Source organism: Bemisia tabaci, chromosome 6, assembly GCF_918797505.1.
Source record: "Bemisia tabaci chromosome 6, PGI_BMITA_v3".
In the NCBI taxonomy this organism is placed as follows: Eukaryota; Metazoa; Arthropoda; class Insecta; order Hemiptera; family Aleyrodidae; genus Bemisia; species Bemisia tabaci.
In genome coordinates, this window is record NC_092798.1 from 32560207 (window position 1) to 32613425 (window position 53219).

At 41.1% G+C, this 53219-nt stretch overlaps 1 protein-coding gene across 2 annotated transcripts; it reads left to right on the top strand.

Moving 5' to 3' along the window:
- The first annotated feature begins 33733 nt into the window (after nucleotides 1-33733).
- Nucleotides 33734-52397, top strand: LOC109044145 (enhancer of split mdelta protein). 2 transcript variants are annotated; one of them, XM_019061706.2, is made up of 2 exons: nucleotides 33734-34569; nucleotides 49167-52397. In XM_019061706.2, the coding sequence occupies exons 1-2, from the start codon at nucleotides 34489-34491 to the stop codon at nucleotides 49596-49598; spliced, it is 513 nt and encodes a 170-aa protein (XP_018917251.1). In that variant the 5' UTR covers nucleotides 33734-34488; the 3' UTR covers nucleotides 49599-52397. The 2 variants fall into 2 exon arrangements, with proteins under 2 accessions (XP_018917251.1, XP_072157317.1); XM_072301216.1 differs by lacking the exon at nucleotides 33734-34569 and adding an exon at nucleotides 34887-35694.
- Nucleotides 52398-53219: the final 822 nt, after the last annotated feature.

Consider the following 53219-nt stretch of genomic DNA (forward strand, 5'->3'; position numbering starts at 1 on the left):
CTTCCAGTGCATACAGGCTCCTTCCCTATCAAGCACAAACATCAAAAGATATTTCTTAGAATTTTTCCCGGACATACTTCAGCGAATAAGAACTGTACGCATTTGTATACATTCAAAAGAAACTATATAAAAAACACGAAAGCTCTTTTTTAAAAGTTGTTTTTCAGTTGATTAATTTTCTTCGTAGTTCATTTTAGCATAAAAATCCATTCATAAATCCATCCATTCATAGCATAAAAATCCAATTCTCAAAAAGTTATGAAACAAAATGACATGAAACATAGCTAAAGATAAGCTATGTAAGTTCCAGAACAAAGATCGAAAGGGACAAAATAATATGGACCGGAGAAAATACAATGAAAGTCTGGATGATTTGGAACAAAGAACGTGTTTTTGCCAAACGAAACTATGTGCATTATGACGTGCGCCCTGTTGTGCACATAATCTTATGGGTCTCAGGGCTCATGTCCTAATGCACAAAGTTCCGTTTGGCAGAAATATGTCCGTTTGACCCTACAAGCTCAAAATTTGAGGAAATATGACATCCTAAAGTTCTAAGACGATAATTCCTAAGCTTTGGGTAAATTTTTTGGGCTAATGTTTTAAGTAAGATTTGGGTTAAAAATTCTAACTGTCGCACTCACTGAAAAAGAGCAGTTGGCGCCCTCTCCAGTGACAAAAATAAGCTAAATCCACGCGCAGCTTGCTCCAAAAGGCTTTCAGAGAGCGTTCCCATTCGAGAACTCGAAATCGCCGAATTTCAGATTCCCGCAACTTTTACCTCTCTTTGAATTCGAAAGTTGTCCCCAAGAGAATAAATTATGAGGCTACAGGTGTAACACAAATAAACGAAAAAAAAAACCGAATAATTTAACCAAAAAAACACAAGAAAAAGACCAAGACGGTGACCAAGACTAAAAAACAATAAAAACAACCTGGGACATATCAGGGTGGTTTTAGCCGCATCCTCGACCAGGAAACAAAAATATATGCAAATATAAAGAAATGGAAAAATATAGAAACTGAAATTTAAAAAATTATGAATTTGTTTATAAAAATTATATATTTTTGGTTCCTGGTCGAAGCGGGGGTTGAAACCACCCCGGTGCGTCTCAGGTTTTATGTTTTGTTGTTGACCTTGCCTTGATAACCCGTTTTTATCGTGTTTTTTTTTAGTTTTGTGTGTAATAGGTCCCTTTTCACAGATCCAGTCCCCTACTCTGAGAGAGAAGGAATTTTAAATTTGCCGCCAAGAAGTATTTTTCCTTGAATCAATAATTTCACTGCTTAATATAAACTACTTTTTTGCTTGACCCGAGCAATTTTCCTTGAATCAAGAAAAATTCAGCTTAAATCAAGGTAAAAAAAAAAAAACACTGGGCAGCAAAGTCGAGAATCATCATGCTTGAGCCAAGCACTTACTTTTGTCACACTGGAAAAAAAACACATTATGGATCTAGAGTCCAGACTCTTGAAAATATTGACAAGAAAAAATACTCTTGATTCAACCGGATTTTTGCTTGAATCAAGACGAAATCCGCTTAAATAAGAGGCTTGGTTCTTGATTTAAGCTAGATTCTGATTGAATCAAGAGCACTTTTTCTTGTCGATGTTTTTAAGAGTCTGGACTCCAGATCCAATGTGGTTTTTTTTCCAGTGCAGTGTACAAAAATGTAATTAGGTCCTTTTCCGAACGACATCTCCAATTCGAAGTTGAACTTCTGAGCGGCGGAGGTGAGCGCACGCACTGCGGCCGGAGGTCGGCGCTCGGCGGGAAGAAATTGCGAGCGGGATCGGAACGCGTCGGCGCCCTCGCTGAGGGGGGGGGGGGGGGGGGAGGGCAAAGGCAGTCATGATTTCACACTCCAGAAAGCTGGGCCGAACAAAGCGTTTTGCTGAAATCATGCCGACAGCCGACAAGGCGCCTGGCATTCACGCCGGCAAATTGCGTCGTGATGACGCGCCCCCTCCTCCTCCCCCCCCCCAACCCCCAGCCGCGGCAGCGTCACGAATTTTCGAGGACCCGCGCGGCGCGCCGACCCGCTCGAGATCCGCGCTCGTGGTGGCGCGATCCTGCTTCAACGGCCGTCGACTTCACTGATTTTGAAGATTTCACCCTCGAAAATCCAAATGGACGAGTTAGAAGTTCAAATTTGGTTCAAGTCCTCAGGAGGTGTATAAGTGCAAGAAATGGCACGAGAAATGGTTTTCTCCAAATTTTAAGGGGCCGTCCATAAATTACGTCACCAATCAAGGGCGGATGGAGGGCACTGGAAAAAAAAATACATTGTATCTAGAGTCCAGACTCTTGAAAACATTGACAAGAAAAAGGACTGTTGATTCAATCAGATTTAAGCTTAAATCAAAGGGAAATCCGCTCAAATCAAGAGGCTTGGTTCTTGATTTAAGCTTAAATCTGATTGAATTGTCGATGTTTTTAAGAGTCTAGACTCTAGATCCAATGTGTTTTTTTTCCAGTGGGTCTGAAGGTGAATGACACGTAGATGACATGAATAAGGAGAATAAGGGATGGTATCAAGCGTGTCATGATAAGAAAAAGAGTGAATTTTAGACTTTTCATACTTGCTCAACGTAAATGAATCAATGCGTGATACCTGATACACCTGCACAGCAAAGGTTTGCTGCAACCCTACACCTATGCAAAAATTGGAGGGGGGGGGGCGGCACCATGTAAATTATGTACTTTTTAGGGGAGGAGAGTTACTGTGAGTGACAAAGGCATAGAGAAGGGTAAAAGAATCGAGAAAAATTGGTGCCGTTATTTAAAGGCTAAAAGTGAATAGAACATTTTTCCAAGACACTATCGGGGACTACCGAGTTGAGACACGACGATTGATGACTCACTCGAGGTATTTGAAAAAAGTTTTCCTTCGAACTTCCATGAATCGAAATGTGGAATATTCAGGCGAAATTTTGACTTGTGCATATTTTTAAGTCACCATCAGCTAAGACCAGCAAAAGACTAGCAATTTGTAAGTGTCACTTTAAAATTGTTTGAAAAACTCTGGCTGCTAACCACATGGGGGTAGACACCATAGGAGGATAACACCATTAGAAACTACAAGGTAACTCAGCACTCGGACCAAGGATGCTTGATCGTTTTTATTAACTATCTACTTTTCGTGAAATTATTGCGTCAATTGAAGAAGATGGAGCGATCCACTGAATGGAAGATATAATTAAAATTCAATGGGCTGTCCCAGAAAATTGTTCTTAGACTTTGTACCTGAATTCTTAACGACGTACATGACTCGTTAAAAGCTTGCAAACGGCAGTGGCATTTCCTGACTGGAAATTATGCTATCCACATTGCCATTTCACCCCGAATTTTTGAGGTAGGCCACTAAATATCCTCCTTGCAGAAATAGTTACCAATTTACGGGTTAAGGTCTTGTTTTGCCGACAAATCTTGCTTCTCGGACTATAATCTAGACTCCAACCACGCCTTTTGATAAGCTCTGACAAAAGCATTTATCCTCAGTCTAGCGCTATTCTCTAAAATAGCGGCTCAAATCGAAATGCGAGCCACATAATGTACCCGCCTATGTATGCTTTCCCAGCGTAAATGCAGAAAACACCACTTGGACAGCTTTATGCAATAAGGAACTAGGGTCAAATTTTCGATTTTTTTTTTATGATGGATTCCGTATCAGGAGGGTATTTACTTACTATTGAGAAAAAGAAAATCCTCAAAAACGATTTTTATGCCGCTTCAGCAACCCCGCGAAAATTTGCCGTCGCCGGATCACGAGGGGTTCATTTTGCAATTGGGACCTATACTATGGTTCCCTATTGCGTAATGCGAAACTCGGATTTCCCATTTTGCAATTCGGAACTATAGGCAGACGGAAAAATGCTATCTCGGCATTCTCGGCTCCTGTTCGACCGATCTTGTTGATTTTTGGTAATCGGGGGTATTTTTCGACGGGAAACTCGAATTTTTGGTCAAATTTTGAAAATTCGAAAATCCAAGATGGCGGATGTGGCCTAAAATGCTATCTCGGGCTGCTCGACCTATCGTGGAGAATCTTTGATGTAAAAGGGGTATTTTTGGACGGGGAACTCAAATTCCTAGCCGAGTTTCGAAAAATTGAAATTTTTTCAAATTTTGACATTGAGCTTGTTCAGTAATTTTTGATTTTTGCGTTTTTTGAAGTACCTACTTACTACACATAAGCCACAATAATTTTCTCCGATATTTTTCGCGTTTCAATCCACGAAAAACAAGTTTGAGGTTGCGTCTTCTGAGCTCCTTTTTAAACGCGTGTCCGAGGAATGAAAGATCCCCCAGGGGATACTTACTCTAGTAAGGTCGTTTTCGGCCACATCCACCATCTTGGATTTTCGAATATTCGAAATTTGACCAGAAATTCGAGTTTCCCGTCCAAAAATACCCCCTGATCCCGAAAATCAGCATGGTCGATCGAACAGGAGCCGAGATAGCTTTCTAGGCCATATCCGCCATCTTGGATTTTTGAATCATCAAAATTTGATCAAAAATTCGAGTTTCCCGTCCAAAAATACTACTTGGTACCAAAAATCAGCAAGATCCATCGAACAGGAGCCGAGATAGTATTTTAGGCCACATCCGCCATCTTGGATTTTCGAATATTCAAAATTTGACCAGAAATTCGAGTTTCCCGTCCAAAAATACCCCATGATCCCGAAAATCAGCATGGTCGATCGAACAGGAGCCAAGATAGCTTTCTAGGCCACATCCCTAATCTTGGATTTTCGAATTTTCAAAATTTCACGATTCACGGGTTTGTTGACCTATTCAAGGATTTATCGATCAATTCACCGATTTTTCGAACAAATCACGGGGTTGTCAATCGATTCACAGATTTGTCGATCGATTCGCAGGTTTTTGATCGATTCACGGTCGTCAATCGAATCAGTGCCGATCAAATCACGTCAATCGGTTCACGTCCCAACTTTTCGATCGATTCATGTCGGTCATGTCGGAATCATGACACCGGTTTTTCAATAATTTGTCGATCGAGTCGGTGTCGATCGATTCATACTTTCATTTTTTGATCGATTCTCGTCAATCAAATCTATGAACCCTCCCGTCCAAATTGCATGTCAATATTTGCCACCATTCTCGAAATATTAGCAACGGTAGGTATCCATATTTTTGGCACGCCCTGTTTTTTGTAGAATATCTTTCCGCAGGGACAATGCACCTCCCCCCTTCCTCGTATGATGGAAGGAAGGGGTGTTTTCTCTGTTGGGGTTAACCCTCCAGTGTGTAATAGTGACACCAGGGTCGTCTCCCCTATGCAGTCAGTGCTAAAACAATCTATAGTTGCTAATTGCAAAATGAGCTTCCCCGGATTCTTCATTTTGCAATAAGGAACTATAGCCTTTTTTTGTAATTTTTGGCAACAGTGTGATGTTTTTGAAGAATCTGTCAACACAGGGTGTTAAAGGAACTCCATAGCTATAAAATGAACCATCAAACCGCAACATTGATCATTTTGATGAAAAACGCCAATGGTTTTTGCAAAAGTTGCTCTCCTGAAAACCTACCGTTCTGCCTATAGTTCCGAATTGCAAAATGCTATCCACTTGTAAATGGTGCTTATAAATTAGACTTGATGACCTAACGGGCTCTCAGAGTTTAAGGCGAAATTAGAGCACATTCTCTCCTCCTCAGGACTGAATAAATTTCGACACGAAAAACGTGGAGATTCGTCGGGGACGACTACGGTCTATTTTCGGCTCATTGGAGGAGCGCGGACGGTGCGCCATGCTGACGGTAGCCGGGAGGCGGGGGCAGAAGGCGGCGAGGCGTGGAGGGGCCGGCGGCGACCAATCGGGGGCCGCCTTCTCCGCGGACCTCGCGCGGCGGCCAACGGGAGCTGCTCCCGCCGCAGCGGGCAATTACCCTCACGGCCACCGCGCCGCGCGCCGCGGCGAGGAACGTGGCCAGACCGCGCACCTCGCACTCCACGCACGCCTATCGCCGCGTCTCTCTCTGGCGTCTTGATTCCCATCTCAAGACGATGCGATCTATACTCGATCCACGGAGTTGCTTGCTTGTGTAAGCAGACACTGGAAAAAAAAAGAATCTTAAATTCGCCGCCAAGAAGTATTTCTTCTTGAATCAAGAATTTTTCTGGTTAATATAAGCTACTTTTTTGCTTAACCCAAGCATAATTTTTCTTGTATCAAGAAAGAGTCAGCTTAAAGCAAGAAAAAAAAAATTTCTCGGCAGCAAATTCAAGAATCATCATGCTTGATCCAAGCTACTTTTTTTTTCAGTGGAGAGCCTCTGGGGAATGGAGATGTTGCGTGTGTGAGGAATTTGCGATTTGACTACTGATCCTTAAGTAAAAGTTCGCGAGAAACACGATGGTGCCACTGGTTTTCTCTGAAATCAATTCCCAAGCTCAAAAAAAGCTCTCAAGTTGAGGAAAAAGTGGAGGGGATATCCCACGCTATCCTGAGAGTCCACCTCTACACCAAGACAAGTTTTCCATGCAAAGATAGGGAGCAAATACATTAGCAGGGAAGCCGTGTTTTCAGTTTTAGTGTCCCCAAATAAAGTGCCTGTCAATGTATTTTGCTCCCTATATCTTTGCTTGGAGAATTTGTCTTGATGTAGAGGTGGACTCTCAGGATAGCGTGGGATATCCCCTCCATTTTGGGATCAACTTGAGGGCTTTTTTTGAGCTTGGGAGTTGATTTCAGAGAAAACCTGTGGCACCATCGTGTTTCTCGCAAACTTTTAATATGAATCAATAGTCAAATCGAAAATCCCGCACACATGCGACATCTTCATAGGCTGTCGCTGACAGAGTGAGTCAAAGAGAACCGGCTTTACCGTTGATTTAATGGGTTGGTTTGGAGAGTAGGCGGTAGGGTGAGGAGCCGATCGAAAAATCATTAAAAATTCTGTGTCTATTCGATCGACACGAATTAATCGAAAAACAGTAAAAATTAACGCATGTTTTTATTTTAAAAATTCAAATCAATTAAGATCAATGTGTTGAGTACATATTCTACGAATAGTACTATTTTTGCAGCTGAATTTAAGCCTATGGCGGCTTAAAACAATTTTCAATGTTTTCTTTTTTTTTTAAAAAAAAAAAAAAACCAAGTTTTTCAACAATTCCGAAATATATCAAGAGAGAGCTATGAGTTTACGTTGCAGGCGAGCAGTGGCGTAGCTAGGAATTCTTTAAGCGGGGGAAGGGGGGTTCATTAACGTGACGGTAAATTTATATTTTTTTGTGTACGTCCCTGATGATATTTTATGCCTGCCCTCCAAAAATAAAAAAAGTACAATTAATGAGGCGGGGGGGGGGGGTCAAGCCCTGTCTACGCCACCCCAGGTGAGAATCAGAGCGCAGAATTGGCAAAAAAGTTGTTGCACAGCGAAAAAATGCATCTTAAATTTTCCAATGAGTCCTCCCGATTGTAAGCCTCAGTAGACTTTCGGATAACGACAATTGAAGTCTTGTTTTCATTTATCATACCATAGTAAGTTCTGCAAGAGTATCGTAGATGACACCTATGAAACTTCAATAACCGCCACCCAAGAGTCTAAACCTACGCTCTGAATCAGTTCATCTGCCGTCCTTTTTTCTGTATAATACTTAAAATTGGAAAAAAAATATGAGAGAAAGTGCTTAAAAAACGCGTTTATTTTTCTTAGAATTATGGAACTTTTCAGAGGGAAATGAGAGCAACCAAACGATGCAGCCGCATTAATCCAAAACCGCCGATAACCGAGACGCAACAGTGAGAAAAACAGCTCTTTTTTGTTCCTCGAAGAATCATGCTCATTGGCTGTTTAGTGCACGCGACCCTACAAATCCTCGCTTCTCTAACGTGAGGACGTAACTTTTTTTATCACATGAGCCCTATAAAGTACGGAATTGAACGGACAGCAAGCCTCAACTAAAAAAGCAGTTGAGTGTTTTCGCAAGGTGGGCTCCGGTTTTAATCAGAAACGTGTGCAAATTCGAGATATTGTTTACCATGATCCATGCTCACGTATGTATCGTGCCTCCCGACAATTTAAAATGTCAACCGCGCGTACCCCAATATTAATAGTCCCTGACACCAATATGAAAAAAACAAGTCTACTATTAATGATGTTGCTGGTGGTTTTTTGAGCGGTATGCCTGAAAAATTAAAGGGGGGATGTTACGCAATAGACCGTAGGAAGTACTGCAGTGTGAGTCACAGCAAAAATATATTGCAATGCTGAAATCCTGGCAGTGAAACTCGGAGTGGGATTCGTTCTGCAGCGTGTCGTGCTTTGCGATATATCGATTGATCAGCCATTTAAACCTATGGAAAAGTATCGATAAACAGGATGTTCGCAGTGAACACCTTAATAATCGAATATTTACCACAGCTTCTAATAGGGAAATATCGATAGATCGCAAAGCACACCATGCCACTGGGATTCGTTTCAGAGCGTATGCAGTTGGCAAACAACCCGACAGGTATGAAAGTGAAGCGGTAGCTTAGCTCTGTCTTCATACCATTTTCAAAGCACTAAGAATACTACTAGCCAAAGATTTTTTTTCCTTTTAGATTTGCCTATTTGGCAGCTGACTCTGGGTAGATTTTTCACTGTGTTTCTAAAAATTACAATGGTTTTTTAGATCAGTTTAATTTGCCACACAGAACGAGCTCTTCCGGAGGAATTGAAATTTTTCGGAATCCCTGTGTGCGATAGGGAGACACAAAAGTCACTTTTTTACACATACATACATTCGAGTCGCTTTACAGCGCGCCCAGGCGCTCTGCGACACCTAATCGCCATCCTTGCCTATCAATCCAGAGGTCATCTGGTAAATGGCATCTTGTGATTTTATTTTGAATGCCACCTATCCATGATTTTGCTGGCCGTCCCCTACGTCTTCTACCAGGAGGCAGCCAATCTAGTACCTTCTTAGGCAATCAGTCAATCTGTCATCTAGTCATTCTGTCTTCCTAGTCACTTTTTTATTTTAGCCAAAAATACACAGGAAATTATGTGTAGCATGCGCCTCATTTTTTCTCCTCAGTTCCTGTCATCGAGGTTTTGCCGCGGTGAAGTGCCCCCTTCCACGCCCATTTACTACACTGAAAAAAAAAAGGGTCAGATTTTAGCCGAACTGGTCAGTTCAGCGGCGATTAGGCTAATAGGCAAACTGTTTGAAGTAGGAAACAAAACCTTTGAGCTCCTAGCATAACCAAGTTTATGTGCTATCTAAACCCTATTTTAGATTCATCACAAACCTAAAAGTTTATGTTGTATCTAAACCACTTCTAGGTAGTAGCTGAACTAGTTCGGCTATAATCCAAACTGGCCATATACCGTCACAAACTGTTTAGGCAGGTGCAGTGACGAATCACGTGCGTTTAAAAAAGTCCGTTACTTTTTCAGTCTCAGTTGAAATGCTAATGGCGTCGCGAGTCGGTCGTATCGAGTCGGTTAACGAATTAAAAGTAATAAAAATTGATTATCTCAAGTGCTGTGCTATTTCAAATTCACCGCTCATTCTCGGAATCAGTGGCGCTCTCTGAATGCAGTAGAACTTAACTCTCAGTCAGTCAGTGCTGTTGATTTGATGTCAACAGGAACTGATAACAATAACACCATCCCGGTGGGTGAGTCAAGGTATTATGTTACTAATTCTTTAATCATTAAACTAAACACATCTGAAAGCATTATTGCTGATCTTTAATCTTTCAAGTAAGGCAGTATTCCTTCGTTCAAGAGTGTAGATGTTTAACTAATCTGTTCGTTCGAGCGGCGTGCTGCGTGACAAGAATTCGCGATGAAACCGGAGGACTTTAGTCTGACAGTGATTCTTATCATCAGTTTGTTAAATCAAGAAACATCAGCATTATCCAAATCATCATTTGATCGCTCGATATCGGTGTTATTGTTTTAATACATGGGATAGTAACAGTGTGTACCTATCTATGAGTCGCTCGTAATTAGAATCAGGACCTCATGTATGTATCAAAGCTCAATATTTTGGTTTCTTTCAGCGGCACATAGATTTTAAGGTGACAATTTTTTCTCAGGTAACTCATCTGAAATATTTTTAACTTCGTATAACAACTTAGAAATCAATTTACATCTCCGCTCAGCGCCAGAACACAATTGTTTATTTTTCATTAAAGCTAACCTCAAAATATATTTTCATTCTTTATCCGCCTTGGTTTTTCATAACAGTCACTGCGTATCCAATATATCCATGAAATGGACTGTATTTTGTAGGAAGGTACCAAGTCGCATCAAAATCAAATTCAGGCAAAGAGGTTCAAAGTTTTACCACTTCATATGACTCAACCAGAGATTAGTTCTGGAGGAATTCTTTCAAAGGCTGCCCTGAAATCATTTTATTTCAACTCATTTCTCCATCTTCTCTAGAATATCGATCCATCAAACCTGCTTAGTTCAACATTATAGTTTCTAGCTCTTTACTGCAATTAAATTGCGGAACTATAATTTGACAGTTAGCAGAATATCCTTCAATGTACCCACACTTCCAACCTGCAGAACTTACTTTGCAGATAACTGAACAACAATGATTAGCACGGAGGAGAAGTTCGTAAGTACTTAAGTACATATACACCTACTAGCAACTTTACATATCTAGCCCCATTTTCAGTTACAATATTAATAGTATGTTTCATTTTCATGGAACCGGTTATGACTCCAGGTTTGTCTTCCTATAAGCTGTGTTTTTCTGTGCCCATTATTCAGGAGTCAAGAGTAGAGGATTGGAAGTCTGGAGAAGAACCGATCCATTTAATGCTACATCATTAGCATGTCCAAAATTTTAATTTCCAGAGAATTATGTGGTGATGAAAAGCCAGAGCCCTGTTATCCTCTGATTTCTTGTATTTTAATGATTTGAGTTTAGGTATCAGATTTGTAATGGGTGGGTAGTGTACCTTTTTGATCGATTGATGATAAAAAAATTGATGGATGCTTGTCCTACATTCAATTTAAATTTACAAGTACCTGTTAAATGAATTCATAACGAAAATCAATAATTTCAGTGATATTATTTTTATGCTGTCTACATACACTGGGTTCTTATTCCGTGCCAGGATTGTTATCATTTACCAAAAAATACCTTGAAACTGAGCAAAAGATTTTTTCTGGTATGACCTTTTGGAACTGCATAATAAGGGAATAATGCGTGTTTAGAATTTGACTAGGCATTCTATCCACTTTCCCCCTTGTAAGCTAATCTTTTTTATTTAAGACCTTCACATCATTTTTTCCTATTTTAGAGAGAGTAAGGAAATGCTGATTATAACAAAATTTGAGGAACAATTACTTTCATCCCTGTTGAATGAAAAAAAATAAAACGAAGCACCTACCTAAAAAAAAAAATAAATAAAGTAAAAAAATACCATGAAGTAAAAAATAAAATAAAGTAAATTCATAAAATAAAGTAAATTAATAATATTAAGTAAATAAATAAAATAAAGTAAATTAATAAAATAAAGTCAATAAATAAATAAAGTAAATACATAAAATACCTGAAGTCTAAAGAAAATCAACCAAAAACACAAAATGAAGTAAAACAAATGACGTAAAATAATATAATGAAGTGAAAAAATAAAATGAAGTAAAATAATGCATTAAAATAAAAATCGAACAAAAGCTTTGTAAATTGGTCAAGATATCCTGGTTGTCCTAGCAATTGGAAGCTAAATGCGGGTTTTTCGTCCCCGATCATTAAGTTCTCGGCATGGCTCAGTAGGTAGGATCCTCGTCTTCGGTTAGGTAGGTCCCAGGTTCTAATCCCGACATAGGTCCAAAAAAATTCTGCACGTAAATATCGAGAAATATGCCTCTAAAAGTCTCGTGGACCATATTTTTCGCGGTTTTAGACATTATTTCCGTAAATAATCCATTTTGGGGGGCTCTTTTCAACTGTCCCCTGGCTACAAACCCCAAAATTTGCTGCCGATGCTTCAATTTAGCGATCCAAACCAGGTTTAGATTTATGCCCAACTAGTTTAGATATTAGCTAAACTTCCGAGTCAGCGTAGATACCAAAATCGGGTTTGCCTACTATCCAAAATAACTAGCTGGGGCCATATCAGCTATCCGGAGTTGGTGTTGTACACCGATATTCCGGCAAAAATCCAAACCCTTTTTTTTCAGTGTACCGTATAAAGCTCATCCGATTGATGTGCTCATCCCAAAGGGAAGGGGGGGGGGGGGAGGTAGCTCAAGTGTCTAATGGGATTACCAGCTGATTTTTGCCGCTGAAGCTGAAACTGACCTCTACTTTTTTCCAGCATCTATCAAATTTTCGGGAAACCAACTTTTGAAAAGAATGATGTTTTTCAGCTCGGAATAAACCCCTATTTTAGAAAATTTTGATTCTCCGAGGGTGTTAGGAAGAAGCTGTTATTATTTTTTCAGCAACCCGACCCGTGTTGACTCTTTGCAAGAAAGATATGTTTTTTGTTATTCAACGAGAAAAATTCTGTCACGGGATATTGAACCAGAATTTTTCTCAATATTCTTTTTTTGCGGAGTGGGGTCCGCTTTTGAGATTCCACTGTGGATTCGTATTTGTATTTCTAGGGTCGTTTACTAGGTATGTGTCGCAGGCAATTAGCAATCATAGACAAATTGCAATCTATCCGTGTTAAATAATAAAAATAAAAAAAAGAAATTAGAGGTACAGAAGTACTAATGTGTCTGCTTGGAATTCCAGCAGACATAGAGCACTCCGCACCAATACAGACCAGAGTACTTGTGGTGAAATCAGTGACCTTTGTCGAGTTTGGTTCGGATAAGCAACTATACGAACTGCCCGGCAAAGCGGAGAACATCGCCAGGATTTGAAGGCGCTCAAACCCGTGGGCGTGCCTTTAACTTTTTTGCCAACTAAACGTCGACTTCGTCGATGCGAATTATTGCGATTTGATGACGTTAACACGCATGCCGTTGGCAAATTGCTGGCGATTGCTAACTACCTGCGACATGTACGGTTCGGATTTGGATAATGTACTTTCAAACACTCCACTTTTTTCAGTACTGAATGCATAATCCCTTCGGAAAAACTTTGAGTTTCGGTCGGTGCACTGTGCGACACTGGACGTGTATATGCGTTCGAGACTGACGTCAGTAGACGTTCAAGCGTCATTGACTACGTAACTCCCCAGATAAAGCTGCAAGGACATTTTGAATGCTTTTGAGGGAGAGGTTTCATAGGTGTAACTTTGGTAACCTGATTACTATCTCCTCAGATAGTTGGCACGCCTTCATTTCTTGCAATATTTACCCTTTTCACCCTTTATTGGGCGTACCGCGTACTTTGTTTGAACCAAAAATATCTCAAATATTTGGTATTTCTTGCTTTATGCCAGCCATCCACCCATCATGCCAGACTAGCTGCTTGGTTATGACGTCGAACACAATGTCATTTTCGCCTTCCATAATCTGACGCATTCTATCATTTGGATTACATTTTGCAAAAAGGAGCCAATATCTCTGGCTCTCCCGTGAAAGCACAAATCTGCATAGGGAAACCAATGGCATGTATGATGTTTCTAAAATGGGCTAGAAATAGTGGTTCCTCATTGTAAAATGTATAAAACCATTTAGGACTCGACCTCCTTCAGGAATTCCTGCTAACTTCCAGGCTGCACTATCGAATGATACAATTTGGTAATCTACTTTGTTTGACATAGAATATACACGAGCGTATAATAATAATAAAAGGAGACTGCATCACTCTAAACAGACGCAAGTGCCACAGGAAGGTGATAAAAGACGAATTGATTGAATACAACACAGAAAAACCACCACGCACTGGTACACTGTAAAAGTCGAGGCTTTCAAATTGAGTTTTGATTAAAGCATTATTGAATCACTTTAATTGAAAAAATAAAATAAAAAAATATAAATATATAAACGCAAAAGCGCAATTAAAAACACGTGTGCCTCTTCAAGGCAGCCCCAACACTACTGAAAATTGTGCGAAAATAAGTTAATTTTTTAAGTGCGCCATGCAATATATGCATATAACACGCTATTGCAACCGCCGAGAATTCTGCTGTCTGATAATCTGCCAATTATTGAATCGTCATCGAATGATCTAGTGATCAGTAATGTTTTATTATCGATCATGGTTACTCGATATCGACTCAACAATGCCGCTGTATCAACAGGAATTCTCGTTGATCCGATAGGTCTTTTCTTCAGAGCAGCATGATGGAACGGCTCAAACAGTTTCAGTTGCTTATGAAGTCGATTCAAAATGAATCTCCGTTTCCTGCGGATTTGCTCAGTGGCGTGGCGTGCTTTGCGATACATCGATTGATCTGCCATTCAAACCTGTGGAAAAGTATCGATAACAAAGTGTTCGCAACGAACACCTCAATAATCTATTATTTACCACAGCTTTGAATGGGGAAATATCGATATATCGTAAGGCACGCCACGCCACTGGATTTGCTCGAGGAATTGTCGATTCTCTGACGTGAAGCCCCCGGATTTTATTCCCACATGAGCCCAGGAAAACATAGATTTATACGTAAAACAGAGTTCACGTGGGAATTGGTATACGCCCTTGCGCCAGAGAAGCGATGAAATGGTACAGGAGCTTTTAACAGTCAAACGAGCATTGACGTGAACAATAGAGAATACTTCCGGGTTTCACCACGTCGCACATGACGTCTGCCTGTAACGTCAAAACTGAAACAGTCCATTAGAATGTTTCATTCTCGTAAGCCCTCATGGAGACGAGTTGTCGTTTTTGGACAGCATTACACACGAAAAAGCCCGCGTACTGCACTGTCGTGTTGAGGAAATCGCTGCATAAACCTCCAGACGTTGCCAAATTTTCTCCATAGCTCGGAATCTTCCAAAGATCTTGAGGATTTTTTCAAAATTTTCAGTCCATACTATTTGAAATTTAATTTAGAGTTTCAAGATATCAAATTACAAGTTAATATACCCATGACTTCTTTCCGAGATAAAAAAACTGCGTGAAATTATCGAGAGAGATTTAGCAACATTCACATGTGTGTACGGTCTTTTCCCCCTAACTGGCAGGATAGAGACCCGTGTAATTACTTTTTTTCCTCTATGTCTCTTCCCTTTTGTCTTAATGCAACGTGATCGAACACGATTTTCTGTCATTGTCATGACAAGTTCCAAAAAGCTATCAGCCTTTCGCCTAATTTTAGAAACGACTTTGCTATCAATGTCGCAATTCATGTATACATGTGCGATACTAGAAAAACGTTCGTGATATTCTTATCTCTTTTTATGGATGTTGTTTACTCATAAGCGTTGATTCATAGGCAACAAACTCAGAAACTCTACCAAAATTATGTTTTAATCACTATTTTTACTTCATGAAAATGTTATACAAAGGGATTGTGACTCGTAATTTCTTGAGAAGTATCACCGCGGGCATCGGCGTCCGTGATGAAGTGCCTAAAGGAGGTACCTGAAATACATAAACGTCATATAAACACAAACCTTGGGTTTATATAAGCTTATTTTGTAACACGGCGTTTTGTACATCATGTAACATTATCATGCTCATACGACTTCAAACCAATATACCTTAGTGATGGTATATCGACGGAGTAAGTCGGCGATCACATAACTCGTTTGCGGTGTCTGAAAAATCTCCGCCTCTATGTTATTTTTATAAAGGAGAACAAACTGACATCACTCCTTGAAGTTTTTGTAGAATTTTCTTTGCACAAAGAAGAAAAATCAAGGCAGTTTGAAAGAATTGCCGTTGAGTAGTTTTCCGTTTAAAAAATGAAGTATGACAGGAAATCTGCGACGTCGCAAACCGAGTTATGTGATTGCCGACTTACACCGTCGATATATACCTTAGTATGGTACGAGATACCTTAGTATGGTTCACAGGCCGAGAATCATTAGTTCATTTACGACTATTAGTGGTGTTCCATATGAAACACTAGTTGGTTTATAAAACCACAGATTTTTCTCCGTGTAAAGTAAACGAAAAAACCCTATACGTCGATGTTAGTTATGTTTCAGGATTGAACAAAACTTGATATTAGGATTGCACACCGGATTGAGTTTAGAAATGAAAATTTATTGAATGTTTTATTGGTGACTAAAAATGACATTGTCCATGTGACGATGTGCCCTGCACGGAGAAAAATCTATAGCTTCATAAAGCAATTAGTGGTTCATATGGAACACCACTATAATAATCGTGAATGAACAAATGATTCTCAGTCTGTGAACCATACTATGGTATCTCGTAACATACTAAGGTATAAGTGCTATTATTATATGATGCCTTCACTACTGTTAGTGGTGTTCCATATAAAGCAATAAACAGGGCCGGATTAAGGGGGTGGCCACATGGGCCGCGGCCCATGGCGGCAAATCCAAGGGGCGGCAAAAATTTGCAATTTTTTTAAGTGCAGGTATAAAAAAAATCGGATTTAGACAAAAAAATTACAAACGAGAAAAGGCGACAAAATCTCTCATTTACTGAGAGTATAGTAATTTCTAATTTTGTCGTCTCTTAGTGATCCAAGAGACAGTACCTTCAATTAGTCGAGTTAGGAGAGAAACCAAACTCGCAATTTGGCCTGGACTTAGAGAGAAATGATAACGAGGACTTGAGATGAAAAGGAGAAGCCCTCGGCGCGGCGATCGGCATGTAACACATATTAGCGCCTACAAGACCGCACGAATACTTCTCGCATTGCATCAAACACAGTGCGGTCATTGCGGTCAGCGTGAAAGCATAGCGCCTACAAGACTGCGTGAATACTTCACGCATTGCGTCCAACACAGTGCGTTCAGCAGCGGTCAGCGTGAAACGCATAGCGCCTACAAGACTGTCTGAATACTTCACGCTTTGCGCCAAACATGGAAGGCCTTGTCCACACAGAGATAGGTTTACGAAACTTAACTTTCGCGCAGAGTTCCGTGAACTTTTGCTAGTAGTGTTGACAGGGCTTTCCCAAAAAATGTGTTCAACACGAGTAAATGCGTCTTATGCACCCCTCCCTCGCTGGCACGTTCACTTGATGGTTTTCATCGAGTTTCAAAACGAATGAGAAGGGGACGGCAAAATACAGGCGGCCCATGTGATTCGGTAAAAAAAATCACGATCAATTTATTTCGAGACTTATTTTATTTTGGGATTTCAAGCCCGTGAAAAAAAAACCCGCCTGCTGCAAAGAGAGAGAGACGCTTTGGATACGCGAGTGTCTAATTTGTTCAAAAGAATTGTCAAACCGTCTGAGATAGGGTTCTGCGTTTAAATGAGAGAAACGAATTATTTTTGGTGATGAAATTTGCATTTTTCACTTGAAAAAGTCACCGACAGTTGCTGAATGCCTCAGACACAAAAGTATGAGATCTAGTTTTTACTCTCTCGTTATATTAGCAGCGTCACAACTCGTGGAGACTTTTAATACTTGCCTGATCGCATAAATTCGAGTCCGATTACGGTCTGCCAACGAGACATGATGCGCGCCACTCATTAATCACCATACAATCATGACCTCTGATAATGAGTTTGGCTCCGTGTAAACTCATCAGTAAAGCCGCAGTGGCGGATCCGGGGGGGGGGGGGGGGCATGATGGCATACCACCTCTCCCCTTGTCGGACCAAAGAAGGAAAAAAGGCTGAAGGAGGGAAGAGCGTTGAGAAAAAATACAATACAATGAACAATTTACTAAAATTGTAGTGGAGGGCCTATTTTTTTTTAAATTTTCCGGGGGAGGCCCCTCCGACCCCATCTTCCTCTGGGAGGCACCCTTCAGACCTCCCACTCGACATCAGCGAATGCCCCCCCCCCCCTCAGACTCACTCTGGATCCGCCACTAGTAAAGCGGAATGTTTTTAGAACTTTTCAGTCTTAATGTGTATGCTCACATCCAAATTGGCAACCTTATGTATGAGCAACTTTACGGTAGGGCCGTCTGCACAAAGCTCGTGGCTACACACAATTCTCAGAGTCAACGGCAAAAAAAAACGGAGAGCCGGGTGCAAAAATGAATACTCTAGTCCCAACACGTGCATCACTCTAAACGACATTTTTCCAAATTTTTGTCTCAATAACACCGCGAGGGCTGACACACAGATCAGCGCACACGACTCCGATAGAACCCTGCTATCGTAGGGAGAAACACCGTATAGTAATTTAGCCATTGCCAAATTTCTCTCTAAATAATATTCATTTTTACCAAAAATTAAGCACATATTTTTTTCGGAATTTTCAAGCACGATACACTAAATCACTGATGAATTTGCAACATAATTTGAAAAGGAATCTAATCGAATTATCATGCAAGGAAGTCGGGATCCTACAAGCAAGAATCCGGCAGCGCTCTGATGTTCATACGTCGTTTTTTTCTCAGCTCGGTGGGATTTTGGATGCGTTTCCATGCGATGTGGCAACCTCGCGATCGGAATGAATCGGAAAACGAGGAGGAAAAAATCCGTTCGCGGAAAGTTCTGCACAACTTGCGCTACGGTGATGTCGAAGTGTCGTGTGCAAAATGTCAGCGGCTGCATTTTTTAAGATGGGAATTATATTGTGCTAGACCCGCCTTTTTGTCGGCACGAGCTGGAAACTTTTTGCAGACGAGCCTCATCGCTTCGGCCTTTCGCGCGTGGTGGAGGAGGAAACCCGTCGGAAGTCGGATTTGACTGGATTCTTGAAAATTGGCAACGCTGTTTTTCCTCCGTTTAAATCCATTAAAAATATCGAATTTAGGCTAGGCAAGCTGCCTTACCAAGAATCGATTGTTTTACATATAATGAAATAGAGGAGAAAAAGTGTTGCCAATTTTCAAGTATAGCCACTGACCGGATTTGGGGTGAAGTCCTTTCGACTTCAACCCTTTCCTCTTCGAAAAAGCAGAGCGAAATCTGGAGTGAATTTCACTCCAAAGTGTATGATACCCCTCGAACACCCAAAGGATATGAATGAAATAAGGAGTAAAATTCACTCCCTTTGAGCGGACTTAATTCCGTGAGAGGAGTGGACCTCGCTTCGAATCACTTCCGAATCCATATTGCTTAAGTTTTCTAGGGAGTGCGATAGGCTCCGGGATGAAACGCACCCCAGATTTCATTCCAAGATTTCTTTGTTGCTCTCTTAATGAAAATAAGGGTATGTATGTAAATAGCATGATTGGACCTCGGATACGTTTCTGCTCCTATTAGGAACAGCCGATGTGCAATTGTTGTTCCTGTGCAGATACTTGCTTTATTTATGAGTAAAAAAAAAAGAAGTTCCCTTCTGCGCGATGCAAATTACCTCATTTTATTTACTAACAAGATTATTATATCAATTCTCTTGGGAACAGGACAAGGGGAGTTTCAGTTCATCGTTCCCCAGACGAAAGGACCTTACTAAATTTCAACGTTGCTTCATTTCCTTTGGAAATGAAATTTTCATCAGGAGACCGCAGACCGCTAGGAGTTTCTCCTTAAAAACTTTATTGACTTTTCCGCTACATACTTTGAATTTTACCTCAAAATTTTGAGAGTAATAATAAAATAGATGAAAATTGAATTTCGTTTTAACGACTTGAGAAATTTAGGGATTGCTGAAAAAAGCACACTATGAAGAATGAGGAAAAAGTGCTTAACTAAAGTAATAAATTTCTTTAGAAGGATGAGGAGAGCGCAGTATGTATTCCCACCATCCCACCATCCCACTATCCCACCATCCCACCACCTCTCCGAATGCTTTTTTCAAAAATTTGCAAAAAAAAAAGAGAACTAAAAACATGATGGTCAACATGGTCATCGATGAGCCAAGCTTTCGCCGATGACAATGAGAGCCGGAAATAGTATCGATTACTCATTTTTAGATTCCATTCCCATTCCATATTTTTACAACCTGGAAAAACAGCTCAGGAAAATATCCTCCGTTTCTTCCATGACAGTAAGCTTGCAGTCAGGGCCGGATTTACCTACTTGCCACCCATGGGCTGCCTGTAATTTTCCGCCACCTTTTAATTCATTAAGTGAACGTGCCGGTAGGGGAGGGGTGTATGAGACGTGCTCACGCGTGTTGGGCACATTTTTTGTGAAGCCCCGTCAATACTAACAAAAGTTCACGGAACTTTACGCGAAAGTTAAGTTCCGTAAACCCGCCCCTGTTTGAACAAGGCCTTCCATTCATGACAAACGAACGAAAAAATTATGAAAGAACAAACATAAATGTGGTTTAATAATTTTTAACTCCTGCCGCTGCGCCACGCCGACCGCCCTGTGTTTAGGCGCAACGCGTGAAGTATTCATGAAGTCTTGTAGGCGCTATGCGTTTCACGCTGCGCCGACTGCTGCTGACCGTAGTGTGTTTGACAGCAATGCGTGAAGTATTCATACAGTCTTGTAGGCGCTATGCGTTTCATGCCGACCGCCGCGCCGAAGGCTTCTCCCTTTCATCTCAGTCCTCGTCATCATTGCTCTCTGCGCCGCTCCCTACATTTTGCCGCCATGGGCCGCGGCCCATGTGGCCACCCCCTTAATCCGGTCATGCTTGCAGTGTGTTTCATTCTGTAACCATTTCGGTCGTCAAAAACGCCTTTAATTGCAAAGTTCGATACCCCTTGGAAGTTCTATCTCGTCCTGTGTCATCAACCAGCAACCTAGATTTAGCAGTAAAATCGATGAAAGATATTTATCGATTGCTCAAAAGTTTCTCCAGTGCATACTTTCGAGAAAATGCATGCCTTGGTGTAGAAATTCAAAGTGTTTCACTTTACAGCGGAGAAAACAGTTTGAGGTCAAAAGATCGGAAAGAGAATTTTGAACGGCTCATCTTTAACGTAGAGACAAATGGGTAAATATATTTCTAGGCGGATCTAGACACTTCAAACGGGAAGGGCGGAAAGGGAGTCCGGGGGCCTCCCTCCAAAAAATAGTCGAAATTGTAAGCTTCTAATGTACAGTCTGGGTCAATTATGTCATAAATAATTACCCAATCTGAGCGTCCGTTCCTCCGTTCCTTTCTTCCCTTTTTCTCCCCCTTTTTTCAGGCGAATGGGGGAGGCGCAGGCGCACACCCCCTACGCCACCCCTTGTATCAGCCTATCACATGGACGTATTTCTTCCTAACAGAAATATGTGCATTATGACGTGAGCCCTGTTATGCTTATATTCGTATGGGTCTCAGGGCTCATGTCTTAATGCACACATTTCCGTTTGGCAGAAATACGCCCATATAGTCTCCATAGACTTTGATAAACGATCAAATTCTCGAACCTGTTCACATCAAAATAAACGTTTTGATGGAGGTATTGTTAATTACCATGCAAAATTTTCTTTTGATACACATTTGGGAACCCGGCAATTTTTGATATAATATGATTCCAATCATTCATCATTTTGTGTTGCAAAAGGCAAGTTTTCACACTGAAAAAAAGTTACGGGCTGTACAGACATATCAACCGTTCCGGGCTCAGAGGCCAAAACGTCCAAGGTTCATAGCTTTGATTGCTCCAGGCGCTACACCTGGAAGTTTCGGCCTCTGAGCCCAGAACGCGGACGGTGGACTGGTAATGCTATACAGCCCGTAAGCACGGCTTCCACGGTCAGAGTTTTTTTTTCTTTCAGTGCATCTGAAAATAATGTGAAATAATGACTGCCACGCACTCCCTCTCAATTTGATCAAATTTCGATGGGAATCTCGACCGAGCACCTCGAGCCGGAGCGTAGGCGCGTTTTTCGTGCACCGGAATCATCACCGAACTCCACCATCAAGCGCAACCGTGATGAATTTCGCGCGGTCGGGAGGCGTGACATTTCTCACGGCGGGACGCGTCGCGCCGCGATGCGCTGAATCATGTCGTGCACCGCGGGGGGGGGGGGGGGGGCGAGGGGGGCTCCGGGGCCCACGCGCCGCACGACCGCGACCCCGAGAGTGGCGCGGCGCGCACCGCGTAATTAAAACAGTGCGTTTTAATAATTATAAATTGACTGCCTCCGTCTGCCCCTGCTCAGGTCCCGGTCCCGGGTGTTTGGTTTCGAGTCGGGTCGAGTCGAGTCGTCTGCTGCTCCTCATCTTCCGCCGACCGCGACCGTTGACTGTTGAGTTACGTTGACTCCGAGGTTCCCACGTCTGAGAGCCGTGATGGATCCCAGCATCCCGCCGCCGCGCCCGCCCGAGTAGCGCACTCGTTGGAACTGGTTACTCGTCGTTACTGCTTGCTGGTTCCAGGCCCGGCGACTCGAGAATTTTTAGAGCTGTTTCATTGGGAGGCAGTAGCTACAACATCAGTAAGCAGTGTTGCCGGTGACAGTGGCGGATTCAGGGGGGGGGGGGGCGGATTTCCCCCTGAAAAAACTAAAAAAAAAACGAACGAAAAAAGGGGGAAAGGATTGCAAAAAAATGCTCCTAAAAATGTATTGAAATGGTTTCAAGACAGAACTATTAACCAAAGTTTACCAAACCAAAGGTTACTCAACACCGCAGAAATGAATAGTCCATACACTAAAATAAAAAGTATTGTTTGTTGTACGAAGGTCAATAAATATTAACTTTTAAGAAAATAAATAAAAAAAAAATATTACACTAAAAAGGTTTATTCATTCGAATGTACCTCCTATACGCAACTGACCTAGTTCTAAGGATGTAGTTTAAAACGCAATGATTTGGTTTTAAGCTCTATCGGTATGGTGAACGGTCAAAACATCGAACACCTCTGCAAAAATTAACAAGTTTTAAAATCTATTCATTCAAATGTACCTCCTTACCTCCTGCATGCAAAATGCACCATTTTTAAGCATGTAGTTTAATACGCGATTTGTCTTAGGTTTTATCGGTGTGGTGAACGGTCAACGTATCAAACACCTCTGCAAGTGATCAACATTCCAGTCGCATGGCGTGCTTTGCGATTTATCGATATTTCCCCCTTTGAAACCCTGGTAAAGGATCGATTATTAAGGTGTTCGTTTATTGATCCTTTTTCATAGGTTTAAATGGCAGATCAATCGATATATCGCAATGCACGCCGCGCCACTGCAGCATTCCCAACACGAGGACTTTCAAAAAGGGTCATCTCGGGACCAGAAGCCGACATTTAGATGACAGGTGCGACACCCTACCGGACAGTGGTCCGCAGCACCCACCGAGCCGCTAAGTCTCCCACATCAGCCCACGTAAGTACGTAAGACGAAATTTCCGCAAACATTCTCGGCAATTAATCCGTTCAAATCCCTCGGAAAATGCTGGAAATTCGATGTTTATTGAATGAGACTCGCTTATAAGGAAGCGATGGGCATTTAACGGCCACCGACCATCTGCCACTGGTCACTCGATGTTCTCACGCTGACCAAGGATTACCTCTGATCGGATATCGACCGAGGCCGATACGAAACCGATCGCCTCCCAATTTAGGCGCTGATTTTGGTGAATTTATGGTAATGAGAGGATTTGCGAATTGAAACACTGCGACATGCATGATATCAGTCTGAGAACAGTGGCGTGGCGTGCTTTGCGATTTATCGATTGATCTGCCATTTGAACCCATGGAAAAGGATCGATAAACAGGATGTTCGCACCAAACACCTTAATAATCGATTCTTTATCGTTACTACAAATTGGGGGAAACATCGATGTTCGATCATTCACGCCTCGCCACTGTCTAAGAAGTGTGAGTGCGCGCAGGTGCGGGGTGGCGAAAAAGGGAAGATCCAGGATTTAAAGCGCCTCGGTTCAATCCCCGCAAATCCCTCTTGTTTTAACGATTTTTTGTGGTATTTCACTGTGCAAGCCGTAAAAAGATTTTGTTTTTGGTTTTTTTTTTTTTTTTATGTCGGATGGGCTCTGTCCACCTCCTCCACCTGGCAAAAAATGGCATGCTATGTAAGATCCGTACATCACGGATGACCATTTGGATCTTTTGATGTGTAAATTTATTTTCAACTTAGCGAAACTCTAAAACACTTGGTTCTTAACTCGACGTGAATTCGTTATCCAGGATACATAGGTTCAATCGACATGCATTGAGATGCATCGGTCAGACTTATCTCAATAGTATTGCGCATTCACGAGCATTCGATGAATTCTAATTAAGGTAGACATAGATGCGGGGTTTTTATTTTTTTATTGAAGTACATTTTTATCAGAAGATGAAGTTATTAAGAAAATCTAAGAGAACGATGTACAATTTAGAAAAGCTTCCCTGCTAAAAATGACCATTTTGATAATTGAATCAGTGAGTTCGATATCGATTGTTCGGTTTGATATTGTCTTCAAAACGGAAACGAAAGTAAATTTAAAAAAAAAAGAAAATAAAACCACATCCCTCCAATTTGAAAATAGTAATATTTTGTTCTCCATAATGAAGATTAGTTGAGTCAACTAACTCGAAGATCAAATCAAACGAAACTCCACTTCAATGACGCATTTAAGGCAATGTCGAGTCCATCAGAGTCAGGTTGAGTAAAAAAATTGTAACGAAGTCAAATTTGATTGATTCGAAAGGAGAGTCGAGGTAAACGCAATCCATCTTCAACAAGGGAACAGAATATTATTATTTTTAAGAACGTATAAGGTTGCAGGACCCCTCGACTCCCCGCGATCAAAAACCTCAAAACCCAAGAAAATCATTAATTTCCGGTGCGGACGACCGGGGCACTTATTCCAGTATGATTCAATTAATTCCGTGCGACTTATTTTCCTTCTCGAACGCATATATGTGCGGAGACTCGTTGTAGTACCTGTTTCCATCAGTGGCGTGGCGTGCTTTGCGATATATCGATTGATCTGCCCTTTAAACCTATGCAAAAGGATCGATTTAACAGGGTGTTTCGCAACGAACACCTTAACTAATCGATTCTTTACCATGGCTTCAAATGGAGAAATATCGACACTCGATCATTCACGCCACGCCACTGGTTTCCATCCTCAGCTCGGGTTCCTCATTAGAATGACAGCCCGTTTAATTAGGTACGCAAATTGGAGGTTAAGTGCCCAGGGATGTCAATGACCTGCCCGGATTTTTTTTTCGCCAACAATAAATGTCGGTTTGAGCACCCCGGGACAACGAAGCCGGCGCCATGAAGTACAAAAGCATATCAAGTGTGATTCTTCCACTGCAGTTGTGCGGTTTTTGCTGAGGAGGGTAGAACAGGTGTCACCGTGGCGTCCAAGCGACGACGTGCAATGCTCGTATCTCCGGGATTGAACCCACGGCAAATCTCAGGTATTTCCTTTTTATCCGCTACACCTGCCCTTGTGTCGGTTTTGTCTCGTGCATGCGACAATGTCAGCACGGAGTGTAAGAGAGGATGAGGGTATTCTTATAATTATGAGGGTATAAATTTGAAATATTACTGAATAAACGAACAAGGAGGAAAACTTTGATTTCGTGAGTTTATGATCTTTAGATTTATTGCATTCATTTACTTCTACAACAACGAAGTGCCATTCTGAAGGTATTACGGTGCAGATTGTAGAGCCTCCTTGTCTTGCTGAGTCTTCTCTCTTATACATTTCAGAATTCATTTCAAAATTTTGGCCTTCGGACCTGAGTTTTGGCCTCCGTTTCGAGGTGAAATTCCAGGGCACAAATGGAATTTTCGCTTTTGGGGCGGTGGAAGCACGGATTCCTTTGCGCGAATGATTGCTCTTGAAACTGGAGAAAAAGAGACGAGAAAAACTTTACATAAATTAGAAATCTGATTGCGATGTAAAAATAATTTTTTAATCGCCATTAATTAATCTGTGTCCAAAAGACAAACGAGCACACTAAGTTCTAGTGAATATGTTCGTGAAGGTTGTTTAAAAACGAGAATACTTATTTCAAGTTTTTCGCAAAAACAAACATAGTAGGATGCGCGCTCGAAAGTGTTTTTCGAAGTGCCCTTGAGACGACTTTGCCGCAATCGTCATTCTTAGGTCAGTAAGTGTAGGGCCACAGTCCGCATTTCATTAGGTAAACCTTGCAGTGCATTCAACAATCAATGAATTTTTCATAAATTTGACAGTGATACGATAAAAATCAGTATTAGTTTACTTGATCGGCACATTTGGCAACGCTGGTAAGTTGAGGTGTAAGAGAAACAAGCCAATCACCGTCAGTTAATAGCACATGCGACGAATACTAAGCGAAAACGCCTGGATACACGTGATACAACTATTCGAACTCGACGGATGCCCATATTGCATACACGCGGGATAGAAGGCGTTTTTATTCTCCGGGCATCTTCCACTTCATCCGCAGAGCGGCCGGCGAGGGACTGTACCGCGAGGATTCAAAATTACAGAGCACCTTGAACTTTACGTTTACATTACGAAGACATCTCGTTAGAGCACACATTGCATAAGATATGAGTATCTCTCTTCAGTTTTGATTCCGCGATGTGCTGATCATGTCAACTTTTTCTGCCCACGAGATAATATCTTTGTAGTGAAATCGAATGATTCAAGACATTTGAATACCCGCAGCACAGTTCATACCGCCGCTGCACCGGCCGCGCCACGGGTGAAGTGGTGTGTGCCTGGAAAGCCAAAACGCCTTCACTGCCGTAAGTATGCAACACGGACATCCGTGGAGCTCTAATAGTTGCATCTAGGCGTTATAATGACATGTTTCATGTTCGTCGCATGCGATACTAAAAAGGTATTTTTTCTTGTTTCTCTGCAACTTCACCTTTATTCCAAACGTCACCGGTTATGCCGATGAGGCAAACTATTGCTTCTTCTCATCTCAACATTGTCGATTTTCCGAAAAATGCATTGGTTTTTAAATTTATTTCAACTTTGCAATCCTCGGAATCTAAGAAAATACAGGGGTCTGGGCAAAATTCGTATGTTCCGTTCAGTAATTGAACGAGGCGTCCCTTCTTTAGATTTTCCCCCTTCTCGGAAAAATACTTTTGACGTTAGAGTTCGCGATTTTAGAAGAGCAATTCTCGAAGCCATCCCAAAGTTCTCGCGTAAAATCTTTTTAAATCTCTAGAATTCTATAATATTTTAAAAATATAATTCTCTTATATCTCTAGTTAAGGCATAGAGCATGTATATATTTCTCTTAAGTTTTCCTTTATTAGGTATTTACGCTTTTAGGGTGAGTCCCAAGACTTTCTCTTTGCGGTTTTGGGGCGTGCATTTCTCACTTACGGGATTTTTGGCTCTTGGAAATTCTCGATCTGGCATGGTGCTTTTTTAAGCCGAAAAATGTGAGTATCGCCGAGAAATAAATTTTTCTGGGAAACGCACGTCCTCAACTACAAAACATTCTAAAATCTAGTCTAAGGACTCCGGGGTCGACCGAATTTGGCCCTTATCAATACTCCTCTGACTTAAATATTTCTGAAATTTGGTTGTCCTGTTCTCTCGATAACACAGCAGATCGGAAGACCATTGGGATCAACTTGCCCTGCAGTGGGCTGATTATTGAAGTTGATTAGACAAAGCGATAGACACAAGAGACAGAGGGAACATGTCATAGGGTGATCCCACTAGTGGAGAGCGGGTGGTTGCAATTGACAAAGGAAGTAAGTAATAGACCACCAAACCGATAAGAGACTCAACAACTAGTCCATTATTTCCCACCTTAGTTTTCCGTGGCGGGATGCGTTTTACGATACTAATATTTTGATCTGCCCTTGAAAACCCATGCTTTAACCCTTCGGAAAATGATCGATAAACAGTGTGTTCGCAACGAACACCTTAATAAGCAATTCTTTACCAGAGCCTGGAGTGGACTATCGATAATCGATCATTTACGCCTCATCTCTGTAAAGTCTTTGAGAACCATCCCTCTCAACCAATAAGATCGCTCCATACTCCCTATGTCTTCTTTGTCTATCGCTTTTTCCATCAATTTCAATAATCAGCCCTCTGCTCCCCTTCCTCTTCAAACGGACCCCGTTCAAGACGACAACGGTGCCGGAAGATCGATCGGGTGAATAATTGAGATCTAGAGAAGCGGCGAGCGTAGCCGTAAGAGAGGTGGGACAGAGACAGAGAGAGGGGGGAAGAGGCGGAGCCGTGAAGAAAATAAAGAGCACAATACTATAAGTCGTGTGTTTGCTCAAAGCTCCCGAGGGGGGAGGGAGAGAGACAGGAAAGCCGCGCTGAGACGCAGGGTAAAGGGATGACTCGCTAACATAATGTGGGTTGACATAGCGATAGCGTGCTGCAATGTTTATGTTCCGACGCCCCTCTCTTCCCGAACCCCCTCCCCCCTCCCTCGTCTTCGCACCAAGATCAAGCTCGGGCACCGCTCAACAGGCATGATCGAAGTGGCTTGAAAGTATAAATTGATTCAGCTCCGTCATTGGAACTGTACTAAATCAGTGGAGGCTAGCGGGGCTAGCTCTAAATTTGACCTATTTATATGTCAAATAAATAAGTTAAAATGCAGTAAATCAAAAAGAACTTTGAAGCGAGCATTCCAACGTACACAGTTCTTGTGGGCTAATTATTGAAATTTCTATACAAAGTGACAAAGAAAACAGAGGAAAATTGAGCAATCCCATTGGTCGAGGCGGGTGGTATTGCGCTGTAGACTAAGGGGGGATGGACTAACTATAGGATCCCTCTTGGTTTGCCGTTAGTTAGTCTAATACTCAGCTCCTTTGTCCATTATTGCAATCACCCGCTTCCACCAATAGTATCGCTCCATTTTCTCTTCGTCCATTGCTTTGTTATCGAATTTAAATGCAATCAGCCCACGGTTGACTTCATTTATAGGAATATAGATCCTTTTAGTATAAGATTACGTGATGCTGTAGAAGATTTGTGGGAGCATTTGCTAGCGGCACAGGTGAGGGGTGTGATGAGGGATGATAAACGAAACTGTACTTTCTGATTTAGGAGCTTTCTTCTGGGTTCCCTTTTTATTTTATTTTTCTGTTTGTTTGTCTTATACATAGATTTGATAAATCGACGCTTTAAAAATGAAATTCGAACAGGTACTTTCACCCTGTATTTCCATTCATACCAAACATTTGGCCGATCAGTACCAGGACACATCCTTTCTCAACATACTAGAGACAAAATACTTTAATGACGAACTTAACCGACACTCCTACATAGGAAAGAACATTGGATGTAAAGAAGCAGAAAGGATCCGCTCACAAAGGCAAGTTTTGAAAAACGCTTATCAAGGAAAGTTCTAAAAACGGATTATACGATTTTTCCGTAGTAAAAATGTTTATTCCACTTACAATCACTGATCCTTGAGTAAAGATAAACCGAGAACCCTTAAATTATACCAATTTTTCATCTTTAAAATATGGAGGGATTTAAAGTTTGTCGTCTTTGCCTCTGTGAATCTTAAAGTTTTCTGTGTGTTCCTTAAGTTTTCCTGAATTAATGATTGAGCAAGAGGAGGCCATATTTTTCCGTGTTTATTTGGAGAAAAAAAATATATTTTTAATTACATATTGCAAAATCGGGCCTTTGCGTTTGTTAGTCGGGATCACACGCTTGTTTCAAAACACCCTCGAGATGTATCCTTTTGCGTGCGAGGCAAATCTATTCGTGTTCTGGACAAGCAAGTAGGGATCAAAGCTTCTCGGGAGATTGAATGCCACGAACAGGAACGAGCTACTGCGTAAATTGTAACAATGGGCGTGCGAAAAACTGTCTGTGTGAGCGGAGGCGCGTGAATATGTTTCTCTATCAAAGACTTACAGGAAATTTGCCACTTCCAAGAACGCAAGAATCCCCCACAATCTCTGTGGTTAGAAGCGAAATTGGCATACACAAGAGTTTCAATCTTCACTTCTTCGCTTCCAAAATCTCTAGGCTCTCTTTACTTTTTTAATTTTTTGCATGAAACCTAATAATAACTCTTGAAAAATCTTTTAAAGACGTATCTTCCACTTCGATGGTTGAAAATCAATTTTAAGACCGACTTTATCAAATTGAGAGGAATGAAATATTGAAATGCAGGGTCGAATATTTGGCAAATGCTTTTTCAAGAGCGCCCGTTGCGAGATACGGAGAGCTGCTTTTTAAAGAACTTCATCAGAATTAATCTCCTCCTAGCAAATGTATGATGACGCTAAAATTAAAAAAAAAAAAAAAAAAAAAAAAAACTCATGAACATAAAACAAAACGCCCACTGCCTCTGTCAAACGAACGAATTTGCGCTAAAAAAACATCATAAACGCAAAATTAAGATGATTATTCCATTTTTATTAGCACATTGTTCCAGGATGTCAAAATTTCTTAACACGTTACGCCGCCGTCGATGTTTATATTCATGTGAGGCAACTATTCGCGCTTGGCGGATATCCATGTTGCATACACAAAATCTTGAAGGCGCTTGGCACGTCTCTCCGAGGACCTCATTTCATTCGTAATTTGTCGACAAACAGCTCGTCTGCTCACGGAGATCCAAGGTGATATCGATGTTGAAGTCAAGAAAGCACATATCTTGTCTTGATTACAATGTGCCAAAATTTCATCTCACATTTTCTTTTTGGGAAGAAATGCTGACAACGTATATTTTAAATGAAACAAATATTGTTTGGTTTAGGAGACACCGTTTCATTCATATTTTGTTCCTAACTTTTAACTGGGGGCGGGGTGGAAGGCATGAGCTCCCCCTTCCCGTTCGCCCGAAAAAAAGGGGAAAGAAAAGGGAAAAAAGGAGGAAGGAAGGAACAGAGGAGAGAAGAAGAAAGGGTATCTAAATAGTAATAATTCATGACGAAATTGACTCAAACTACAAATTAGATGGTTTGAAATTTCGCAAATTTTCTGGGGAAGTCCCCGGACCCCCTTCCACCCCCCTCCCTGTTCGAAATGCGGGTTGATTGTTGTTATTGATAGACAAAGCTATAGACAAAGACGAGAAAAGGATAGGAGGGATCCTATTGGTGGAAGTAGATGATTGCGATGGACAAAGAAGGTAGATAATAGATTAACTGACGGCAACCCACGAGAGACCTTATAGTTAGTCAATCATTTCCTCCATAGTCCGTAGGATAACCCACCATTTCAACCAATAAGATCGCTCCATTCTCCCTATATCTCCTTTATCTATCGCCTCGTCCATAAATTCTTCAATCAGCGAGCCGATTTTTGCAATTGATAGACAAAGCATAGGACAAAGAAGACAAAAGGGATATGAGGGATCCTTTGGTGGAAGAGGGTGGTTGCAATGAACAAGGGAGGTAGGTAATAGACTAACTAATGGCAACTTACGAGGGACCATGTAGTTAGTCCATAATTTTCTCCCTTAGTCTATAGGAACCAACCATTTGAACCAATAAGATCGCTCCATACTCCGTATGTCTTCTTTGTCTATCGCTTTGTCTATCAATTTCAACAATCAGCCCGCTGGATCCGTCTATGCCAAACTTAACGTAACGAAGACGTAAACCAAACCCCCTCCCGCAACCCGCGATTAGATTACGCACTCGTATTATACCCCGTGGACCTCTCCATTATTTGGGTCATTCTACGGGACGGACAATGAACCTTTCTATTCGGGCCGGGAGGGGTCCCACGGCTCTTTTGGGCAGGGCGGCGCGTCTCCCTTGGGCTGGTAGTTGGGGCGGGTGCCGGATGAGGACCGTGCGGCCTGTGCGGCGGCCGACGGCGGCGGGGCGGGGGGGGGGGGGGCGATGGGGCGGTCGCCGGTCCCGGGGCCCGGGGACGCCGGGGTCGTCGTGGCGCGCGCGGTGCCCGAGCCGGGGCGTGTGGAGCGTGGAGGGAGCGCGATCAGCGCTGCGTCGCGTCGGGACGGGCGTCCGGCCCGGGCTCACAAGCAGTCGAGTCGGCCCGACCAACGCCCCATCGCTGCCAAGTTGAAAAGATTTATAGTCGTTTGGCCCTTTTTGAAATCGCCCCTTTAGACAGCTCTTGGAGACTGTATGGCGAAGGCAGATCCAAGGGGGAGGCGCAGGGTCCCTACGCTCCCCCGTTAGCCCGAAAAAAAGAGGGAGAAAATGGGGAGAAAGAGAGATGGAAGAAACGGAGGAAAGGAGAAGGAAGGACGGTCGGATTTGGTAATTATTTATGACGACATTGGCTCAAAATGCATACAAGAATGCGTTAAAATTTCGAAAATTTTCCGGGGGAAGCCCCCTCCGCCCGTCCCCGAACTTTCCTCCCGGTTTTTCCGGATTTTAAGAGGTTTTTGTCCCTCCCACTCTTTAGGGTGAGTTTAGAAACAAATTCTTGATGTATCAGAGAAAAAAGTAATTAATTCCATCTGCAGGATGGCATAGGTTTGCCGGTTGAAAACTGGATGTATATACAGTAGGAAATATGCTGTATGAATTTGACTAATCTATGGTGGATTTTCTGGGAATCCCTCATAATCATCGATGAGTTGATCAGGTTAAATGTTTGTTAAATTCAGTTAAATTGCTCAACTTCTAGCTGATACATTTTTTTTCAATTACTTAATTTTTATCCAGATTTTGACTACATTCGAAGCTACTATCACTCCTTAAATCATGCGCTGGCGCGTGTACTGAAGGAAAAAGTCTGGTTTGATGAGCATCGATACACCAAAATATCAACAAATCTCAATTTCATTGGGGTGAATCGTAATCGTACGTAAAAAGAAGCTGTATATTTTTGACTGATTGATGGGGTAAACTTCTGGAAAAGGAGCTTTTTACTCAACATATGAAAATTTTTGCAAACCCTCTCACAAGTTTTAGCCATTTTGAGATGCATTGATATTGTTTTGTCCAAATCTTTAACACGTCTTTTCAACCCGTCCGTTATTAAAGTTTTTAAACAGCTTGGACAGGCCCTATGTCCAAGAGCAGCGTTTTAAACTTCTTGCGCTTTTAAGAGGCAGAATATTGGGGCTTTTTGGATGATTTTTTTTTCATTTGGAAGTACATGCATGGGACCGCTGCCCTTGAGATCGAAAACTTGGACCTCCTTCTCTGTAATTTTTTTTTTAAATTTATTCATTATTTTAGCATGCCGCTTTTCTTCCTCCAAAAACGTCTCTCGGAGGGGATGAAGTTTCTACTTGGAAAAATATGCCACAAAAGCCAATGACATCAATTACGGAGAGAAGGGAGCCCCCGCGAGCCCCCGGCCCCAAAATCTTTACCTCGACTTATTTTGGCAGTTATGATCAATTTTATTAGCTGTCCCTGAATTCTTCGGTATCCCCTATACTCCCTCAAAATCCCGCAAAAACGGTCCCCCCGCAGGGTGCGGCCCGGCCCCAAAATCTTTTACCTCGACTTATTTTGCAGTTATGAGCAATTTTAATAACTGTCCCTAGATTTTCGGGATCCCCTCAACCCCCTCAAAAATCCCGCAAAAACGGTCCCCCGCAGGGTACGGCGCCGATCCCCCAGGAATCCCCACCCGACTCGGCAACGCAGAGGCCTCCGCCCGACCCGACTCTTAGCGCGGTTGCCAAATCGCAAGCGTAAATCTCTTCGCGAGGGGAGCATCACCACATCGCGAAGCAAAAACCACACACATCCCCCTCCAAACCGGGTGAAGATACGTGCTTCTCGCCGGGCGCCGGAGTGCGGAGCTATGTGGCAGGTGCGCCCCCGGCTCCGGCCCCGGCTGCAGGTGTTACACACTGTGGGAACTCGTCACTGTGCGGTTCCCACGGGCCACGAATTCCCCTACAGTAGCTTGCCACGAGTCCACCGCGGGCCCGGCCCCCCACAGCCCCCACCCGGGCCGCGCCGTTGCCGGATCTCACCCTGAAACCCCCGGATTTCCACCCGCGGGTGCGCTCGATGGCAACCGGGCCTGGCCACCGTCTTCGGCGGCGCGGCTTAGCCATCCGCCACTTCATCCCGACTCGCGAGCGCTGCCTCCCGCGGCCACTTCCGTTCCTGCGCCCCGCGTGTGCTCTTGCCCGCTCCCTTATCAGTCGAGCCCTTATCAGTCGCCCGCTTATCAGCCGCGCGCCGCCGCAGACCGTGACTCCCCACCGGTGACTTTGCGGCCGGGTCTCCCGCCGGACTCTTATCTCTTATCATCCCTTATCAGCTATCAACCCTTATCAGTAGATTGCTGTCGAAATTACATTGTACATCAGTTTGACACTGATTAAACTGGATAAGCTACAAGACGCGCTCAAAGGCAGTGTTTTTTTACACGGAACTGTAAATGTTGTGATCATTGGTTTCAGACATTTTAAGACACTATCAAATTCCGAAACTTCTGTTATCATTACTGGTTCCTCTTGAGCAAAGTTATTCCTTTAAAAAACGAGCTTGGGAGTGGTATTTTGCTGGACAGAGATATTCCCTCCTGATTCTGTTATTATTGTGCTGTGGTTGTGTTTTCAGACATTTTTGAGACATTTTAAACCATTTTTAAGTCTTAAATCGATTGTTATCACTCCGTGGTGCTTGCGATAAGAGTGATCTATATTGGTGTCCGTTAATTTGTTATCAAAGAACTTTTTCTGCGTGTTGTTGACTGTCCTACGACCTGTAAGGAGTTTTCGTCTATTGCAATGCGCGCTTTGCGCTAAGCTGAAGTGAGTGTTTTCCGGAAAGTTTTTGGACCTGCGGACAGATTTCTACCATCATGAGCCCGACGAACAACTGCTATATCTTGCAGCCCTACCCGGAGGATCAGCCAAGGTCGAGGACTTTTCAATATAGAAAGGTAAGCACTTTTGCTTCTTCTTTGGCTTATTGTGTTTGATGATTTCAAACCCCCAGAAATTTTGACTTTTCTGACAGTCCTCGTGCGTTTGTGATTGATGACAATCTTTTCAACATAAGGTCATTTTTGGAGTTATCCAAATCGTCGTTCTTCAGGCCAAAGAACGTCACTTCATTCTAAGGTTGCACAATTGACTCTAGCAAGTCATTTATCTAAAAAAAATTGATTTTTGCGATTCTCAAGCAAAAAATTCAAAAAAATACAATTTGATAAAGATATCGCAACGTTGAAATGTAGCCACGTTCTTTCGTCTGGAATAGAAACGTATGTTTTTTTACAAAATCAAGTTAAAGTTTGATATGAAGCCATTTTTCAACGCCAACCCGTTGTTTTAGAACACAAATGAGTGTACCATCCTGACTAAAATTTAGTCAGATTTCTTGCATTCCAAATGTGAAAAATCAAAAAGAAGCGCTCTAAATTTCTGATAGTGTTCATTAAATACTGTTTGCAGTGAATGTACTGAATGTTATCGAAAAGACATCTTTGATTAGTTCGATGGGAGACTCGGACCAATTGAGAGAAATGCTTGCCTCTAAAAGCTGACTACTCAACTGTATTAACACGGCATCTGTTATGACGTCACTGATAACAACGCAATTAAAAATATCACAGCCAAAATGAGCTGAAGGGTAATGACAGAAGAAGCATGAACTTTTCGCAACTTCGCGAAGTATCGCGAAACCGCGGGTGTGTGGAACCTGCTGCACGAGCACATTCTAGTGTGTCTGAAGTTTTCGCTACCGTGATATTTTTACTAAGTTTTCTACTTTGACTGTGTGATGGAGTAAAACTTTTCAAGAGGTTTTTCTATTTTCATAAGGCAGGTTCTTCACATTGGATGAACGTCGACACGGGTTCCTCGAAAAAAATTCCTCTCTCCTGGGAAAGACTTAAAAATATTTTCCTGTTATTTTTTCTATAGCAACTTTCAGGTTTATTCTTGGAGATTTTGATAGGAGCTCAATTGCTGCACGTGATGTCTCGACTTAAATTTTTGAATCACTTTTTTTTAACTACAGTGTGTTAGGAACCGAGTTGGAAAATTTCATGAAAAATCAAAGGGTAAAGTTTCCTATTCAACAATATCAAAAATGTTTGCACTCCGCGAATGAGCGATGAACAATTCATTTTCATTAATTGTCAACGTGCTTTTTTGCCTCGTCGGTATGAATTAATACGAAACACCACGGTTACAAAATGTTATTAAAATATAATATATTAGTGGCAAAAACACAAAAATTGCAGGTACACTAAATGAGAACCCGCGCATTTTCTCATTTGTGGCAGTCCCATCATTTTTTCAAATACTCCATTATTATAAATATTACATTGTAAGAAAAAAGAAAATTAAGAAAGAAAATTAATTTAAGAGAAGAAAAGGAAGAAATTATTTAAAAAATTATTTCAGAATTTGCCAACAATCTCAGTGTAGGTGATACTTCATGAATTTTGTTCGGATCATACAAAAAATTGAAGAGGTAGACTGTTTGCTTGAATGTTTTCATCCTTAATATTTAAAAAATCTCAAAAAAGTTATGAGTCAAAACACGATGTGAAAAGAGGATTATTCGTCGTTCGATTCCCGTCACGCAAGATGATCTAAAAAAAGGCATGCACTTACAAAAACTAAATGTTTTTATTTTCTAAAATGTTAAAAAGTCTATTTTTATCTTTTATGTGCTCAACATGAAAAGGTTCCGTGTGTCTTTGAAAAGGCGGACCAAGTATCGAGGTGGAGAAATATCATTTTGAAAGTTGAAAGTGTCTCGCCCCCTAAGATGACACAAAAGTTTGCCTACGCCTTTGTTTACTTACGTCAATTTAGTTAGGAAAACACCTCATTAAAACTTGAGAGACAAACAAAGCAACTTTGTCCCGGTGATAGAGAATGAGAAAGTTTTCGGCTTGAAAATTTGGCTCGAGAGGATGTAAATTAGATATTCTAAAAGGAGCGCGTTTCGCGTTTTCGCCGGATGCGCCATGCTAATTTTCCATTCTTTTGAAAGAGTTTTAAAATGAAATATTTTCTCCCTTTTAATCAAGTTTTTTTTTTAGATCTGTAAAGGTTTGTCGTAATAATGTCATGATTGACTCAGGGGAGAAAATTCTTCCGTTTAATTTCTTCTCGAAAGTTATTTTTGCAACAAATATTGAGGAAATATATTGGGTTTCAGCCTAGGCCGTTTTCTCTAGCATTTCCACTCCTGCGCTCGTCGTCTAGATAAAATGGCAGCGGTTCATGGCGTCAGAAACCAGAATCTAGGTATTAATTAGGAGGCACGTTCACAGCAAAAATCATGTATTCGGAGGAAAAGAAGATATTTATCCTCCTTTAAATTGCGTTTGCATAATTTAATATCTCTAGTCATTTCAAAATTGTCTATTTTTTTATTATTATTAGAAAATGCTGCTATATTTCAAAAGCTTTTTCCCACATTTTAAGAGTCTTTTACCGAGGTTTCAACCTACTCCATTATTCACTTTGCATTTTCCACCGGCTGAGGACTGGACTGAGAATGTGTCTCGTCACAACTGTATACTCCTAGAATTTCTTCCACTTAAAACTGTTACCATACAAAAACATAAAAGAAACATAAGCAACTTTAAAAAAAAGGAAAGAATGTTCTCAAGAGATTTCATTTTTGCGTTATGAGACTGTTTTTACGGCATTTTCCCGCTTTTTTTGAAAGTCATTCACCACGATTTCAGCTTGATCCATTTACTTTCAAATCTTCACAGACTAGAGCCTATGCAGAGCCTACAGACTAGCGGAAATATATCTCGCTACGTGAACGTTCCAAAATTTTTTGAGAAACATTACTTAACTTTTGAGGAGGTTTGCAATTCACTGAGATTTTAGCTTGATCCATCATAGGCTCTCACTGACTGAGAAACGGACTGGGAATGCCCCTCTCTATTTCAACGTCCCAAATTGTTCCATAAACTTACTTTCTTTCAAAGAGGTTCTCCGCGTTTTAAGAGACAACTTCCGATATTTGAAAAGATAAAGTTAAATTTAGTCAATAGGAAAGGTTGATGATATAGAAACTTTAAAAGCGTATGACTCCGTTTACCCATAACGTTGAGTGTTAAAAATTGGTTTTCTTGTAAAATTTTCTTTCAGAAGCGCCCCTTGAACTGTAGAATTTAAACATCAAAATTTGCATTTTCAGTCAAAAATTTCATGCCCCATCTCTCTCCTGGATTCGATCCGCTGTGCGACTGGGGATTAGACCGGGAATATCTGTCGCTACTTCATCATCCAAAATTTTTTCGTAAAACGTTTTTAAAGTGCTTTCCTTATAGTCATCAAATTTACCGAGATTTCCCTCGCTACTTGAACATCCGAAATTTTGTCGTAAAACGTTATTTTCAAAGAGCTTTCCTAAGAGTCGTTTACCGAGACCTCAGCCTAGATTTTCCTCGCAACTTCGAATTTAATTTCTTTTTAAAAAAACAATATTTTTGAAAAGCTTTTCAACAAGTAATTTACTGAGATCTCAGAAGAGGTTTCCCTCACTTCTTAGACGTCCCAAATTTTGTTGTAAAACATTGTTTTTAAAAAACTTCCGTAAGAGTCATCCCTAGAGATTTCCCTCGCTATACTTGAACATCCCAAATTTTGTCGTAAAACGTTATTTTCGAAGAGCTTTGCTAAGAGTCGTTTAGCGAGATCTCAGCCTAAATTTTCCTCGCTACTTCAAAATTCCAAATTTTTTCGTGAAATATCATTTTAAAGAGCTTTCCCAAGAGTCGTTTACCGACATTTCAACCTAAATTTTCCTCGCTACTTCAAAATTCCAAATGTTTTCGTAAAACGTTTGTAAAGAGCTTCCCTAATAGTCATTTACCGAGATTTTAGGCAAGATTTTCTCGCTTCTTCAAAATTCCAAATTTTTTCGTAAAACGTTTGTGAAGAGCTTTCCTTACAGTCATTTACCGAGATTTCAGGCGAGATTTCAGGCAAGATTTCCATCGCTACTTCAACAACTCTAATTTTGTCGTAAAACGTTATTTTTAGAGAGCTTTCCTAGGAGTCATTTACGGAGATTTCAGCTCGATCCATTCACTCTTAAATCCCGGCCGACGCGATGGGGAGATCCGCTACTTGAACATCCCAAATTTTGTCGTAAAACGTTTGTAAAGAGCTTTCCTTACAGTCATTTACCGAGATTTCAGGCGAGATTTCAGGCAAGATTTCCATCGCTACTTCAACATCCCAAATTTTGTCGCAAAACGTTATTTTCAAAGAGCTTTCCTAAGAGTCGTTCACCGAGATCTCATCCTTTTTCCTCGCTACTTCAAAATTCCAAATTTTTTCGTAATACATTATTTAAAAGAGCTTTCTTAGGAGTCATTTACGGGGATTTCAGCTGGATCCATTCACTCTTAAATCCCGGGCGACGCGACGGGGTCCGGGCTGGGAATGGGAGCGGTTTACGGCGTTGGCGTCGGCGGGGCGAACGGAGGTATTAATTACTGTCAGGGGATAAATCGGATTGGTTTGTAGTGCGGCCTGTGCGGCTGAGCCCGGGACGAAAGCGGGCGAAACGAGCCGATGATTGGAAACGAGAGCCGCGGATCATTCGATTGAGAGTTCACGTCCGCCGCCACCGCTGAAGCTGAAGCTGAAACCGGCCCCAGATCCCGCCGACCCCAGTTGCCATGCCTTTACGCAGATCAAAATCACCAGAGAGACACTTTTTATACGCACTCTACACACCTATTTTCCTTGTGAGCTGAAAAAAAGTCACAATAAGTTCCACCAGAAGTTCACTTACTTGAATTTTGACATATTTGACTGTCTTTAGGAAGAGGGACCCCAGCCCATTCTACAAAAACTCAAATTATGTGTAGTAATAAATTTTTCGTTTGGACGCTTTCCAGTGTTGTCGAGTTTAGACTTTGTCCGGAGGTGGCTACCGCCACCCATGACTCAAAACTATGGAGAAAAGTTCGATATTTTGCCTAAAAACATTCAAAAATGTAGGATCATAATAGATTAACGCTGAAGTGCGATTTGTAATTTTCACCCTACATTGAAAAAAAAAAAAAGAATCTTAAATTTGCCGCCAAGAAGTATTTCTTCTTAAATCAATAATTTTTCTGGTTAATATAAGCTACTTTTTTGCTTAACCCGAACATTAATTTTCTTGTATCAAGGAACATTCACCTTAAAGCAAGATAAAAAAATTCTTGGCGGCAAATTTAAGATTCACCGTGCTTGATCCAAGCTACTTTTTTTTCAGTGTAAAAAAACTTAGTTTAAAAAAAATCGGTGCTTAGAATTCTGGTCTGCAAGTGTTGAGACAACAAAATACCCGATACTTATTAGTAGAATATTACACTCCATTGGCGTAAAAATGAACTTAACCGCTGGAAACTTACCTTGTATTAGGAGTGGGATGAGAGCTTTCCACCCGAAATGTTGAATCGATTTTTTTTAATTTATTCGACAAAAATGATTTTCCTAAAAATTTTGCCCACCGAACTCAAAAATGGACACAAAATACTGATGACCCCTTACCGTGATTTTACCGAGAATGCAGCAGCGATCAAATTTTTTAAATAAAATTTCCTTCAATTTCGATAAATTTATTTTCGAAAGAACTAGGTCCTTTCGCTACATTCGTAAAATCCGTTTATTTTGCCAAGATAGCGAGTTGTCAAAGAGCAGCAAATGCGCTAAGATCAACGTCAACATCTATTTCGCCTGCATATTACTAGACAGGCAAAAACTCGCCTTTGGGAGTTGGAATAGTTATCGTCTCAGAGCTTATTGAATTAGGAGTCCAGTAAATAACTCTCAGCACCGCACCGCGGACGTTCAAGCTTGAGTAAATATGCACTAAAAGCAATTAGCTTGATTCCTTACATTCAGGAGAGTTTAACTGCCGTGTTGCCGAAGAGAGCCGAAGTTTTACACCAAATTTTCCACGCCGCGCAAGTTTTCTTCAAAGAAAAAAACTCCTTGAAATGAATTTGATGATTCTAATAAAATTGAGAAATCAATTTTATTTTCAAAGAACAAGCAGTTATTAGAGAGCAATACGTTTCCAAAAATTGACGTCATTTAGTGGCGTGGCGTGTTTTGCGATGTATCGATTGATCTGCCGTTTAAACCTACTGGGAAGGATCGACAAGCAGTATTTTTGCAACGAACACCTCAATAATCGATCTTCTACCATAGCTTCAAATGAGGAAATATCGATACTCGATCATTCACGCCTCGTCACTGACTCGTTTTCGACATAAAAACAACGAGTGCAAATAATCATCCCATGATAGAGCACCGCGTGTTGTCTCGCGCGTATTGACGTCCTTTTCTCCTGACCTTTAAACTTAAAATTCAATAATTATTTGTCATAAGGGGAACCACGCAAGCATGCAGCATACAGCTATAACTTTAACACTAGAGAACTTTTATGTCGAAACCTTAAAAGCCGATATTTTTACCAGCAACTCGACGAAAATAGCTCCTCTGAAAACTTTGCCTGCGGGCTGATTATTGAAATTTACAGATAAAGCCATAGACAAAGTGAAAATTTAGTGATCCAATTGGTAGAAGCGGGTGGTTACTTTAGACACAGGAGGTAAATAATAGACCACCTAATGGCAACCTTTGAGAGACCCCATAGTTAGACCCCCTTTGTCCTATAAGTACCACCCGTTTCAATCAATATGATCGCTCCATTTCCCCTTGATCTTCTTTGTCTATCGCTTTAGCTGTGTCCATCAATATCAATGATCAGCCCGCTGCTTGAAATAATTAGGAGTTGAATCCCTTTTCACGTGAATGGTTACATATTCTCGAATAGCATATTCCAAGACGTTGCACATCGCAATCGGCCGGTGTTAAACAAAACCGATTGTCAAATCGGATGGTAAACTTTCGCCAAACATGTTCCAACAAAAAAATGTTTCGCTAGAATTTTCGTATCCGAAATCGAGGAGATTATCAACCTATTGAGCCAGAGCAATGGCACTCACCGTGAAAAACTCCCTAACTCGATCAATCGCGCCAAAATTGACATGACAACGCGGTAGTGAGTGTGGCTTTGAGTTAAAACCCCTGTCAGTGAGTAGGATAGGTCGGGGATGGAGCGGGAATGGAGCGGCTGGTGGTTGCGATAGTAGGGATGGTGCTCGAAGGCGGGGGGGAGGGGGGGGTTATCCCTCAAGATAATTAATTTCAGCGACACTTGATTATCGCCTCGCCGATGCCATTCACAGAGGGGCTTTCGTTTGCGAAAAAGCGTCACGCCCGGGTGGCTTGCTCAATTCGCGTGTTGATTACACTTATAATGCCATCGTCGATTGGCTTGTACAAAATAATTAAGCTTGAGGTGCGGTCTGGGTGAGCTAATTTCATAATTCATATTTTTAGTGTGTTGAAATCAGGATTTAATCGCGGGATTAAAATACTAATCTTGGCGTGGTCGTAAAGGAAGATGGCGATATTTTTAGGAGCACCAGATGTGATGAAAATTTGAGAAAAGGGATCGATTTTATGTCCCGAGAAAGATGGTGGATCCTATCCTATAACTTTGTTAATTTTTTGTTAACTTTCGTTAATTTCTACATCAGTTAGGAAAATATTTAAAAAATCATTTTTTTATCCATGTACACGCATAAGGACGATATTATTTGGTGACGCAGATCACAACAAAACAAATGATTATGAGACCGCGAAAAACTATTTTTCCGAGCTAAATTACCTCTTTGATTTTCCTTCAAAATTGCTGTCTATTTTAAAGTGGTTTTGTAGCGGTACTTTTTTTCCTTTCTGGCGTTCCGATCGTCGATCGATCAATGTTGTATTTGGATTTTAGGATATTTTTTTCAGAAGTCCTAACGTCACATCGCGCTGTAATGCGTCAGATGTTTGTGATCTTTTGCACGAGATTTGACCGAAGGTACATTGGAATAACTCGAAAAGTACGTCCCAAGTGTAAATCGCAAATTGTTTCGTCTTTTTGACTTGGAAATTTCACTTGGGACAATTTATTTCAATGTGATTCTTGACCAAATTTCGAACACAAATACCTAAAAGCGTAGCTAGGGGGTGTCTGGCGCTCCCTCCATGTCGGGAAATTTGCGCAAAAAATACAATTTTTCGTTGGTTTCAGGAGTTTTATCGATTTTATCGAGTTTTTATCGAACTCTCGTCTCCCGCCCCAACATGAAAAATTGGCCGTGGGAAAAACAATACTCCACGTGCTGAGTCAAATGGCGCACCACACAGCAGTTTTGGCAGACCTCCCAATCGAGTATTGTTGCTTTCCCACCCTCTGTGGTTCAAAATGTAAACAACTTGCTATAACTGAGCCAAAGCGTCTAGATTGAGGATGCTATATTGGCATATCGCAGAGACTGTCACGGTAACGTTTAATATACGATTTAATTCACGTAGATTATTGTTTTTTCCATGAGCGGGAAGTTTAAAATGCATCAAAAAACGTATTGCCTTGGTAAGGAGTCACGCGAATCGTGTTTCACGTAAAATTTTGATTAAGACAGGGAAAAAAAGAGGCAGGTTTTGTTGGATGATATGGACATCTCCAAGTAATTGTGGTAGTATCTCAATAAATCAGGTTACCAACACAAATGTTGCGGTACCACCCCAACTCGAGTTTCGGTACTACCAAAATTGATTGGAAATGCCTATATAATCCAACAAATTGGAAGAATACCACAATTTTAGGGAATAACCCCTAACACTGTTTGTTCCGAGAAACACACATCAGGATGCTTAAATTCGGGCTTTGTCTTCTATTTTGAAAATGAATCCTAAAATGTAGATATTACCTAATAATTAATTGATCGATCAACGATCGAAATGTTCTCCAGAGTGCTGAAGATCTACTTGAAATGATTCCACGATTCCGGAGCGCTGTCTAGGGGACAGCTCCCGGAATGGACAATGGGCAGGGGACATGAAACTGTGAGCGCAGCTCCACCGGAACCACGCTTCGTATATCGGTCAATGACGCACTTGTCACATTTGTGCCGCAGGCCGCAGGCAGCCACGAACCAATTGATTTACTTTGGAGCACACGCGCCGATTTGACCTTCCGCCTTCCGCCGGGCTGCGTCAATAACCTCTTCATCCACAGAGGAACGGGAGGGGTTGTTCAAATGCTCCCATAGTTTTCTAACTTTTCTGTGATTCATTTTTTTGATGATTTAAGCAAACGAGTGATCAACTTTCTCTTTGGTAATAATGGGCTATGAGTGACTTCTCGATACGTCATACACTGACTGTTCACACTATCGCCAAAAATTCAAAGACTCTGTCGTGGGAGCCGCATTTGCAGGAATTGAACTTGAAGTTTAACCTCCGTTCCGGCTCAATGCCGATATTTCGGCTGCTGGAGCCTAACTTTCAGCCTCTGTTTCTCGAGTCGATCCAGATGCTCGGCCTGGTTCCTTTCTGCTTTGACCCGCCAAATATACAGATCAGTGATGTCTATATAGCCCTTGTTAATATGGGCAATAAAAACGTCTCGATACGTCATAACTTGATGTGTCACAACTGCGTGGCGGGGTCCTCTTTTGAAAATATTGATGTTTTAGGGGATGCTTTCCTTTCTGGCCCCCTGGGGTCGGAGATCGTGACCCCAAAAATTTTCCTCCATCCATGATTACGACAACAGTCCAAATCGGCACATTTTAACTCGATAATTCAAAAATTAACGGCGTATCGAGAGCTACATTTGCCCATCCCGGTAGATTGGGACTAAAGCCTCTTTGCAAAAAAGTTACGCGTATTGCTTGATGGTTTAATTTCACTGGATGCTGAGAAAAAATACAACTGATCCAAGGAGGATGAAAACTAGAAGAATCACTTGTTAACATCAGCTATTGCCGAATAAGTTGATTGAACAATTTAAGTTTTTACAATAGAACGTTTGTGCGGATTTTTTTTTTTTTTTTTTTTGAAAATTTGAAGAAATTTGCCGTGTACTATCCAAAAAATTCACTGAAATTTGCACACACACACACACAAAAAATCCACGCAACCGTTTTCATGTATAAAATGAAATTGCCCGGTAAAATTTGGCCATAGCTGATGTGGCTTGGTCCCTTTCTGCCGAACGCAGACCATTTTTATTTCACCCGCTTTACCTTTAACACTTCACCCCACAATTTTTCCCCCCAACTAAAACGGCCCTTCAGCAGACTGATGCGCTCATTTTCGGCTTCCTTTGTCCCGGTCAACCCCCGCGACGATTGTCCGCAGAACAAAGGAACTTTTCCGACCATTTTCTCCCTCCCTCCCTTGCCGTCGAACCGAGATCCGTACTTTTTCAAGGCAGCTGTCTAGGCAGATCACTCAGCCTTGCCGCCACTTAAATGCAGCTATTTCAGCGGCCGCGGCCATCAGCGCTCGGGAGAATTCACGAGTCCCAGCCTGTGGAGGCGAAACCACTTATCTTCACACGAAATCCGCGTGGGGATACGTTGTTTTTGCGCGGGAGGGATTCGTTGGTGAGCGGCAGGGAATTCTCGGTGGAAATGAATCAGAGTGGAATTCGTCGTTGTCGGAGCAGTAAACCTAAATCGCGGTGCATTATACACCAGCTGCAGGGGGTTTAAACCGCGACGCATGCCGCGGCCGTGCACGGCGACAGGGAAATTCCTTCCGCAGTTCCTTTGCGGCAAGCGCGAGAGTCGATCGAATAAATCTGTCCATCCTGGCTTTTGTTTGATCCGTCGCTTCGTTGCTACATCGTCGCGCCCGCGAAAAAATCGCGACCGAATCGAACAGCTGCATCTACCGAATTGGAGGTTTTTCAAAGTGTTCACCGGGAATCGAAATCCCTGGAATCTGGCTTGTCAGGCCCAGGGACAAGGATGGTTAAACTGCCATATCTTCGCAAAGATTCGCCACTTTTTTCTCCCGGTAACTAAAAAAAAAGAGTGTTCACTGATTAGTATATCGAGACGAAGGAACGATACCGCCTAGAGTACCTTAATGCTGAGAGTAAAGACAATACGAATCCATTTCTGATTGGTACCCTTATTTTAGCCCTCCATAGTGTCACAAACGGGAGTAAAGATTACATTCTCACCGATTGCAAAGATTATAAACTGGAATGGACCGGCGCATTAGGGACACGGCAAGGAACGAGGAGAGAAGGAACGGAGATAGAATCCGGCAATGAGTTGATCAAAGATTACGAAAAACGTTCAATTTTTGTAACCTTTATTTCCGTTTGTAAGAGCCGCGTTGTCTCAACCCTCTCTATAAAGGTACTCTAATACCGCCTAACTGACGATTTTGGCAAAAATGAGTCAGCGACTTTGCCACATTCTTCAGTATTAAATACGCAAGCGATTTTTCATTTCTTTCAATTCCGCATGAGAGCGCTGTAAAGACGCTGGAATGAATGAAAAACTTGCAAATCTAACCTTAAGATTACAAAAATGCGAAGTTTCTTCTTTGAACTGCAAAATCATCAGTTTGCAGATAGGCGGTATTGTTCCTTACCTATGGATATGCGTATGTTGTGGCATTGTGGCCATTACAGAAAAATAAGCAAGAATTCGAGACAAATTGCTGAAAACTGATCATAAATTGACAAAACTGCCCACGAACTCAAAATAATGATCCAGTTCTTTAAGAAAAGGCTGAGATCATCCCAATTTTGCACGTCTTTCTCAAACCTGACCAGCAATAGAACCGCGTTAAGCAGAAAGGAATCAAGCCACATCAGCCATTGCCAAATTTAATGGGACAGTTAAAATTTTGACTTGACAATTGGAATTTCGTGCGAATTTTAGTAAATTTTCTCCACAGTACGAAACAAATTCCTTAAAATTTTCAAAGGAATCCGCACAAACGTTCTCTGGTAAAAAATTAAATTGGCCAGTTAAATTTGGCAATAACCGATGTGGCTTGGTTCCTTTCTGTTAAACATGGTCCAATTCGAAATCCCCTAATCCCACTGCTTTAACATACCCTCGTGCTCAGTTTGAGAAACCTCTAATCCGACATCGTCGGATCGGTTTCCCAGCTTCCTCAAGGCGCGCATGCGCCAACGCGCGGTCTCCGTGCGCGCCCAATTAGCGGCGGGAGAGATATCCCCCATCGTTTGAAATTACTCAGAAAATCTTCTTGGAGGGACATGTCAACGGTTGTCAACTCCACGGCGAATCGAGAATTTTTCCGGACCGATTGCGAGGAGTTTTCCCGAGCGCGGCAACGGGGGGCTGGTATCCGTCGGATTGGACCGTCATGAAATCGGGTGAATGCCGATGAGAAATGACGGGGGCTAAGCGGGCCATTTGAGAAGTCCCCCACGTCACATTTTTCATCCTCCGGAGAATCCTTCCCTATTTCCCTTTCCTATCGTCCGCGAGACGGGACGTGTCGCGCCTCGCATATTCGCACAAAGGCTTGAATAAATTAATACCGACTCGTGGTATAATTCTATGATGGTGCAAAACTGCCGTGCTAAGGAAAAACGTCGTATGAGCCTTCAGGCGTTGCCATATTTACTTTGATAAAACACGAATTTCCTGGTAAACTTATGAATATTTTCCTTCCAATTTTTCAGATAATTTTGTTCGCAATTTCACCTGAAGTCCCTGAAAATTCCAAGGAAAAATATTCATATAACTTTCTTCAAAAACAAACATTTAATTGAAGGAAATTTGGCAACTCCCGAATGTTCATACGACGTTTTTCCTCAGCACGGCCGAAAAGTACACGGAGAAATTTTTCGAGAGTGCCTATAGGAACATCCTGTTAAAAATCCCATCGTTGGATTTTATTTTGTTATAACCATGGAATGCCCATGCTTCCAATGAGATTCAGCCTTCAAAGCGCGGCTTTTTTTATATTAGGTTCGTTTAATAATGTGACTAGACCCTCCTCCTTGCATCTGCTTAACTGATTGTCTTTAATATATGTGTGAAATTACAACTTTTACTCCCTATTTTATCCAATCATGCCACATACTCAACGAACTACAGCGGCAGTGCAGCGCGTGTATTTCCGGTAGGCGCGAAAATTCAAAACGCCTTCAATTGTCCAAATATACATCACGCACATCCCCTGAACACGAATAGTTGCATGCAGGCGTTATGAACGATTTCTACCATGCTGCGAACGTTTAAAGATGTAGCACATGCATGTGGCACTACGGTTTTATTCTCTCAAAAATGAAGTGTTCTTATCATACCCTTTGCTCATGAGCAGTTTTGTGTTGACTGTAGACGTACATGTCATAGGAGTTTACAAGTCCATGAAAATGGAAACGTCTCTCCGTAAACTACGCAGCGATTGATACGTTTTATTTTATATTCTAATATATTTATTATCGAGTTCAAAAGGTTCTTAATTTAAAGTCCGCCTGTATTAAAACATCCACTCATGGTCTACATACTTATGAAAGGTTTTCCGCGAATGGAGTTTTTGCATGCATGTGTCAGGGATTTGCGATTTAAATGCATTCTCTTGGGTGAAATGTCGTGGGAAACACGACAATGCCACTGATCTTCTCTGAAATCATCTCCTAGTCTAAAAAAACTCTCAAAGTTCAGGCCGTAATGGAAGGGTTATTCCACGCTACGTGACGTTGAAAATCCACCTCTCTCTGGCCAAACTCTACATGCAGATAAATGGAGCAAGTACATTAGCAGGGTTGCCATTTTGTTTGGGGACTCCAAGACTGCAAACACGGAAACCGTGATAATGTATTTCATCCCTATCTGTGTATGGAGAGTTTGACTAGATGTGGAGGTGGACCTCGACGTATGATATTCTCTCCGCTACGCCCTGACTTTGCGAGCTTTTTTGAGCTCAGAAATGTATTATAAAGAAAACTAGTGGCGCCACTGTGTTTTCGCAAAAGACTCCCAGTCTGAGGTCTCCCCATGGTCTGCATATCTCACAATGAAAGTTTCTTTTTACTCATGGATGAATGGTTCAGTTGCGTTGGTCACAGAATCTTGTTTTGATGATTCTTTCTTGTAGATCAGTTTAAAACAGTAAGATCTGGCCAAACAACAACTTTCTATGTCCAATGAAAATTCAGTTATCGTTTTGATAAACTTTTGGTTATGACACGTCATCCACCGCGGTAGTGGCACCTTCGGTTTCTTCCACCTCGTTTTCATCAGTCAAAGATACACACATTTGCACTGAATTGATCAATCCTAAACTCGGATGAAACCAAGGATGTCAGTACGGATGACGTCAAAAACCTGACATTTCAAAGCGCGATATCTCGGTTAATATTGGACGTAGAAAGTTGCTGTTTGGACAGATCTTACTATTTTCAGCTGACCTACAAAAATCAAGCATCAAAACACGATTCTGAGACCACGCAACTGACCCATTTACCTTGGAGGCCACCGGGCTCAATACCCAAAGTCCAAAACCTACATACATACATAAAGCCGCTTTTATAGCGCAGCCTCGCGCTTTGCGACGCCCAATCGCCATTGCCCCCTATCCAACCTAACCTTAAAACCTAACCTAACCTTAGGTCCAAAACCTAACCTTTAAATTTTTTTTGTTCCAGATCACAAAACCAATGCTGGAACGTCGCAGGCGAGCGCGGATAAACCGATGCTTGGACGAGCTGAAGGAACTCATGGTGAAAACCCTCCAGGACAAAGGCGAGAACGTCTCGAAGCTGGAAAAAGCGGACATCCTGGAACTGACCGTCAACTACCTTTACACCCTCCAGAGCCAGCACGCCTTGGCGCTTACCCCTGAGGCAGCCTACGCGGACCGCTTTCGCGCCGGCTTCACCCACTGTGCGGCCGAGGTGTCGCAGTACCTGGCCGCGGCTATGAACCCCAGCCCCAGCCCCAACCCCGACGCCAGCCCCCTCGACCAAAGTTCTGGTGTTAAGCTTCTCAAGCACCTAGGAACGTGTATCCGCACCCTCAGTGCTGAGCAAATGTCACCGGAGAAGGATGAAGGCTCGTCTGTTTGGAGGCCGTGGTAGCTGATAGTCGTTTAAGGGTTGTATATTATTTTGAGACCTGGAAGTATCGTTGATATATGCTGAGAGGGGCGCTTTAGAGTTTGGTAAACTTTTGCTACCGTTTCGATAAATGTCTCGTCAGTAGCAATCTGGAAAGTGGCAACACTGTTTTTCATCCATTTAAATCTATGTAAAACGATCGATTCTTGGTAAAGCACACCTGAATTGATATTGTCAATGGGTTTTTATGGAGAAAAACATTCTTGCCAACTTGCAAAATTGCCACTATGTCTGGTCCATTTGTGATTCTTACAAAACTGTTTTCTATCCATTAAATGTAGGCAGAACAATCGATCCTAGGTGCAAAACAACCTAAACTGTCGCTTAGAAAACCTTGGATCACCTTGAATAATCGATCATTTTAATGGATTTAAAAGGAAAAAACGGTGTTACCAACTTGCCAGAATCAACTCTGCACTGGTCAACAAAAATTTTTGTCGCCTACGCGTTAGGACTTGTCATTGAGGGGTTTTGCTCTTTGATTCAGCTCTGTTTGTCTCTATTATTTCAAAGTTTTCCCAGAGGATAAAATTTTCCAGGAAATTTTGATTCCTCTGAAAATTGGTGCATGCTGGGAGAAACACAGGTTACTTTTGGATTCGGCAGCAAAAATGTCAAGGAGTGCATCAATGAAAAATGTCCAAAATGTGTATGTAAATTTTTTTTCGGAATCTCAAATCACCTAAAAAAGGTATGGTTGAAGTTTAGGTAGGTACAACATAGCATGTAAATGAAAGCTAAATGAAAAACCAATATCTGTGTACCATCCTGGAACCAACTCGCGCGTATGTTGAGAACAAAATCTAGAGTATTCTAGAGGATCAGTTTAGACTAATGACGCGCCTTCAATTACTCCAGCCAGCAACACGCATGTCATCTGCGAAGAATTACATATACAATCAGCGTCGAAGGCATTTTTAAGTGGCTTACCTTACTCATGCTAATATCGCGATACCTTCAGGTCTTACTTGGAAAAGCTCTAGGGAGCGTGGATGAGAACTTTGTGCAAAATCATCCTAAAATGTGAAAAAAATTCTTAATTTTTACAAATGGAACATTCTAGATTGGCACTTAATTTGAAATCCTCTCTCCTATGAGTGTAAATTTGCTGTGATTTATTTTAGTTGTTTACATTAATTCTTAATTTTATTTTTGTAGAAATTACTTACACTTCCGAGTGCGCGGGAAGTGAAAATTCATTTGTTTTAGTTTTTATTAGATACTCTCTTTACACAACATGATCTTGATACATAATTCCTCCTTCTTTTGGTGCCTTCGTTGAGTATGCACAGGGTTTCTGGAAGAAAAAAAAAGCATTTTAGCGATCCAGGAAGACTTAAGCCGTCAACTAAGTTTCAATCTTCAAATTTTTTATGAACACCCGCCTATGTCTTTCACATTTTCCTCTTAAGTTTTAATTTAGTTAAGAATTGTTAAGTACTTACACAGTTGGTATCTAGAACGTGTTATCTGTTATTTGGAAATGAAATATTCTGAGAATGCCAAAAGTTTCGTTTTATGTTGAAATTTGTTTTTCTTTACTAAAAATGTATTTAAGGTTCGGGGTTATTCTACTTTTTTGATGCTTCCTATAAATTAACTCTTATATACTTGGAAATGATTGAGTTTCTCTATATTGAATGACTAAAATACATCTGTCTTCGTAAAAATAGTACTGTTTACCGTAATAAAAATCTTTGTCCGAGCAATTTTCTAATTGATAAGTTTGATGTTAAAATTTTCAAGGTGGTAATCTCTATGAAATTATTATTACAATTGGTTGTCATGTATCGAAATAAAAAATCTACCGTTTAAAGCAGATGACAGGGTTTAATTATAACTATTCTCAATTTTTTTACAGGTTTCTCTCAGTAAAGAAAAAAAAATGTACCTTTAATCCATTCAATCTTCCACTTAAGATTATATTTGTGTCGTACCTGAGAATTAATGGATTTATACAACAAAACCTCTTAATTGTCACCTTTTGAGCGCAAACACCTTTTTCCTCACAATTGGCGGAAATTTCGGTGCTGTTCTTGGTTTAACACAACTAGTGTTCTTCCAGTAATTTTTAAAAATAATGTAATTCACAAAGGATCCTTGAAATTCTCTCTTCATTTAATTGTGTGCACATCGATTACTAACAATCGTATCAATGCATACTATAATCTTACATGTCTTTAAATTTTTCTTTTATTACGTTTGCAACCTTTTACACGCTTAACAGTGCATTCAAAAAGTATTAAAGCGAGCTTAAGTTTTTGAAAGATATCAAGAAATGTTTTTGTTATTCAAACTCATTCTAAAATCCCCATTTGGCATGTTTTTCTTGTACTTGTAAGAGTAAGCAGAATCAAATAGTCGAAATTGTATCCATCTATCGACGTCTTCCTTGTTCAGAAATATTATGTTCTCAAATATTTAGTTTGATTTTGTCATGTTAACTGTAACATTTGAAATTTTAGTGCGCTTATATTACTTACTCCAGATAAAAACTTCCTCTCTAGTTGAGTTTAAAATACTTTAAGTTTTCTATTAGTGTACATTTGTAAATTTCCAAAAGATAATTTATTTTGAAACTTGAAGCAAAAAATTTATTCGTTATTATATTGGTTTTTCTTTGAAATTTTTAACATTTATATTGCCTAAGTTTTGGGGTAGTCCTTATTTTGTGGAGATTTGCCACTATATTTACGTATTTGTGACTTAGCCTTCTTTTGGACACGTTTATAAATACAATAAAACAAATGAGAATACTAACTTAGTTGTTTGTAATTTCAACTCCTGATTTGATTATCGTCAAAAACCATTTCCATGGATGACAACTCTAAGATAAATCTGAAAAGAGCTTAAAACTAATCACAAATTTAAAGCACCTTTCCATTTCAAAAAGAGAAGAAAATGTAATAATTTTGAGAATTGTTCCATATCATTTCTAACCCATGGAAAAATTAAACAAGAGAATTTCATGCGGCAACGATATTTATTATTTTATTGTAGTAGCGTAAAATACTTCTGGAAACTAGCGATTTAATAAATTCTAAAATGCAATATTGGTGTCTTGAGTTTTCATGTCATCAACGCAAAAACGATTTGCAACATTAAAATGACTTCTAAGACTTTCTTGAAGTTGTACCTAATACTATTAGGGTGCTCATGATGAGAAGTAAATCCACAAATCAATTGGACTGCATTTTGCAATTTGGAACTGTAAAGTCTGGCTCATCTGAAAAAACACTTATGTGCATAGGGAAACTAATGGCACATACGTTGTTTTTAAACCGGGCCGGAATTTATAGTTCCTAATTGCAAAATTCAGTCCAATTGATTGTGAAAAGAAAACCATGTTGCCAACACGTTTATCTGAATTCAACAAAGATCTTACCTTGAGTAATGAGGACAGTGAGGGACATGCTTTATTTATGAGAGTTGAAACACCATAGTACATGCTACATCTTCCTACGCGCAGGAATACTGGAAATTGTTTGCAAGGTCTGAATGGAGTGTTCAGAGATGTGCCCATTGTATCTACAAATGATTGGAGGCGTTTTGACTTTTTATGCATCTAACTTCGAATACGTA

Excerpts from the sequence above, each read along its gene's own strand:
- LOC109044145 (XM_019061706.2), top strand. The coding sequence starts at position 34,489 with ATGAGCCCGACGAACAACTGCTATATCTTGCAGCCCTACCCGGAGGAT. Across the intron at positions 34,570-49,166 it reads GGACTTTTCAATATAGAAAG|ATCACAAAACCAATGCTGGA; the intron begins GTAAGCACTTTT and ends TTTTTGTTCCAG.